Source organism: Ochlerotatus camptorhynchus, unplaced genomic scaffold (assembly GCF_037179485.1).
Source record: "Ochlerotatus camptorhynchus isolate MF236.1 unplaced genomic scaffold, CSIRO-AGI_Acam_v1.1 ptg000252l, whole genome shotgun sequence".
In the NCBI taxonomy this organism is placed as follows: domain Eukaryota; kingdom Metazoa; phylum Arthropoda; class Insecta; order Diptera; family Culicidae; genus Ochlerotatus; species Ochlerotatus camptorhynchus.
The window spans coordinates 14,840-86,928 of NW_027040742.1; the positions used below are offsets into that span (position 1 = coordinate 14,840).

General features: G+C 38.7%; 2 protein-coding genes across 2 annotated transcripts; one reads left to right on the forward strand and one right to left on the reverse strand.

Moving 5' to 3' along the window:
- Positions 1 to 11,256: 11,256 nt before the first annotated feature.
- Positions 11,257 to 43,105, reverse strand: LOC135704956 (dnaJ-like protein 60). The gene is made up of 5 exons (XM_065226493.1): positions 42,995 to 43,105; positions 42,616 to 42,712; positions 42,364 to 42,551; positions 11,537 to 11,689; positions 11,257 to 11,466 (listed from the first exon to the last, which is right to left on the reverse strand). The coding sequence occupies exons 1-5, from the start codon at positions 43,051 to 43,053 to the stop codon at positions 11,313 to 11,315; spliced, it is 651 nt and encodes a 216-aa protein (XP_065082565.1). The 5' UTR covers positions 43,054 to 43,105; the 3' UTR covers positions 11,257 to 11,312.
- A 16,431-nt stretch (positions 43,106 to 59,536) lies between these two features.
- Positions 59,537 to 63,001, forward strand: LOC135704957 (uncharacterized). The gene has a single exon (XM_065226494.1). The coding sequence runs from the start codon at positions 59,537 to 59,539 to the stop codon at positions 62,999 to 63,001; it is 3,465 nt and encodes a 1,154-aa protein (XP_065082566.1).
- The last annotated feature ends 9,088 nt before the right edge of the window (positions 63,002 to 72,089 follow it).

Sequence of the window (72,089 nt, forward strand, 5' to 3'; positions counted from 1 at the left end):
CTCAGATGCTGATCGTATCAAAGGCTCGGAGGTCATCCATAAATGGATCGACGATGAAGAGCAAATCTTAGTCAATCGAGCTTACAAAACAACTGACTTGATGAGGAGCTAAGGACCAATGTAGAAATAATTTGCTTTGTAAAAATATCCTTTAGGTTGTTAATGTACTTCCCCACTCTACCAAAGTTTCATAATATTTATGTTGATAGTAACGATGGGTAAATTCTTTCAATTGATACATGTTAGTATGTAGCGCACATCGAGTCTTAAAGCTATTTTAGTACTTAATGCTAGAGGCTTTATGATGAACATGTATAGAGATATTATTTATTCTATTTATCATATTATTTATTTATGAAGATGTTTATTTATTTATTTATTTGATTATTTATTTATTATTTATTAGATGCATTATTTATTACTTTAAGAGATGCATTATTTACCATGATTAGAATATTCAATTACAGATTTTCATATTTATTTATTTATTTATTTATTTATTTATTTATTTATTTATTTATTACCTATTTGATAGTTAATTGTTATTTATTATTTATCCAATTGGAAACCAACTTCGAATGGTGGAGCAATGTCCAATATCTCCATCGTGACGTAAAATTTTGGGCTTATTGCCAAAGCGATGCAAGCAAATCTGTGCATCGCTAGAACTGTTTTTTGTTGTTGCCCATCTGATTGTTCCTAAAAAGAAAACATGCACAGGGTGTCGACTCAAAGTCAAAAACAAAATTCCCTGACTTTCCCTGACTTTCCAGTCGGTTTTCAGAAAAATTCCAGTCCACAAAACTACGTTATTTTAACCTAAGAAGCTACAACGTGATGAGCTTTATTATACCCAGTGCTGTGTTCCTAAAATTTGAGCTAAGTAGTCGCACCCAATATTGACCGGCGCCCTTAAAATATAAATCTGCCTAAAATAACGATGCATTCGCCCGCGACGTTGATGGCGTTGCTTCACATAGTGTATTATCTAGTTTATATAGTACGTTGGAAAACATTTGCACTTTATCGAGCAGCACCGTACTCTACAGGTGGTTACCCTTTCTTCTTGAAATTATGATTAGTTCGATTATGAAAGTTCCGTCAACATTTTCCCAGTACTATCATTTGTGTTTTCTAATTTATCTCATATTTATCTTGCTTGACTGATTTCAGGAAAAACCTTGAACAATTTCTAGAATTTTCCTAAACATTCGTGGGCAAAGCAAAATTTCCAAAACTATCAGTATGTTATCAAATCAAAACCTCCGCAGTAAGAAGCCCTTACTGCGCTAACTGCGCAAAGGCGCAACGAACTTTTGTTTCTCCGAGGCACTCGGTCCCCCTTCTTAAGTTACAAGTACTAGGCCAATTAAGGGGAAGATTATGGATATGATGATAGTTAAAATAAAAAAAAAACAAAAAATAAAGATACATAAATATGGATTCGTTTTATACGTTTTACTCAGAACACCTCTGGCGTTTTACAAATCATTACCATCAATCGTCGCTACGCAAATCTTTGAAATAAGAACCAGAGATGTTTGTATTGTTACAACTGATGTTACCTTTGGAAACCTTATTAGGCAATACATTTACTGTTTCAGTGCCACGATTTCACGTTTATGACAGGTTCTTGCTTTAAACGTTCCCAAGAACTCGTGACATTACTGCCGAAAGTATTAAATCAGTCCAGAAAATTTAACATTTTCGGAAGTGAGTCTATCTTTAAGCGATTCAACATTTTCCCTACTGAACTCAAGCTTTTCTGAAGTTATTAAATATGCTATGAGCTGAATACACGAATCCAGTGCTTCCAATTTTTCCGAAGTGATTTAAAACTTTTGTAAAGTTCAGTACTGTTTGATGTTATTCTATTGGATGCTATTTTTTTCTGAAATGGTCCAGTACTTGCCAAAGTGATCCTAATCTTTTCTCAAGTTATTCAGTACTTTTTGAAGGGATTCTTAACTTTCCAAAGTGATTCTAAACTTTCCTAATGGAATGTAATGGCAGTATAGACAGATCTCGTTTTTGGAAACGTAACTACAGTGCACTCTCTACGACTCGAGGTACCTATAGAATTATCGAGTTATAGAATAACAATCTCATACAAATTCGCTATCTCAGTAGCCATGACACTCATTTTTATGATGGTTATATAACTGGATATCGAGTAACTGGACATCGAGTTGTGGAGAGTTGGCTGTTCTTCATCTATGTTGCCAAAGTCGAGATCTTTTTCGATGTGTCACAATTGAGTAGCTTAGCGATAATAATCAATACTCTCTGAAGTAAATCCTGCTGAGAAACTGTTGAAAAATTCCTGGAAGTGAGGAGGATCTCTCGGTTTTTGACGGTCTAATTGACCTATGAAGCGGCCGGCGCTGTTATTGCCTATCGTAAAGTATGAGATTAGCAGTTTTTACACATTGCAGATGCAACGCATCGTTTTTTGCTTCTCTGGCAGGTGATCTGGCAATAACGGAGTAGCAACCGCGAGCGGATTTTTTTTTTCTTTATTTAAGAGTTTTTCAACCTAAAGGCTGGTTCGCCTCTGAGAACCGCGAGCGGTTAATCATTCTCATGCTCAATTATGTCTGTACTATTTGAAGTGATTCAGTACTTTCTGAAGTTTTTCTGCAGTAATTCAGCACTTTTCAAACTTATTCCGAGATTTTCTATCGTTTTTCAGTACTTTCAGAAGAGATTTTGAACTTTTTTTTTAATGATTATGTGATTCCCAAAGTTATTCCGATTTTTCTGAAATGACTAAATATTTTCTGAAGGGATTCCAAACTTTTCTGAAGTTATTACAAAATGATCCCAGCTCTTGAAGAAGTGATTGCAAACTTGAGAGAATTGATAAAGTACTTTCCGAAGTTTTGTGAAGATGTTTAGTTCTTTCCGGATTTTTTTTTAGTTTTTACGAAAGCGATTACAAACTTTCTGGAAAGATTAAGTATTATCCAAAGGGATTCAGAAATTTTCTTAAGTCACTCAATACTATCCGAAGAATTTCAAAGTTTTTTCTGAAGTGATTAATTATCCAAGTAACATTGTAAGTTTTATTGAGGTTTTAAAGCACTCTACAAGTCTAAATCATGGTTTACAGTACCCTCATAAAACCCAAATTGTTACTTGGGTACTTTCAGAATTGATTTCAAACTGTTCAAAAGTCATTCAGTTCTTCCTGAAGCGATTCAGTACTTTCGGAAGTGATTACAAACTATCTGGAATTATTCAGTACTTTTCGGAGCGATTCCAAACAGTTCTGAAGTGATTCAGTACTTTCTGAAATCATTTAGTGCTTTGCGAAGTGATTATGAACATTCTGAAGCGATTCAGTATTTCCGACGTGAGGCTGAACGTTTCTGAAATGATTCTGTACATTCCTAGCTAATTTAATCATTTTCGAAGTTATTCGGTTCTTGCGGAAATGATTACAAACTTTCTGGGATGATTCAGTACTTTCCAATGTGAATCCGAAATTTTCTGAAGTGATTCAATACTATCCCAAGAGATTCCGAGCTTAAAGTGGTTCAACACTTTCCGAAGTGATTCAGTGCTTTCTGAAATAATTCAGTACTTTCCGAAGTGATCATGAACTTTTCCAAAGTGATTCCGAACATTACTGAAGATATTCGGTGTTTTCCGAAGTGATTCCGAACATTTCTCAAGTGATTCAATTATTTTCAAAGTGAACTTTTCGCAATGATTCAGTGCTTTCCAAAGTGATTTCAAATATTTATTAAGTGTTTTGGGTCTTTTCTGAAGTTATTCAGTACTTTGTGAAATGATTCTCAACATTTATGAAGTGATTCAAGACTTTCTGAAGTGATTCAAGACTCTCTGAAGTGATTCCACACTGTTCTAAATCGATACAGTACGTTCAGAAGTGATTTCGAACATTTATAAAGTGATACAATACATTCCTAAATGATTCAGTAGTTTCCGAATTGATTGAAAACATTTCTGAGTCCAAACTTTTCTGAAATGATTCAGTACTTTCTGAGGTGATTTCGAACTTTTCATTAGTTATTCAGTGCGCTCTGAAATGATTCAGTACTTTCTGAAGAGATTCCGTATTTTTATGAAGTGATTCAATTATTTCCTTAAGTGATTCCGAACTATTCTCAAGTGATTCAGTACTTTCTGAAGTTATGTCGATCTTGTTTATATGATTTCAAACTATTCTCCCATACCTCACCGTGAAAGAATTTTGAAAGCACCATCATGTCAAAATTTCTATCTTACGCCACTAAGTAGCGCCAACTTTTGCCCGCCAATCAGGATTTGCACCGTTAGTGGTTAACCTCAATTAGATGAACTTTTGAACAGTTCAGTGGTATTATTTAACTTTTTTCCCTCGATCATGGACACAGCCCGAGCAAAGTCTGAAATCAAATTGCAATCTAAATTTGATGTTGTGATTTCGCTGATAATGATAACTCAGGTTGCTATCGTTTTGGTCGTTTTAACGGTTAAAATATCAAAATTGAATCTTCCTGTGACATCACATTGAAAACTATTTCTGCTATCAGTGAGAGCAAACTGAATACTCAATTTGATATCAATTTTTCATGTTGATAACAAAACAAGTATTCAATTTGATGTTATGCTAAGGCAATGAAATCAAACTCGCAACAACATATTTTTGAAGAGCAAATGTACAGCAAAATGAAAACAAAATTTATCAATTGCATAAACTGAAATCAAATTACGATTTCAGTTTGATGTTGATATCAAAACTTGATTTCAATATGCTTTCATTTTGATGCTGGACTGATGCTGATGCTATTTTTTTTTTTTTTCAAAAAGATATTCTGCATTTCTAGATAGAGCTGGAGTTAGGGCGTAATAGCTTTTGTAAACAATGACTTCTTTCGATAATTGCTAGAAAGTTAAGGCTCACCAACGCAAATCAACAGCACCATCGGGTATAGGAAGGCTTCCCCTACCCGACGGTTATGTTGGTTTGCGTGGGCGTGCATTGAGTTCCTAGAAATCGTCGATAGAAGTCATTGTTTACAAAAGTTGTTACGCCCTAATTCCAGATCTATCTAGATTTACCTAAAAACCTCTCTCTGCATTGGCGTTGCCATGCGATAAGGTACATCTTTGAAGATATTCTGGATACCACGCAAATATTTGAAAACATCCCAACTGATACTGCAAACACTATCCTTGAATGCATTATGCAAAATATACAGCCCACAGCTTCCCAGATCTATCAGCTTCTCGCCACCTTTTTGTACCTCTTGCTTCAATTCACATTGGGCCCATCCATGGACACTTGCAGCAACTTGTTCGAAGAGATACCGGCAAGGGCGTCCATAAACGCAGCGAGTAGATCTGATGCCCGGGATCTTCCCAAAAACGTTGACGTCATACACTGATAAAATTTCAAAGATTATTTTATGTGTCCCACACATAATTTTTAGCAATGTGATCAACATTATTTTTTTCCCTGACCTACACTAAAATTCCCTGACATTCCCTGACTTTCCAGATCATAAATAGAATTCCCTGACATTCCCTGACTTTCCAGGTTTTTCCAGGTAGTCGACACCCATTGCAATTAATTCCAATTCACACAATGATCTGCAACTGGAATCCAACTTATCTCTGATCCACAACGCTCTCATCCGTTCGAAACTTCGGTTTCCATCAATTATTCCGTCGATCCGTCCATAATCTTCAAGTTGTAGGCCATCGTAAATAAATTCAAATCCAATTTGTTGTTGCCGAAGAGTCCAGAATTTTGTTGTCCAGGTTCGTCGATTTTCATTGTAACCTGTTGTAACCGGACTAATTTGATGTTTTCCACACAAATGCACCATTTCCGTATCACTTACAATCCATATTTACACGAAACAATCAAAATTCACAGGAAATATGAATAAAATAAACTTTCTCTTCGTTATCGCTACGATATAATCAAAAGTTTGCCACTTTGTTTTGACGTTTCTTGATGAATCATTGCGAATCATCCATATACGTTCAGCGTTCATGAGTTGTGTCATGGAGTTCATTTCTAGTATGTTTCGGTTGGTCGAGTTTGTTGCTTGACGTGAGAAACATGATAGAAGCGATGTTTGGAGTGACTATTTAAGCATATTTATTATGTTGAGTTAGTTTTCAATATGATGTAACTCTCTTTCTAGCCAATTTTATTGGTGTTGAAGAGATCGTTAGGTCATATGATGTTGAAGTAGTTTTGGAGATATAGTTTGTTGCTTAGAAAGACATTGTATCAAGGAAGAGCCTTGGTGTTCGATCTAAGAGCAGACAGTAAGGTGAATTTAGCATGGGATGGTTTATCCATCGTTAGGAATGGTTAGTTTCATTGCTAAATGATCCGGTTACGTTTCTGGGGTTAATTTCGGGTTCGGTTTTTATCAAAATTCTAGGAATATTGATATTAAAGCCATTTTGATTTTTAGTTGAAACTCATGCTGCTGAATTATTATATGGATCACTCTGATGACTCAGGAAGGTTAGGACATTTTTCCATTTATGATAACGGTTGAGCTTGTAAATAATTTTGTCAATTATTTCCAGTAACTGTATAAATTGATGAAATTTGGATGTTGTTGTTGTAATTTATAAATTATTTATTGAAGAGTTTATTTACCTATTTATTTACTTAGAGTCTTAGATATTTATTTACAAGTTATTTATTCATATATTTATTTATTTATTTATACAGTTATTTATTTACATATTTATTTTGAAATTTATTTATTTGGAGATACCTATATCTATTTATTTATTTATTTTTTTTTCAAATTTATTATATTGATCGGTGATATATATGCTGTGATATCGTAAGGTTTGCCCTTACGAAAATTTGGTTGTACTCCTACAACCAAATTTTCGTAAATCAAGCCCGGTGTTATGTAGCGGTATTCGAATTAGATATTAAATTAATGTAGCATGAAGTTCAAATGCTACAAATGTTCACTGTTACTATTCGAAACGACACGCACTATCCCAGTTCACTTGTATGCAACTGGTGAACTCATTCTTCTTCTTCTTCGCCTTTCAAGCTTATTGCATATCGCATATTACGGTGCGTGCTCTCAACTTAGTGTTCTAGATGCAATTCCACAGTTATTAATTGAGAGCTTTCGATGCCTGTACCATTTTTTGCATTGGTATAATTGTGTGGCAAGTCCAATCATACTTTTATGCCCAGGGAAGTCGAGAAATTTTCCAACCCGAAAAATTCCTAGACCGGACCGGGAATTGAACCCAGCCACCTCCAGCATGGTCTTGCTTTGTAGCTGCGCCTTTACCGACTGAGCTAAGGGAGGCCCCAACTGGTGAACTCATATCAAGAGTAAATTATCCCTGCATGAAATTTCACTCATTACTTGTTCATCCGCTCACTAGGCGCGTAAGTTTTCTCATTTGAGGTGGCATGAAATTTGATCCGTGGGATTGAGTATAATCTCCCAGTAGGATTACTTGTCGTCGGAAATTTAATAATAAGAAAAACACTTTAAGTTAAAGATTGGAATGAGCTAGACAGATGTGGGATACTTGGGAGGAAAAGAGATAGTATCTCTGATCGAATCGGAAGGTAATCGGAGATCGCCTTTTGATAAGATCGTTTTTTCGGTTTCCGGAACGAAGGCCAAGAATTGTTTTAGCGGCCTTTCTGAGGAATCCCAAGATCTTTCTCGTCCACTTTAATCCAACCCGTGGAAGAGGCAGGACTGTGAAGTTTTTTGGTATAGTTTCGCGGTGTGTTTGTAGAGGTATATTTAAATGTGAGAAGTGTCTTTAAGTTCAGTGTAATTAATTGTTCGTTAATTCCTTTTGATTAGGTGTAGTTACTACTGAATAAGTTTAGTAGGCTAGTGCGGTACTGTGCGCGATTTAAGTTTCAACAAAAAGGTAAATGATTTACTATGCGGTTTTGCAACAATGCGCTCATCCAGTTGTACAGCCGTTTGACGGCTTTTTGTCTCTAGTTTCGTCCCACCACCTCCCGCTCGGCATACCGCGCCCTCCGTTATTACCACTACCCTGACCCCACGCGTCGGTATTAAAGGACCTAACTTCGGCCGGAGTTAGAAGGGAGCTGCGCCGTCAATATCGCGCTCCAGGTGAGCATTTTTCCCACCCACCGGGATATCACCACGAAAAGCAATTGGTGAATTAGAGAATCAAGACTCACACCCAATTTGGTGAATCTTTTGTATTCCGTGCAGCGAGCGTCGCAGGGGCGACAGACGATGGTGAGGAGCAGTCGGTAAAGCAGAAGCGTGAGTAGAACCGTACAATGTCCGCATGCATGCATTAAATCTGGATGAAGCGCCAGTTATAAATAGCCATTTAGAAATCCGCACAGTTAGGTAGGGAATTAGAGAGAGAGAGAGTAAGAGAAGAATGAGGGTTCCCGGATAAAAATGTTAGATAATAAAATTTTCGTTCTATTAGTTTTTTTCTAAATAAATGTTTTTCTATTCTGCTAAATAATTGTGTTGATTGTTAGGTTAGAATTTCCCGTTCAATGAGTGCACTGGTCTAAAGAAGTTTCTCAAGTTTCGTTCGTTGTTGTAGTTTTCGTTGTTTGGTTTTACTCCAAGTCGGACTGCTTGGGAATCTCAGTCCACCATTTCTGTCCTGAAGCGTGTAGATTTTGTGTTTGGGGAAGAGCTTGACCTGTGATGAGAAACAGGTCGTCCAGTGCATTCGCTCCGGTAGAAAGACGGTTTCTGGTTAGTTTTCATTCGGTTGCATTTAGTGTTTTTCTTTGAATCCCAAGTACTTAACGTCTACTAGCGCGTTCCAATCTTTTGCATTAGACTGAACTCGCCCTGGGGTTTTGAGTTTGCCGGGCATCCGAAACGACAAGTGGTCCTCTATGGAGGTGGCGCTTAAGCCATTTGTTTAAAAACCAATCCACGGAACACTCTAGTAGACCGATTTGGGCTAGCCAACTTTATGCCGGCTACATGTGTTCCCGAACTCTTTCCAATACAGCTTTCAATTTTTCATCGTGCTCAGCTTTCGTTCGTCCAGATACAAGAATATCGTCCAGATAATTGCGGACACCTTTACAACCGGCCTACAGTCTGTAAGATTTCTTGGAATGTGTCAGGAGCGTTGGTGAGCCCAAATGGTAGTCTTTTAAACCGGTACATTCCATCCCCTGCGAAAAAAATTGTCTAATGTCGTGATTTCTTGTCGAGAACCACGTGAAAAAATGCACTGGTTAAATCAATTGTTGAAAACCATTTGCACTCAGGTAGATCAACCATAATGGATTCCAAAGTGGGCATCTTGAACGGACTACGGATAATAGCCTTATTAGGACCTCTCAGATCAACTACTAGTCGTATATCATGCTTTCCTTTGGGAACAACCAACAGTGAAGAGCAATACGATTTGTCCATAGTATCATCAACGCGCTCAATAATACCGGATACTAGAGTCGGTGTATAATGAGTCACGCCAAGAGAAAAACAGTTGAACTCGCATCACGGTTTCCGAAGGATTCCCTTTCTTTTCACTTGGCAACAGAGGACTTCTACATCAACTTTAAATGATTTCTAGCGAGAACCAAAAATAACGGCTGTATTGAATCATAATATCAGTGATTTTGTCAAATTATCTTATAAAAAAATAGTAGAAATTCTCATTACTGATCAAAACCAAACGTATCCCATGACCATTTAATGCTCGCTGCGTGTTTATGATGATTTCTTCAATTTTATTTTATATTTCATTGCAATACCTTTCGTAGACCTTTCATAGCATCGTAATGTTTATTTACTTTGCACGATAGGTAGCCGATTTGACAGTTCAATAGGTAGACTTGGCTTCACTCTTGGCGTGACTCATTATACACCGACTCTACCGGATACCAACAGTTCATTCAGACGACGTTCAGTTTCGGATTTGAACGCTGGAGCAGGGTGCCTTCCATTCATTTTGGCTAAAAAAAATGTTTTATGAAATTATGGAATAATAAGATATTATAATAATATTTTGTTTGTGTAAGCAACAAGAAAAGATTGTGGAGTTTATGTTTGACACATAAAATCAGCCAATGTTGCTGTATGAGATTCGCAATAAGCGATTTTGTCATTTATCTCACCCACTCTTCGCTCTTCACTCTTCGCGAAGAGGCGATCAGAAAATCGCTCATTGTGGCTCTGTCAAAGCTAAATTTGCAAGTTTTATGTGTCAAACACAAGCTTTAAAATCTTTTCTTGTTACTTACACATACAAAATACCATCATAATATCTTATTATTCCATAATTTCCTAAAACATGTTTTTAGTCAACTGGAGGTATGCTCGTAAAAGGACGGCTGGAGGTATGCTCGTAAAAATGTTCCTGGATGGTGGCAAGCTTTCATCATAATTTAGAACAACAGGAGCCACACGGAACATCGGAAACTCTTTGTTCATGGTCACCGAATGAATTTGAGAGAGAGAAGACAACTACTGGAAACATCATTATTTTTAACAAGCCCTTGAAGCATTTTACAAGCTGAACCGCTGAAAAATATTACTTAAATAATACTAATTTATACTCATAATGAAAATACTTAACACTCCTACTTGTATAAATACAAGACGACCGAAAACAACAAGTCAACAACAAACACATGCACTAGCAACCGGTCATCAAAAAATAAGTGTTGCTTCGATGGAAATTTATAGCCATGGTTTAAAATACTTAAAAATATCTAAAAATACTTACGCGGGATTTACAAATATTTTATTGATATTAGGTATGAAGTTAGAGTGAGATGCCCCTAGGGGTGCGATATCCTACGCAGGTGTGGAACCTGCCTTCCTGCACATTCGATTGCCGTCAATGGATGGCAATCGATGTCCGTCGGTGATTGGCACTAGATTGCGGAACAGAGACCGACGTTAAAAAAAGGAAAGAAGAAGGTACAAATCGGTTTTATCATCTCTCTTTACCAAACTCCCCCTTCGGAGAGGGATGGTGAGGGGTGCATTGTTCAGCTTGAACTTTTATGGCTGCCATCCAATAGATTCAAATGAAGCGTTTAGTTAAATAGGTATTTATTTACAATGTGTATTAACGGTGTTATGCTTCAAGAACAAATCCATTTTATTACCAGCCCGTATAGTTTAGAAAATCAGTCAAATATGTCTAAGCAAATCAAACAAAAATTAATGTAAGACTGATGATAACATTTGATTTGTTTTAAGCATACCCCCATGAATGAAATTAAAAGATGATCTTCATCCCAGCAATAACACCAATACATCCGAACTGAAACTAATGTATGTACATCAGGATATCACGGGTCCTTGATACTAACACCTTGTTTCCTTGTTTAATGTGGCTTTCATTCTTTCAAGTTGAGCCTCATTTCCACGGCTCTCAGCTTCGGCACGTGCAGTTGCAAGCACAAGGGCATTTTTTCGAGAGTATTCATCCAACTGTTCACGGTTGAAAGTGAAAGATTTACTGTTGTGGGTAAAAGAAAGAACGGGAACTGTTTATTTTTGTTTGATGGTTTCTAGATGATTCATACTACCTTATGGCAAACGTTTGCACTATTACTCCAACGATCATGAATACTCCGCAATAGAAAACAATAGTCCAATTGCTAACCTTTCTGATTCCTTTGATTCCATAATATGAATCAGGGTCGGGCGTTTGATAGTTTGAAGGATTCTGGTACCAATGTCTACGATGGAAAAAAAGTAGTATATGTAAATATCAGAGACGTTGATAGAGACACCCAATGAAAATTTCTGTCAAAACCAAGGGGGGGAGGTGGCTGTCAAATAAGAAAAATCGTCGCCTACCTCGCATAACTGGTTCCAAACCTAAACAAGCCATAAGAAACCTACAGCGTTTGTTTACGTTTGGAACCAGTTTCATATATGAAACTGGTTCCAAACGTAAACAAACGCTGTAGGTTTCTTATGGCTTGTTTAGGTTTGTATACAAGATGATCAGTAGGCTGATTTGACAGCACATCCCCCCCCCCCCCCCCCAGGTCAAAACAGCAGCACAGATTTTGAGAGATCTTTTGGCAATGTCATTGGCATTGGCAACCACGGCCGGAGCTGAATAAAAATGAAGTGCACGGTAACATTTTGCAAACATAAAGCGAAGACGAGAGATGACAGTCGTTCCATGACAGTATAATTTTTGTATATTTACTGTTTTGCTTGCAGCGCAATCATTTTTATTTAATACCATAAAACTAAATAAAACGTTCCGATTCGAATTGTTTTTTATCGCTAATAAATGTTGTATTCAATTGAATCAACAATAAATAAATAAATCTCCCGCAACACGAGAAAATCATTGTTGATCGATTCTTTTTCGCGAATAACCCGACTGCAAATGAATGTCTCATTCAGTGTGTTGATTCAGGCGCAAGCTAACATTATCTTCTGTCGAATTGGCGTTGACGGCGACTCTGTAGCTCTTTACTCCTATGAGAAAATCCATAAGCAAACGTCAGACTGTGCTTGAAACATGGCGGACTTTGTACTATCCTTTCACTCCACCGAAAATTCCCATAAGAAACTATCTAAATTTGCTGGAAGAGCAAATTTTTCGACGGTGCCGTCAACGCCAATTGTGCTGCGAGCTTAGAGCAACCGTACCAATGAGTAAATAAGGCACACTTACCAACCTCTACCATAATGCTACTTGCGTACCGAGGGTTGCTATTCAGGTGGGGGAAATAGCAATCCGCACCTTGTGAAGTAGAGAGTTCATAAATTTAGCAACCCGGTAGCAACGCATCAGACGGTTGCTATTTTGAATAAACGTCAAAAGTTTTTATTTTTTTATTTATTTATTTCTTTTTTTCAAAAGTCAAAAGTTTGTTTTGCCGGTGTGGAAAACGAAAACTTAAATTATGACTCTGATAGTAACGACCGGTGTGGAGAGGAGTGATTAAGCCAAAATGGAAACGCTGTGCGTAAGTAAAATAGTGCCGCAAATGGTAACCACTGGTACGGTTGCTCTTAGCGAGAAATTCTTTTATGTTGCCGTGGTAAACCAAAGAGAAAGTCGATGAAGAGAATCGATCAACTAGGATAGGCGCTTTTCTAATGTTATGCGAGAAATAACAGATGTCAAATACTTTGTGAAAATAATTAAATACTTTTTTCACCATTGAGAACAATACTCCTTTCTGGTGAATTGAGCGAACAGTATTGTTTATTTATTTTGCTCGTTTGGTTCAGCGTTTGACGGTTCGTTTGGTTATTCTTGCTTCAGTTTATGTGTGCCTAAAGCCCTCTAGTTAAAGTATGGACGACTATCACAAAACTGAAAAACTGAAAAAAAGCTGTTCCAATCGAGCAAAGCGGTGCATTTTGACGGTTCGATTGGAACAACTTTTGTCAAACGTCCATACTTTTAAGGCCCAAGCGCAATGACAGCGGAAGCGGAACGGCAACGGCAGTGGAAAAGCCCGATCTGAGTAAGCCAACTTGTCGGATTGAAAACTTGTTGGAACCAAATCGATTTCGGTTAGGCATCTTGATGTCATTTGTGACAACTGTCAAACTTTCCGTTTCCGTTCCGCTTCCGTCCACATTGCGTTTGGACCTTTACTGTAGGGCTTTATGAGTGCCTCTATTCAACGTTTCTTGTAAATATGTAAATATTTAGTAAAGAGCCAGAATTACATCTTATCCATTTGACAGGTCTTCTGCTCGATTGGAATAGCTTTTCCTATATGACTTTGACAGATAATCGATTTTTCCAATTTTAACAAGTCGTCTCTTTATAAAGTCAGGCTCTTTAGTAAATAGTACTGTAAGAGGTGATAGCTATTTAGTCCGATGTCTTTGTAATAGCTTGTGTTGCGAGAGCCTGAAGGAAAGACAACGAATTATCATAGAAAATACGTCGACTATTGTGACCGCTTGCCCAATGTACACTGTACATCTAGCGTTTAGAATTATAAGGGCCTGGCTGCGATGATCGAATCTCTTGGCAGGATTTACATTTCTCGGTGCGTTTAATGTTGATTTTGCCAGCTAACACAACCTTTCACTATACTGCATTGTAATAATTTCGGAAAATTTATTCAGTGAATTGTGGCAATCAGTGCTGTTAATTTTCATATCATTCGATTGAAGATGAACCAATACAACTATTAATCAATTCTGTGAAAACGAATTCTCACATGACCATAATTTGAAGAGCCCCTTTCTCATTCGAAGCTCATCGTCACTGTCAATTGAGTCACTCAATATCATTTGATATACGACAGTGGAGTTTGGAAGAAATCCAGCAAAATGGTCCCGAACAGACAAGTCGACCCGATGTCGGATCAATGTAGGGCAAATTTAAGGTCGATGTCAACCCAATGACTTGTAGTTGTCGGGTTAATTTTGTGTTTATGTCGGGTCAATTTCGGGTCAACATTGGGGTTTGGTAGAAGTCAGATTGGTGTCGGGTTGGCTTAGCTTTTTGGCCAGAATGTCGACCAGAGCTCCGTTTATGTGTAGGTACACTCAATTGAATGATATCAAGCGTTTCTCAAATGAAATGAACCATGCCTTCGCCAAATGACTAGGCAACTGATATCACCCATTAGAAGGAGGTCCCCTTGACAGCGGATAGCTACTTTTCTCATTTTCATCAAAAATGTTCAGTTGATTTTGATAATTTACAGCACTGGTGGCAATGAGAATAAGAAAATCGATGAAGATTCTGAACGCTAGACATGTATGTGAAATTGGGTCAACTTTTCAGCGCAGGCGAAGTATGTATAGGTAGATATGTTTCATAAATCTGTCACATAGCAGGTAAGTTAAAGCCAGAGAAGCAATGCTAATTAACCAGTGAACCAAAATTGATTTCAATTATCGTGCCAAGTGAAGCATGCAGGGGTAATCCGATTTGAGCTCTGGTGGCATAGCTAAGTCGAAGAATTAGTAGCACAATCAGGGAAAAGGGGAAAACAGAGTAGATGAGGTCATTTTCGAGATTTTCACTCTAACACTGTTATTTTATAAACATGTTCTCCACCCTCCCACAAGTTCATTCGTTTTAAATTAATGCGGAAAAATAAGCCAAAAATAAGCGTAGCGCATTTACAACTATTTAGTCAGAATCAGACCTAAATATCAGACGCAAAAACGGTAAGCATGTAAATATTTAAAAAAAAAACATCATAGTTAATTAATCGATAATTTTGTCATGTTATAATCATTAGCAATGCAGCTTGTATGGTTTGTTATATCATCAAAAAATATGGCGATTCAAAAAGCAGAAAAATCTCTGGTCACGTCTTCCTTCGGAAGAGAAGTAAAGCCGTTGGTCCCGGCCCATGTGTGTTTGAATGGGTGCGATATTCTAAGCAGGTGTGGAAGCTGCCTTCCTGCACATTCGATTGCCGTCAATGGACTCGACTAGCTGCCAGCCACATCACCCCAAAGCTCTTTGATAATGTACCCAGCAGCCAAACGTTTGTGATCAAATGCATAACAGTATTCTCTTCTTCTTCTTCTTCTTCCTCTTATTCTTCTTCACTTTTCAAGCTTATTGCATATCGCATATTAGTTTAGTGCGTGCTCTCCACTTAGTGTTCTAGATGCACTTCCACAGTTATTAATTGAGAGCTTTCGATGCCTGTACCATTTTTGCATTGGTATAATTGTGTGGCAAGTCCAATCATACTTCTATGCCCACCCGAAAAAAAATAACAACAAAAATACAATAAAAAACAATGTAACAATAAGACGAAAATTATTGTCTTAACAATGATTTATATTGTTACGTCTACAATAAATTTACCTTGATTTATGTTGTACAAAACAGTAAATTTCATGGTAAATGGAAAATTTACAATAAAAAAGGGGGGTTGTTAAGTATCTTAACAATGAAATTTTCGTGATTTCCCCATATAATTTTTTTTCAATAACATTATATATTATTGTTATGTTACTGTTGGTTGGCGAATTTATTGATTAAAAAAAATAACAGTGTACTTTAGAGTGTATGTGTTGGCTTGACAGATCTACTTTATCGACTTTAAAAATAAATCGAAAAAATAAAACATCGCCCCGGGGAGGGAAGGGGGTGGTAATGTCTGTTACGGGTGAGTCCTTTTTTTACTGGTTATGGATTGAGATTCGATCCGGAACTTGTGAGAAATGGAAGCCAACTCCCCTGCACTCGATCTCTCTAGGTCACGTCTCCTTGGTGGTTGAACGTCGTTGATAAGTTAATGCATTCAACTGGAGAGAATCGCCCATGAAAATATGCTTCCACCTGAGAGTGATTTCCTGACATCTTCAAGTGGTGGATTTTTTTATTATTATTGTATGATTAGTGACTGCACGGAAAAGGTCTGCATTAAGCGGGATTTAGATGAGGCAGGAGAGTTGAGTTCAACTCAAACCGATCTGGTCGTAGCCGTTCAATTGACTTGGCAACGAATAGAGCCAAACGAACTGTCAAAGCAAGAGCCATACGAGCAGCACCTATCTTGATTACATTGGCAGTGTTGCTGACCCTCTCATAGTATGCATGCTTCAATCAGATTTATTTTTATTGTTCGTGAAGTAACCCACAATGAAAACACACCAATATTTAATGTAACAACATTTTTTATTGTAATAGAATTGTTCATTATTGTTCGTGATCGAATCATGTTAACAATAAAATAAATGAAAAATACAATAAAAATCATTGTAACAACATTTTATTATGTACATTCATTGTACAGCTAGGTAACAGTTTTGCCGTTTTCGGAAGGGTACAACATTATAACAATCATTTTTATTGTCGACAATAAATATTAATGTTAGAGCATTGTTTCCACTGAAAATTTCACTGTAATTTTTTTTTCGGGCGGGAAGTCGAGAAATTTTCCAACCCGAAAAATTCCTAGACCGGACCGGGAATTGAACCCAGCCACCCCCAGCATGGTCTTGCTTTGTAGCTGCGCCTTTACCGACTGAGCTAAGGGAGGCCCCAGTATTCTCGTAGGGATCGAATGCCACCTGACCTTGTCAATTAACCAGAAACACTTCGAATTAAGGTAAGGTTTTCTCCAGAACGATAGGAAAAAGTAACAACAAAAATCGAATTTTTGTGTACGTTTTGTGCACGAAAATGCGCAATTTTGTCATCAGAAAACGAAGCGTTTCCTTGATGGGAAAAAGTGGTGTCCCTAACACAGTCGCCGAATATTTATACCGAGCAAGTAATCCTACGTCAAATCTACGGTCGTGTCTTGGATACAACCTCTTACTTTTTAGGTAGTAGACATACTTGCCAGATATAATTGTTGCCCGAGTCATTCATATGAGCAGGAAACGGAGAATCATTTTTTACATAGGACATATTATTATGCAACGAAATCCAGATTTTTTTACTTAGGGTAGAGCACTACTTCGTCGTAATCGCCCATTTCCGTTCTATCGATCAGAAAAGATCAATAATATCAATGGTTTCACTGTGCACAGATCAATAACAAGTTTATTCCGATGTGTTAGTTCATTAGCTACAACATAAATCCTGTTAGAGCGCATTGTATGAATATTTACGCTTATCCCCTTTTTCTACGTTTATCCGTAGGACGAAGAAAATCTAATTGCGTTTCAATGCGTTAGGACGGAATTGAAACTCGTAGAACGAATTTAGAATCAAGAAGCAGTCCAACTTTACGCCATAATTTCTTTAAAAAAAATGTTTTTGCACGTAAATTTTCCTTGAAAAATTAGAAAAATTGATTTTTTTTCAGATTTTTATACCTTTTTTTAATATTTTTAGAAAAATCATAACGTATTTATTTTGCGTTTAGTAACGAAAAAAAAATGCATTTCGATTTTTCGAAAATTATTAAAAAAGGTATCAAAAATCTAAAAAATCATATCTTTAAAGAAAATTCACGTGCAAAAATATGTTTTTAATTTATCACGGCATAAAGTTGGACTAAAAAAACCACCCAATATTTTTTCATGATGCGATAGAAAAAAATATTTTTACTTGTAAATTTTCTCCAGAATCTAAGAAAGAAACTGATTTTCTTGGATTTTTTTTTAAATATTTTTCCAATGTATGTAGAGAAATAAAAACGTGCCGAATATATATATATATATATATTTGGGCAGTAAACTCCCCCTTAAGGGGAAAAAAAAAGTATTTTCGGCGCGTTTTTAGTTTTCTAAAATTATTGGGAAAAAATATCAAAAATCAAAGAATATCAGTTTCTTTCTTAGATTCTTGACAAAAATTACATTGTTGTTCTGCAGGTTATTACACTATTCAATATCCAAACACCAAGCAATATGCTTTTGGTTATCAATGCTGACTTCGGTTGCCTTTGGTTGCTTTTTGGTTACCAATGCTGACTATTGCCAATTGGTTACCAATGCTGACTTCGGTTATGATCACCTTCCAGTAACTTTTGAAATATCCCAAAAAATAATTTCTAATTCCAACAGCTCTACTTTCAATTACCATAGAGCCGATTGGGAGCAATATCAAACATTTATGGAATGTTCTTCTCAAGTATCTTACTTTGATCCAAACATTCCTTTGCAAATCAAAGATGATGTTAATTATGATTATTATCTTGAATCTCTGACTATTTCTATAGTTGAAGCAAGAGCTGCCTCAGTACCAAAATGCGATAATATAATATACTACGATCTTCAGCTCTTGATCCGTCTTAAAAATGTCCGTAGGAGGCATAGAACACGCGATCCTGCCATGAAAGTTATCTGGCGAGATTTGCAAAAACCAATTAAAAAGCGATTCTCTGCCCTGAGGAACAAAACTTTTGAAAATAATGTTTCTAAATTAGACCCGAGTTCCAAACCCTTTTGGAAACTCACAAAAATGTTGAACAAACCTCAAAAACCTATTTCAGCGCTTAAAGAGGGTGGTAAAATTTTGATCACAAATTCAAAAAAAAAGCTAAGAAACTTGCTAAGCAATTCAAGAGTTCCCATAATTTCAGTTTGGGTCTTACTAGTTCTATTGAGAATCAGGTTGCTCGGGATTATCTGAATATTTTCTCTCGGGAAAATATTTTTGATGATTCTTGGTGGACTGATTTGGACGAATTAAGATCTATAACTAAAAACTTCAAAAATATGAAAGCTCCAGGTAATGATGGAATTGTCTATATCCTCATCAAAAACTCCCAGAATGTACCTGGTCTTTCTTGGTAAAATTATTTAACAGAAGTTTCCATTTGACATACTTTCTTGATAAATGGAAAATGCAAAAGTTGTTCCAATTTTGAGGCGGATAAAAATCCAGCTGAAGCTTCTAGCTACCGTCCAATAAGTTTGCTTTCTTCAATAAGTAAATTTTTTGAAAAGATAATTTTGAATAGAATGATGCTTCACATCAATACGAACTCAATTTTTGCAGATGAGCAGCTTGGATTTCGCCATGGGCATTCAACTACTCATCAACTTTTAAGAGTTACCAATGTAATTCGTTCAAACAAATCTGAAGGCTGCTCAACTGGAGTTGCTTTTCTAGACATAGAAAAAGCATTTTTTTTTTCGAGAGTTCTCCAACTGCAGTCTTAATAGGCTAGCATCTCTGTTGGGCTCTCCATGCGATACTAACAGACGACTCGAGCTATGGTGCTCACTAGGTCACTGCAGCTTTTAGGCTCGTATTGTGATCAACTGTGTGTTAGATTACGACCATATATATGTGATAAATCATGTAAATGTAAATGGAATACAGTAATGTCCCGATTTTGTCAGACCTCTTTTTTGAAAATGTTTTCCAATGTTCTACAAAACCCATGCCCTTTTTCAGTAATATTCTTGAACCTATTGCACCAAAGTATACTTTAAATATCCCTCTTGACGAATGACGAATGAGAAAAATTTAGATTTATGATTATGTGAAATTATTGAAAGAAAAAAGTCGGAAGCGCGGAAGGGCTGACAAAATCGGGTCATTACTGTATTTAAAATAAATAAATTCATTCTTACCTTTTTATGGTTGTTTGATTATTAATTGCTATTATTACCTGCTTAGAGTTCTACTGTGTAGAATTTACCTCATTATTCCTCAGCTCTATCGATTTGCGTTCCTGCGTGGTTATTGTGATAGAACCACGCTCAGAGCATATTATCCTGTAGTACGACTTGGGCATGCACCATGCAAGTAACTCATCTCTCGTCAAAATGACGTGATGGTGAAGGGATATAGAAAACGAATAAAAGAACAGAGAGAAAGGTATTAGTATTGGTTACATTAAACCAACCCCCCCCCCCCCCCCCCCACACATACACAACGAAAAAGAAACATAGATGCACAGATAAACAGAAATAACACATTTAATATTTATCTCCACAAAACATAGTCACTAAAACAGTACCACCATCTGTTGAGTATCATGTGATGGATAGTACGCTGAACAGATGGCGCTAGTGTGCAGACGTCAAACGCAAGGGAACCGACCGTGCGCGACACAGGTGGTGGCACCACCAACCAAAAACACTCAAATTGACCGTCAAATGCGTATTCGATGAACAACCTGCGAGTGTTATGTCTGTTTGTCTGTGATAGATGGGTTATTAGGAAAGTACAACTACATTATAACTATTAGTGCAATGGATGAACGTTAGTTTCGGGGTCTTGTTAGTGTTAGAATTTTGTTAGTATTGACCCTTATTCAGCCCTGTCGGCCCCTCGAACACTAGTCGCAGGCAGTTGTTGTTAGGACATGCGACACTGTCACTGCTACTATGTTAGAGGTATGACCCGTCAAGTTTCGAAGTGCAAAAAAAGCTGTTAGAACTTTCTTATAAATTAACTTTACACTCAAAGCAAACTATTTACGTTAGCAGTACAAAAGCGAATTTAAATTTACTATTTTATTTTATGCTAATATTAAAATTATGATAAAACTACAATTTACGGCTCCGTGAAATTAACTCACATGAACCTTTCAAATCAATGAACTGGAGAAAAACTACAATTTTACAAATTGCAAAAAAAAATCATAGCGACACTTGACTAATCATCATCAAGCCCCTCATCTTGGACAGGGCTAGACATAAAAAAGGATTCGACAGTGTTTAGCATGAAGATTTGATTGCTAAATTGAAGAAGTTTTATTTTCCACTCTATAGTATGAAATAAGTTCAAAATTATTTAATTGACAGAACTCTGCAGGTAAATTATCAAAATTCCAAAGCTGAATGACTACCTGTTAGAGCAGGAGTTCCTCAGGGTAGCGTTCTTGGGCCATATTGTATAACATTTTCACTTCGGACCTCCCTGATTTGCCTCAGGGTTGCCACAAATCTTTGTTCGCTGATGACACAGGCATTTCCGCTAAAGGAAGAAGTCTTCGTGTTATTTGCAGTAGACTGCAGAAAAGTTTAGATATTTTCTCTTCTTATTTACAAAAATGGAAGATTTCTCCCAACGCTTCCAAAACTCAACTTATAATATTTCCACATAAGCCTAGAACTTCTTTTTTGAAACCTAGTAGTAGTCACATAGTCACTATGAACGGAGTTGCAATTTCCTGGTCAAACCAAGTGAAATATCTTGGGTTAGTACTTGACCAATTAACATTTAAAGATCACATTGAGGGCATTCAAGCCAAATGTAACAAATATATCAAATTTTTGTATCCTTTTATAAACAGGAAAGGCAAACTTTGCCTGACGAATAAACATCTAATATTTAAACTAGTTTTTAGACCGGCCATGCTTTACGCAGTGCCAATATGGTCTAGTTGTTGCACTACCAGGAAAAAAGCACTTCAAAGGATTCAGAACAAAGTTTTGAAGATGATTTTGAAGTTGCCTCCCTGGTACAGTACTACCGAGCTACATAAAATTTCGAATATTGAGACTTTAGAACAAATGACCAACAAAATAATTAATAATTTCAGGCGAAAATCGTTTCAATCCTCAATAGCAACAATTAATTCCCTTTATACTTGGATAAGATTTAGTTTTAGTTCTTTTAGTTTTAAGATATCAATTGTTATACTGACATGCAGGTTTGAAAAACCTGTTAAAATATTATATTGCCAATGTAAAAACACTTAGATATATATCATAAAAAATTAAGGGTGGTAGGTTACTGCAGTAACTGGAGCACCTAGGTAAAAATGAAATGTTATTTATTTTGAATTAGGAACAAATAAAGAGTTAAAAAAAATCCCTCTCCAACTGGGGCGTTCGGCAAAAAGAGATGATCAACCCGATTCGTACCTTCCTCAAAGTTGTCCTTGCTCGCTTTCTACTCTCTATATACAAATTTTCACACTGCCGTACTCTAACGGATCTATCAACTCTATACTTTCATATCCTCATCTATCGTATAAAAATTACCACTTTAGTCTATTATTTGAAATTAGCATCTTCAACTATGTAGGGGAAATGTATTAGGCCGTGATATATTCAGTGGAAATAAGTATCCGAGGAACTACTGTAGTTAATTAAAAACTTTATTATTTTAGGATTAGCAACAACAAAGCTCTCACTTGAATGGTGCTTTTACGAATGTAGTAAAAAGGTAGGCGGTGCTGTCGGTGTAGGTAGAAAGCTTCATTCATGACAGCACAGCACAGCTCTGATGGTAGGAGCATCTCGATCGTTGCTCCTACCAATACTCCTCCTCAATGATCTCCACCGGTCAATCCCAGCATAGCAGAGAACCACCGAAGCTTCACCTGACCAAGCGCCTTGGTAAGTATATCCGCTGCCATTTCTTCGGTTGAGCAATACAACAGATCCAGTACCTTTGCATCGCACAACTCCTTGACGAAACACTGCCGAGTCTCAATGTGTCTCGATCGCTTGGTTGTCCGTTCCGAAACAATGAACTTAATGCAGCTCTGGTTGTCCTCCCACAGCGTCACTGGCTTGCAGGACGGTTCACCGAAGTCGTCGAACAAATTCAGAAGCCAAACAGCCTCTTTGCTCGCCTCGCTCAACGCCACGTATTCCGATTCCATCGAAGACAATGTGACGAAATTCTGTAGACGGCTTGTCCACGAAATGGCTCCTCCTGCTAACATGAAAACGATGCTGGTCGTCGACTTTCGAGTTTTCAAGTCACCCGCCCAGTCCGCATCTGAGTATCCAATCAACTCTCCGTCAGGATCTCCGTACTTCAACTGCCACTTCTTTGTACTTTTCAGGTAGCGAACTACCCCTTTTAGCCGCTATCCAATCGACTTCGGGGCACACACGCATCTCTCCAAAATGGACACACTAGCAGCGATGTCCGGTCTCGCGCAGACTGCGATGTACAACAGTGTCCCGACTAGACTCCGATATTGCGTGTTTGTTTCGAGTGGAGGGCTGTTCTCCCTGGTTTTGACGAATCCATCCTCCATGGGGTTTTCGCACTCTTGGCGTCACCGAGGCCGAATCTCTCAGCAACTCGGTCTATGTAACTTTCCAGCGAAATGCCGTACTTACCATCTTCCTTCTTGATTTCCATCCCCAGGAAATAGTTCACATCTCCTAGGTTGGTCATCTCGAACTCCTTACTCAGGGCCGCATAGATCTTGTCGATCTCCGTCTCGCTTTCGCAGCCGATCAAAATATCGTCAACGTAGACAAGCAAGTAAACGCGCTTCCCGTTTAATACCTTCGTGTACAGACACGGATCAGCCTGGCTTTGCTTGAAATTCAGGACTTCGAGAACGGCGTGCAGACGGTGATTCCAGCAACGAGCCGACTGTTTCAGCCCGTAAATACTCCTTTGCAACTTTCACACTTGCTTCTCCTTACCTTTAATCTCAAAACCGGTTGGTTGCCGCATGTATATCTCCTCTTCCAGCCTTCCGTATAGATACGCAGTCTTCACATCAAAATGCTTAAGTACCAAACTCCGTTTGGTCCCGATCGCCAGAAGCGTCCGCAAAGTGGTCTGCTTTATATCAGGTGCGAAGACCTCGTCATAGTCTTGACCATACTTTTGACAAAAACCTTGGACGACCAAACGAGCCTTATACTTAATAGCTTCTCCAGCAGCATTTCGTTTTATCTTGTAAACCCACTTGCACCCTACTGGCTTTCGCCCAGCAGGGGGGTTTACCAACTCCCACGTTTAGTTGTCTTCGTGAGATCGCGGGGCTTATTACGGACGTCACTTCACGGTGAAAACTTGTCAATAATAAGGCTCCGCAGCTCGTCAGTCATGGCTTTTCTCCACTCAGCACCCTTCCCACAGCTCAAAGCTTCCTGAAGCGTTCTCGGCTCCATCTCCTCCTCTGGGGGAAGCGTGCCTGTCACGAAAATCTCTTCGATCAGGCGGCGTGGTGCTACGCCCTTCGATCACCTCAAAGACCGCCTAGCGATTTCATCCAACGAGAAAGCATGGAACGATGAATCACTATTAGACGCGATCGTATACTCCGAACTGTCCAACTCTTCTGGATCCGCTTCTTCTTCACTATCACTACTTTCAACAGCTTCGGGTATAGTAACCTCTTCAATCTTCTTCCCCTCAAGCGATATAATAACCTCTTCACTCACTTTTTCAGGAAACAGAAACGGTTCTTCTTCGGGAACTTCCTGCCGGCATCCGTGGGGCACCTCTTCTTCACGCACTTCCACAAACTTCGCATCACGGCTGATCAGAATCGTATCGTTCTCGAGATTCAAGAAACGGTATGCCTTGCGTCCCTCCGCGTATCCAACGAAGACCAGTACACTTCTGCAATTTCAGGCCGAAACCCAAATCGTGTCGCACGATGCCTACGATGCCACAAATGCTCACACAATTCAGGATGCTTCACAGTGGTCGCCAATGCTTGCTCCGGAAACTGCTTCAACCGATTCCATTCCTCTCGCCTACCAGTACTGCTTCCTTGTTATGTAGAACTCGACAACCAGACTTCTCGAATACGACACTGTACCCAAGATCGCAAATCTTACCTACGGACAGTAAATTACCTGCGAGGGAAGGCACATGGTACACATCGTTGAGCGTAACGTTCATCCAGATTCCACTTCCAGTTAGCGACACAACTAGGCCAACTCTGCGCGCCGTGTGAGGTGAGAAGTGATGGTGAAGTGACAATTGTCACCTCGGGTGAGGTGAGTCTCCATGCAAATCAAATGGAGAGTCACCTCACCAGAGATGACAATTGTCACTGCACTAGTGACAGCGAGTCATCTCACCTCACACGCCCCGCAGAATAGGTTTAAACTTTTCCGGTTCCAGAACCACCGGACCTGATGCGTGTACCATCGGCCAAACAGATCTCAACACTTTTACTACGGTCCACATTGTTCAACCTGTTCACGTCACTCGTCATGTGCGACGTCGCTCCGGAATCCAAATACCACTTTCCAGCGTCACACGGAGTCGCAACCACCAGGCACATTTCCATCACACCACTAGAAACTTCTGCCGCTATGTTCGCTTTTCCAGCATCATTCTTCTCCTTTTGCGACTTTTCCTTCGCAAGCTTCGGACAATCGCGCCGAAAACGTCCGGGTTGGTGGCAATGATGGCAAATGACTTCTTTCTTCGTCTTTTCGAATTTGCTTTTACCACACGCCGCGCAGAATAGCCCTGACCATCTTCAGAGCCTTTTCCCTGCTCTCCACACCATCACCACACACTTGTCGACGACGCCATTCTTCACGAACTCGACAGTGGGCCTTATTACGAGTGTCACTACACGGTGATAAGGAAGTGATACTCATAGGGCCTTATTACGGGTGTCACTACACGGTGATAAGGAAGTGATACTCATAATAAGAGCCGTAATTGCCGTACAAATCAAATGGGAATCGCTTCACCGTGACGACAAGTGACAAGGGGCCTTATTACGGGTATTACTTCACGGTGAAAACGAAGTGAAGTGACCAGTTGTCACTCACGGTGAAGTGATTGCCGTGTAAATCAAATGGGAATCACTTCACCGCAAGTGACAAGCTGTCACTCCACCGTGAAGTGGCATCGGTAATAAGGGCCAAGTTTTCACCGTGAAGTGACATCAGCCCCAGTCACTTCCACCTCTGGTCGGCTCTCAATCACGTTGATGAGGCTACCGTACGACATTGGAAGGCTTGAGAGAATCAACGCCATGAACACTCTGTCCTTTGGTCCTTTTCCCATCTTTTCCAACTGGTTGTGCAACGTTGTCATGTCATTCAGATGCTCCAACAGATTGCTCTCTTCAGACAACCGCATCAAACACAACTTCCGCAGTACGTGCAAAGTTGACGAAAGAGACGACTCCTCATGAATTTTCTTCAATGAGTTCCACATCTCCTTCGCCGTCGTCTTCCTGATGATGTGCACCAGTTGCGAATCTTCCACAGCCAGCCCGATCATGGCACGAGCCTTTCCATCCTTCTGGACCGATTCGAAAAAAATGTCCTTGAGCTCCAAACGCAATTTCACCGGAAATGTTCCTGTCCTACAGCTTCCACAATACTGCTGGGCCCATAACCTATTGGACCGTGATATATTCAGTGGAAATAAGTATCCGATGAACTACTGTAGTTAATTAAACACTTTATTAATTAAGGATTAGCAACAACAATGCTCTCACTTGAATGGTGCTTTAACGAATGTAGAAAAAAGGTAGGTGGTGCTGTCGGTGTAGGTAGAAAGCTTCATTCTTGACAGCACAGCTCTGATGGTGGATCTCGATCGTTGCTCCTACCAATAAAATGTATGTAATTTCGGCCTAAATGTCCCTAATTTGGACCCATACATAAATACAGCAATCGACTAAATTTTCAATAGCGACCAAAAATATCTATTAGTACCGTCCTAATGACGCGTTCATCTAGATAAAATTGATAAATAGCAGACTTTTAGCGATGGGCCCAATCTTAGATCCATAGGCCAACATTAGAGCCATTTCCCCTAAATCTTTTACTTCACGCAGAAGTAATACAAACAAAATAGTTAAAGTATTAAGATAATGGTTCAATGTAGTTAGGACCTTATGCATTGTTCGGATTGAATTCAAACCAGACGGTTATACTTGTTGGAACAAACCACTATTATAAAATTAGCAGGAGGACTGTCCTATACGAAAACCAAAGTGACAAGATATTTGTTGACTTAACGATCATAGTGAGATGACTAGCAACATGCTTTTATCGTCAATACAAAATGACAGACAGTTTATCAGCAGTGAATAAAAAAAAACACTTGTTATACAGTTTTTGTTTTGCCGCACGTCGTTTGATGACGATGTTGCAGTGGTCGTCATAGTAGCTCAAACTTATATAGTGACGGTGACGTTCTCATTCAAATGGCCAACAATTAAGCAAAGTTTGGCGCTTTTTTGTGGGCCAATGAAAAAACATGGAAGGACGCGGTTTTAAAATTCATAAAGCTTAGAACTTTGTCTTTCAAAAATTTTATAAGGCGAAAAAAAGAACAAAATGGCGCCCGTGGTCACGTTTTGAGTAAGGTTGTGTACGCCTGGAATTGTCAAACTGCGAATAGCCTGATACCTCAGGATCGATCTGAAACACGATTAATGAGGCTTTAAAGTGAACTAAATTTATTGGAGGAATGACCATAGAAAGGGTAAAAAACTTCAAATTTGTCAAAATGGTGCACTAATAAAAATTCAATGATTAATTTTATGTGTCCCACACATGAATTTTTGCAGTGTGATAAACAAATGATATATATGTGTCGGACACATAGATTTTATGTGTACACATAAAATTCATGTGTAGCCACACATACTATTCATTTGAATCATAAATTTCATGTGTACTTAGTGGATTCTGTTTATGTGTGAACACATGAAAATCATGTGGAATTTCGCATGGATATTCACCAATAAAAATGTGTCGAATTTTATGAGTGTGTGATCTCAAATTTTTTTGTAAATTTTTAACTATTTTTTTTTCCTCTTTAGGCTTTAGAAAAAATAGTGAATACAAAGAATGTGTTGATTTTATAGGTCATTCCTGCAATGAAAAAAGGTTTTCTTTCGAATGGTCAAAGGTACAAGTCGTTAAATTGAACCGTTTTGAAATGAGATTGTACGCAGTTTTGAAAAATCATGTTTCGAGATAAATGCCAATGGCCTGTAGAAGCGCGGACCAAAAAACCCATTCAACACAATGTTCATATACACTTATATGCCTTTCAAAAAATGCAATAACAAAAAAAATCAATTTTTAGATTTTTTTTTTAATGAGAACCTCCCCTTAAAAGAAAAATGTATAAAAATTGAAGATGCACTTTTTGAGATATTTAAGTAAAATATAACACTTTATTGGGATTTTTACTCAAAATTAATAAAAAAAAAAATACCAGGTATATTTTTTGCAGAAAGGCTTCACTTTTCTCTACAACTTTGTCTCAGACGTCATTTCGAAGCCAAAGAAGCCAGTTTAAAAATAACTGCAACATCCAAAATGGCCGAATTTTTGTAAAAATGTGAATGATTGCCCATAGCAGACAATTATGCAAAGTTGTACGCAAATCGGAGAAGGTTGAGTTTTTCCGATTCGTTATTTGGCGTGGACACTAGCGTGCACAGGAATCTTGTTAAGGAGGGGCATTTTTTTTTTCTATGGTGCATTTAATCTGGGGATGGGGAGTACTCCAAAGTGCGTAGTAGATGGTGCTGTCCACCCACCACGGTTTCCCTATTGTTCAATTTAGCTTATTTTATTTATTTTTTGCTCCGGTGGTGGTTCATCTTTATCAATGTAAACTGCTTTCAGACAGCCAATGGCATTGGCAATTTGATCCCATCATTATCAATATACCTGATGACAATCACCAACTGGTGACCACAATCGCTCGTCTCATCTGCAATGATTGCCACTGGTTTTCCTCGCAAGGTTTTCACAATGTTCCGCAACATTACATTGTGCAACGACGTAATCATGTCATTTTGAATACGGTTACTCGTGTACTTGCAATTTTTGGCACCTTCCGCCAAGTGTTTTTCCAGCACAGGATCGTAATCGTAGTTAGCCACCAACTGCACGAAACGAAAATTAATTATTTTATTCATGTGTTTCACTTATACATTTTTGCCAAAACATCAGCCTTATACATTCCATAAGACAAACCACATAGGTCCTATAAGAATGCATAAAAGGTATGTGTGACTGTTTATACATTTCATTTGACACATGATCTTCATTAACTTTTTGCAAGGTGTCTGCTTATTAGTTATACAGCATATATAGCATTACTTATACATTTTATTAATAAAAAGCAATAGAAATTTGCCGTAAGGTATAAGGAGATTTCTATCCGTGTGGGTGGCACACTTTCCGCTCCTTCCGAATGTTCACGAAGTGGTCGGCAACCTTTGCAAAGTATGCGCACAATATCGATGAAACGTTCCATTATATAAGGAGTTTGTAGCCGCTTTGCCTCACTAGCAGCAATCATAGCTGTTTTTGGTGGTCCATTTCTTCGTCGATACCCTTCCTGGTTTTGAAATTCTTTCACGCTTTCATACTACCAACATGGGTATCACTGCGATTGTGTTTGCCCAGCTTGGCCGCTTTCTTCCAATTTCTGAAACCTGTAGGAATCGTTGTAATAATTTTTTGCGTCATGCTCTTCTTTTCAGGTTAAAAATATAAACCAAAGAAAATATATTCTTCAAGGTACTGGTATCATCTTTTATTCAGTTACCTTTCTGAAATTTTGTGCAGTACGTTTTTGCATATTTTGAAGGCATCGTTACAGTTTATTTTTGACTATTTCAAGGTTTTGTAAGTTGTAGTTACATTTTACGTTGAACTTGGTCATTTTCAGCGAAAATTTTATTTATAATTTTTTTTTTCAAATTTTGACCTAAATGCCAAAACTAATAGGATTATTGAAAAGGTTTAAAAAATATGTAACGATTGGAAAAAAAGCGCACAAAACTATTTTGACAAGCGAGTACAGGATTGTTAACGGAATGACGACTTGGGCGAAGGATTGAGCATGTCAACCCTGTCTCAAAGTACCACCAGTCGGGGTGACAGGAAATGATGCCGAACATTCAATATGTTTTAAAGATGATATAAAGGACAATCCCGAATTTGTTGCAACGCACATAAACAGCTGTAACTTTTTAACCACGGTTACAAATGACTTGAAATTTTCAGAGAAGATTCTTAGACAAATTCTTAGTAAGACAATAATAGACCAAGGATCAATTGCAAACTAATACCCACTTTTCAATAAAGGAATCCAAAAGCTGTCTTTAAACTTTTACAGTTGCAAAAAAGTCCATCCTCAGAATTCCTTGAGGTTCTTTTTATTTTTTTTATAACTCTATGAGATCTTTTGAAATTCTTCTCAGAAGTCCTCTGGAATTATTTTAAGAACTCTTCTTGACTTTTATTCAGAACACCTTGGAACTGAAATGCCCGTAGAGTCTCAGAAGAATTTCCTCAGTATTATCCAGAAATTATTCCCGGAATGAGCTAGAAACTATCGGTACTCCCTTGAAATTTTCCTCAAATCCCTTTGGAATTTCACTCAAAATTTGATTTTCTCGGTATTCTTTTCGAAATTATCTAGGAAATATCTGCAGCATGCACTAGAAATTATCCGCAAAATTTTCTTTGAATTCTCCCCAGAAATATTTTGGAACTTTCCTAAGAATTCAATATCCTTGAGCTTCTTCTCGGAATATTTTAGAACTTTTTTTTTCGCAGAACACCTTAGAACTGAAAGTCCCCTAAAGTTTCAAAAGAATTTCCTCTGTATTCTCCAGAAATTCTTCCCAGAATGAGCTTGAAATTATCATCGGAATCCCCTTGAAGTTTTCCTCAACATCTCTTTGGAATTTCATTCAAAATTTGATTATCTCGGTATTCTTTTCTTTTGAAACTGTGCTCCGAATTCTTCTCGGAATCCAAGTTTAAGTTATCCGTCCATTCACCAAAACGTTGTAGTTTTTCTACCAGAAATGTTCAATAAAGCTTGCCCCTCCATTCACCAGAACTGTGCAATTTTTACATCAGGCTTGCCCCTCCATGCAGTAGATTGTTGCCAATCTTACACCAGAAATTTTCAATACAAACTTGCCTCCAGGTAATTTTACCCTGGAAATTTCAATTGACCAGACGATGCAAATTTTCCACCGGTAATGTTCAATAAAAATTGCTTCTCCAATCTTCTAATTGGAGCAGATTTCCTTTTTTCCATTTTCCACCAGACATTTTCAAAATAGCTGGCTTCTCCTATCATCAGAATGTTGCAGGATTTCCACCAAATAAAGCTTTCCCCTATTTTCAGATTTTTTATCATAAATTTCCAGTAAATCAGCTTCCCTCCAATCATCAGAATGGTGCAAATTTTACACCAGAAATTATTATTAAAATTTGTTTCTCTATTCAACAGAAGGATGCAAATTTAAAACCAAAAATTATCCAAAAAGCTTGGCCATCCGTTTACCAGAACGGTGCAGATTTCCACCAGAAATTTTCAATATAGCTTAAATTTAAATAAAGCTTGTGCCTTCATTTACCAGACCAGTGCAAGTTTTCCACCAGAAATTTTCTTTTCATTTCATTTATTTTAGACCAGTGCAAATTTTGCACCAGAAATTTTTAATAAAGCATGCTCCTCCATTCACCAGAACGTTGCACCATGTTTCACCATGCACCTTTGTGGCGCAATTTTCAGGCTTTGCCTCTTCGATGCAAATTATGCACCAGAAAAATGAATAAACCTTGCTTCTACATTCACCACAGTGTTGCGAACTTAGAACTTAGAACCAGAAATTTTCAATTAAATGTGCACCTCCAATTTTTTAGCGTGATTCAATTTTTCCACCAGAGTTATTCATTTTGATTAGTCCCTCCATGCACCACCTTGATGATATTTTTACACTAGAAATATTCAATAAAAATTTACTGAAACATTTGGTCTGTTCCTGCACATGCTTTTTTGCTTTTGCTGTAAGTTGCTTTAAGAAAATAATGTGGTGCAGAAAGTACCGGAACATACTTTTGCTTTTTGCTTTTTACAGAAAAGCAAGTCCGAGAACATACCTATTAATAACAAAGAATTGCTGGATAAAACAGCAAAAAGGTTATTTCATTTAATTCCCCTTATGGGGGCGACCCCGGCGTAGTGGTTAACATCCATACCTCTCACGCCAAAGTCACGAGTTCAAATCTCACCCCCGGACAAGCCACGAATGACCCAAGAGTGTTAACGTGACTATAATGAAAAAAAAAAAACAAAAATAATAATTCCCCTTAATTAATGTTGGTATTCATGACAGATACATATTTCGACTACAATGTGCAGTCTTCATCAGTGTCATTCCCACTAAAGAACTTATCAAAATCTGCTGTTTTATTTAAGCATGTTAAAATCACAGGTATCAAAATGAAAAAAAAACGTGTAGAATCGGAACCTACCTAAATAATAATAACCAAAGATTTTGGTAAAGTAAAGGAGAAACATCTATACAACTCTCTAATAAAGAAAATCCTCAAAGGCAAATTTATAATTCACTCAGTTTTACCAAGTTTTATTATGTACACTGTACACACTTAATTTTTTTTCGCCGAGATTCCAACAGCCGAGTATTTCTGCAATTTATTTTGCTGAGATTCAGTAAAACAATTGCCGAGACTCAGCTAACAAATAACATTTTGCTGATATATCAACTAACAAACAGATATTTTGAAGAGATATCAGCAAAAGTAAATGCCGAGGTAATCGGCTGTTGGAGATTTTACCGAGCTAGATTAAGTGTGTATACTTAAATTCAGGGTTACTTCTACTCACTTGCTATAAAAAAATGTTTTTCGGAATTATGAAATCATGATATAGTATAATGCTAATTAGTACTTGTAAGTTACAGGAGGAGGTCGTGAAGTATATGTCTGACACATAAAATCTGTCAAAATTGCTTTCAGTGCGTCACAATCAGCGGTTTTACGACTCGTGAGCGCTCACTCTGAGTGAACGCTCACGAATCATAAGATCGCTAATTGTGACGCTCTCAAAGCGAAATTGACAGGTTTTATGAGTCAAACACATACTTTACTACCTCTTCTTGTTACTTACAAGTACAACATAGCATTATTGCATCTAATGATTGCACAATTCCGAATAATATTTTTTTATAGCAAGTGAGTGGAAGCAACCCTGCTTAAATTTAATACATAATATGGATAGGATATGAATAAATACAAACCACTCCAAAATAGTAATATTATTACTATTTTGGAGTGGTTTGTATTTATTCATATCCTATGATTCCATGCCATTAAGACAAAATTGAACTTTTTTTATATATTTAAGAAATACAAAATAAATTAAAAAAAAACTTCAAATATATGCGGTAATTAACCACATAACAGCAAATTTCCAAACGATACAAAACTGTCGCCCCACTTAAAGCCCTATATACAGTAAAAGTATGGACGTATGGACGTCTGTCAAAAGTTGTTCCAATCGAACCGTCAAAATGCACCGCTTTGCTCGATTTTTAACAGCTTTTTTCTGTTTTGTGGTGACAGTCGTCCATACTTTAACTGTATACAGGACTTTAGCCCCACTCGGTCTCGTTTTCTGTTGTGTGCGAAAATGTAGCGTACACAGCAAAAAAAATGTAATATCGATCAATGTAATTCAAGCTGATGTATGAAATAATGATGTAATAGCAATGGATGTAATTTTGTTCGGAAATTCGATGTACACACTAAGATTTTGTTTCTGTGTTCGGTAAATTTTACCGAAATCAGCACAGCTGAACGTTCGGTAAAACTTTGACCTTCGTTTTAAAGGCTATTGAATTTTAAAATACTATGAAAACATGTTCAACCTTGTTTAAATGATCAAATCTTGTCATTTTAGTGGAGATTTAGTTTTAAAGTAGCTGAAAAGCAATTGAATTGCATTGCATAAATTTTACCGAAAAGTTCAGCTGTTCAGATTTCAGTAAAAATTACCGAAGTCGGCGATAATTTCTAAGTGTGTACATCGTACAACGTTATATTACACAACCGATGGATTGACCCAATGAGGTACAAAGAGAGGTGAAGCAGATCGTGAAATATAGTTGTATTAGTAAACCAAAAAATCAACGTAAACGCAATTAGTGATGTCACTAATTGCATGTATCGTACAGGAGGTTTAACTCACACAACTTAACCGATTGCTTCACCTCGGTAATCCAGCTCATTGGGATTGACCTGGTTGCAGCAGTTTGGATGTAATATTCAACCACTTTTTTTCTGTGTAGCCGGCAAGAAACAGTTTAGAAATGTCACGACATTTTTGCCCCAATACGCCCAATACAGTTTTTAGTTTGTTTTCACGGTAAGTGTTGAAATTATTTCGGAGGTCTTCAAAGCAACTCGTCTGTGTTCCCGATCAAGATAGCTCAAAGCTGTAAATTTATTTAAGGTTAGGATAGCAACAATATAAATTCATGTTTTCTTACATTTAGTCTCCTTACACAATGTACCAATGAATGTAACAAATAAAGAATTCAATTTTCTCTTATCCAGTCTAGAAACAAGAATATAAATCAAATAAAAGGTACTAATTTACTGTAGTATAATATTTACGTAATAATATATAATGTTGCACTAGATTCACCAGATAATGACAAAGCAATTCTACATTTGACATTTGTATCGTCTGACAATTCGACTGACATTTATCCTATATATTCTTCTCGTTCACGAATACTCTCACGCTGAAACAAGGGACCGCCCGGTGACTGCATTAACCACAACATCCTCCCCACCGTGACGCACAAGATCCTTTTCGGCGTCACCAACTGGAACTACATCAAGTACCGCTAGTTTGTTCACAGGTCTATTTAACACACCGCTAGATGTCTCTACGTCCGCTTTACGTGCTATTCCATCCTTACCTAGATAAGTTCGGATCACTCGACCTCGTACCCAACCATTACGGTTCCCTTCACCAGCTATCACCACTAACATTCCTTCCTTTACCGGTGCTACATCTTGGAACCATTTGCTGCGTCGGGAAATAACCGGTAGGTACTCGACAATCCATCGCTGCCAAAATATGTCCATCATATGTTGGATTAAAGTCCATCCCTCTGCCAAAGCCTTCTTTGTGTTCACGGGGGTTTTGACCGCTTGACGCACTCCACTAGAACTCAGCATCAAAAAATGATTCGGGGTTAAAGACTCCTGTTGCTCATGTTCCAGTGGTACAAACGTTAGCGGTCGCGAGTTGACCATGTGTTCTGCTTCAGCCAGCAGCGTCACGAACCCCTCGTCATCCAGCTTTCGCGCTGTTGGTAACGATCCTAATGCAGTTTTCACGGATCGAACCATTCGCTCCCAACAGCCACCCATATGAGGTGCTGCTGGGGGGTTGAACCTCCACTTGGTATTCGCGTCCGTAAACGTACTGCTCATCGTAGTATTAATCGATCGCAACTCGTTTTGAAGCTCCCTGCTAGCACCTACAAAATTCGTGCCATTATCAGTATATATTTCTTGCGGAGCTCCTCTTCGGGCGACAAATCGCCGAATGGCCTTCTTACACGAATCAGTTGTTAGACCGTGGGCTACCTCCATATGTATTGCGCGGATAGTGAGACACGTAAACAAAACAACCCAGCGTTTGACCGAGTTGCGTCCTACCTTTACGTAGTAGGGCCCAAAGTAATCGATCCCTACAAATGTAAATGGTCGTAAGAATGGCGTGACTCGAACCCTTGGAAGTTGTCCCATTTTTGGAGGTACAGGTCTAACTTTATAGACACGACACCATTGGCAGCGACGAGCTGCAGAACGTACTTCAATTCGTAACTTCGGGATATAGAATTTCTGCCTGACTTCATTAACGATAGTTTCGTTGTTCGCGTGTCGGAATTTACGATGGTACCAATCCAAAAGCAATTTAGTGATCTGATGTTGTCTTGGTAGGATAATAGGATATCTGGTATCATAGCTGACGTATTCAGCTGCTGCGAGTCGGCTACTGAATCGTAGAACTCCATGTTCATCGAGCTGTGGAGTCAGTTTCGTAATCGGACTATTTTTGTCCAACGGTTTCCGCTGTTCTGGCCCCGCATCCATGTTACGTTTCAATGTCGCCACCTCATCTGGATAATGTTCCGATTGCGCAATACGCCACAAAATTCGTTCAGCTTTCTGCAAATCATCACATGTCAATACTCCTGAGTGATCACGAAGTCCATTTCTTGCCCGTTGCAGCATGACGTCGTAAAAATGATGTACGTACGCGACACTACGTAGTAGTCGCTCGTACTTCGAGAAACGATCTACATCAACCACTGGAACTATCAACATATGGCTGCACATGTATGCTGGACGTAGTTCTTCCACAGTTTCATCCAGTAACTCCAACCTATCTCTCAGCCAGTCATCCTTCTCTTCATACAAGAACGCTGGTCCACGCATCCACCTGCTATCTGGTTTGCAGTTCGGGCCTTTCCCCCATTTTGTTGCCTCGTCTGCTACGTTAATCTTCGTTCCTAACCATTGCCACTCGTCAACTTTCGACAAACTCAGGATCTCATTGACGCGAAAAGCTACATATTGTCGGTAACGTCGGGTGTCCGATCTAATCCAAGAGACAACTGTACTTGAATCGCTCCAGAAATACGTTCGCTTGATTTTGACGGAATGACCTTCTTCTATTGTTTTACGCAACCGTGTGCCAATTACCGCCGCCTGCAGCTCAATACGGGGGGTCGACAAAAGCTGCAGTGGGGCAACCTTTGTTTTGGACGCAACCAGAGAGCATCGTATCTGCCCTCGGTCACGTACGCGAAAGTAAGCGACTGCAGAATATGCTTGTGCGCTACCATCCACAAAGATATGAAGCTCCAATGAATCGTAGCAGTTAGGATCGTACCTAGGAAAGTAACATCGCTGGATTTTCACGTTTTCCAACTCCTTCAGCACTTGCAGCCACGCCTTCCAACGCCCAACAAGTTCTTCAGGGATCTGTTGATCCCATTCCACGTTTGTTTTCCACACGTCCTGTATTAATATTTTTCCCTGGATCACCAGCGAACCCACCAACCCTAATGGATCGTAAATTCTCATTAAGAAACTGAGCATCATCCGTTTGGTGGGCACTCTATCACCTTTTGCTAGTTCTTGAAGCTCTCCTTGTACGCCAAGTTTAAAGCAGAAGACGTCTTCACCGGGCAACCACGATATCCCCAGCAATCGCTCAAAACCACTCTGACTGTTCATCGTTAGGTTCTTCACTGTTGCTGGATTGATCTCTCCAATAGCTTCCAGAACCTTGCACCTGTTTGACACCCAATTCCGAATATGAAAGCCTGCTTTTTGATGCACTTCCGCTACTGCCAATGCCAACTCAACCGCCTCTTCTTCTGTGTCGACACTGTCGAGATAGTCGTCGACGTAATGCTTATTCTTAATTGCCGCAGCCGCCTGTGGATATTCTTGCTCGTGCTCCGCCGCATTCAGATTCTTTACATATTGAGACTGTGCTGGCGAACAGGTTGCCCCGAATATAGCAACGTCAGACGCCATAGTGACCATGGGCTGAGATGGGGAGTTACGGAAAACGAATAAAAGTGCACTTCGATCTTCTTCTCTGATCCCGACTTGCAAAAACATTTCCTGAATATCCCCAGACATCGCCACTTTTCGTTCACGGAATTTGAACGTTACGCTCATTTGCGGGGTCAGCAGATCCGGTCCCTTTAGTAACATCGTGTTCAACGACACACCATTTACTTTGGCGGCCGCGTCCCATATCACGCGCACTTTGCCAGGTTTATTGGGATTTAAGACTACCCCAAGCGGCAAGTACCAAGTACGGCGTGGATCAAACTTAGCCCTTTCTTCATCGGTCACTACGTGGATGTACCCTTTAAACTCGTAATCTGCTATCTGTTGACGCACGCTGTCATACAGCTTCGGATCCCTCTCCAGGCGCCGTTCGAGACATTTCAGTCGTCGCTCGGCCATCGGTCGGCTGTCAGGGAACTCGAAATCGTCTTGTTTCCACAGCAGCCCTGTCTCGAATTTTCCGTCCGTCTTCCGTATCGTCGTTCCTTCAAGGATCAAGCGCGCCCGTTGATCATCCTTGCCTTCCAAATTCGGTGCAACGGCGACACCTATGCTTTCCACCGAGAAGAATTCTCGAACGTAATTATGTAGATCGAGCTCGGTTAATTCCGCACAAATGTGCATCTGACGATGTAGAAACTGATTCTCTTCACCACGCAGACAACCGCAAACAACCCATCCGATGCTAGTTTTTGCAGCAATAGGCTCTTGCTCCTTCCCTTCACGTATTTTGGCAGTATTTAGTAGATGAATATTATTTACTCCAATCAGCAGTCCTGGCGTAGCCCTCTGGAAACTCTTCACCGGTAAACGTTGTAGGTGCTTGTACTGTTTAGCTAACTCATCTACATCAATCGATTGTTCCGGAAGCCCCAAGTTCTCAACTGTGTAGACTTCTGATAACTGATACACCTTTCTACTCCCAGGTTCCGAAATACCTAGCTTAACGATTTGAGTTGTAGCCACTTTCTTGTTGATTCCGCTGGTCCACTGCATGCACAAGGATTGCACCTTGCCATCGACCCCAAGTTCGTCAGCTATTGATTGCTCTAGGAGAGTTGTAGATGATCCATCGTCAAGAAATGCGTAAGTGTCGATAGTGCCTGTCTTGCCGTACAACGTGACCGGTAGTATTTTGAATAAGGTCGACGTAACTGGTTGTCGGTGGACAGTGACAGTGGCATTCGTAGTAGTCAAAGGCTGTTCCGGCTTAGGGTTGTAATGAAGTAGCCGATGGTGACGTTTCTGACATTCGTTTACTCCACAAACTTCGCCTTCACATGGCCAGCGAGTGTGTGCGATCAGACATCTCCGACAGAGTTTCTTTTCCTTCACCACTTTCCAGCGTTCGTTCACTGAGAGCTTCTTGAACTCGACGCACTTCTCTGCGATGTGGTCATGCGATTTGCACAACGGACATTCCTTTTTTGTATCGCTTTCGTTGCGCTTTATGTTCGATGACTCTACCCGTTGATCACCTTTAGGAAGACTGGCAGATGATCCTTGCTTCTTCTTTTCGTACGTAGTATGTGTGTTCACATATGCTTTTTCCTTCGCCTTAGGTTTTTCATCTTTCTGATGCTTTGAAATCGGACAAACATTAGTTATTCCACTAGTAGCGGTCGTGACTCTTCCCATATATTCGCCAAACGTCCTCAAGTTGACAATCGGCTGTTGCTCCTGGTACAGTGCCCAGCTGAATTTGATGTTGGCTGGAAGTTTATCGACGAGCTCTTGTAGTAGAATGGGGTTGGAAAGGTGATTTTCCATTCCAATCGCTTGTAGATGTCCACACAGATTTTGGACAACTAGACCAAACTGGATTAGAGTTTCCAGCTTGTCCGCTCTTGGTGCGGGAGTGGCACGAACTTTGGTCACCATGTGATGCACGATTTGCTCGGGCCTCCCATACAAGGTCTGTAGAGTTGACATAATTTGAGGTACTGTCGATGGGTGTAGCAGAAAGCTGCTCACCGATTCCTTTGCGATTCCTTTCAACGAACGTTGTAGACGCAGCAAATTTTCCGAGTCTGAATAGCCACATGCATCTGTTGAATGCTGGTAACTACTTACAAAGAGAGGCCATTCAGTAGGATCCCCAGAAAACGTGGGGAGTTCCTTTGGGATCACCTGTCTAGCTGCTAGCTGTTGACGCGTAGGTCCGTATTGGGCATTCAAGAAATTAGTCCTACCGAAATTGTCTAACCCTGGAGGGTGGTGTTGATTAAACTGCGTTACATTTGTCGGCCCTATCTCTCGATTTATGGTAAAAGTGCAAGGTGTTCCTGCTCTACCCACCGTACTAATGACACTAGGACAAGGTGTCTTTCTATCCGCATACGCTACAGAATCTGCTTCGAAACTATGAAATCGAGAATCACTCACCATGGACGCCAGAGATGTACCACTTCTCGTGGACTCCGGTAATGCTGCATGTGATGGATGTCCGATTTTCTCTCGTAGAAGAACCGATTCCAGTTGCTGAGCAAGCTGCTGCTCTCGTTCTTTAAGTCGCCGTAGCTCTTCTTCTCGCGCAGCATGTTCTTGCCGCCGTTTGGTTTCCAGTGCCTGATATCGTTGCTGACTATCCTCTAGTTGTCTTTTCAATGCGTTTTCCACTTCCTGTAGCTGTTGCCGCTCTCCTGCACGCTGCTCCTCCAGTCGATTCAGTCGGTTTACAAGTTCTATTTCTCGCCTTCGCCTCAATTCGTTCTCCTGCTGGTGTTCTAGTTCCATGTGACGTTGCCGTTTCAAGTTCGATTCAATTTCGTGTAATCGATTCTCTAATTCCTTCTTCTCGTCGTATGCTTGCTGCAGTTCCGCTTTGCCACGCTTTTGAAGTTCATTTGTCTCACGCGTCCATTTTTCAAAGGGGGTAGGGCGAGAGATAGGGTTCGTTATCTTTCCGATGATCTTCGGGTTCGCACCGGTATTCGGTCGCTTCAAGGTCAGTTCAATACTTGGAAAGTTTGGTCCTGACTCCTCCAAAAGCCGCGTGTATGGTTGAATGTTTACCAAATGCAACTTGGGGAGATCTTCTTCCGGACTGTCACCAATAGTGATGCTCTCGATCGTACGGGGTACAGATGCCCGTTGCTCGTCAGCAGCTGGTTGCTGATTTCCAGCAGTGATTGCGCTACCACCCAACGGAGTAGACGAACCAACAGGGATAGACTCTTTTGGTTCGACTGACTCTGGAATGTTTTCTTTCTCACTACCACCGACGGCGCCGGTGCGGGAAATATGCTGCTCAACCCATTTCTCCACCTTTAGTATACTACTACTGCTACTACGACGACTCACAAAGCTCTCAATGTCATCGTCCTGCTGGCGGAGCAACTCGTGCTTTCTAGCTATGAACTGCTTTTCCCGCTCCAGTTTCTCCTTAGCGGCTTTCTCAATCAGCAACTTCTCCTGCTGTATCCGCTCCTGTTCTACCTGCTCTTCAGCTCGCCTCTCGTCCTCCAGACGTTGGATTTCACGGTCAATGTGGGACCTACGACCGCTTGTAGCACTCGATCGACCAGATCCCGACCTAGCTGATCGCTCTGGTACTCTCTTCGACGAACACTCCGCACAGCAAAACTCCTTCGAATAGACAGCATTCGTATCCACCCTCGCGCACGAAAAATGGTTCCAACGCTTGCATCCTCCGCATTGGACCATATACAATTCTGCATTGTTGGGTTGATCACATACAGCACAATCGAGATCCTGTCCGTGCTCAAAATCGATCATCGAAGGCATAAATCCATCCTCTGTCAGGTCCAGATCGTGTTCAGAAGTACTAAGATGTTCTTCACCGAAGAGATTAGACTGTTTGGCAGCCTTGGTCTTGGAACGAGTCTGACGAACAAACGATTTCTCCATTCTCGGTACTCTATAAATCTTTGAGATTATGTTGAAATTATTTCGGAGGTCTTCAAAGCAACTCGTCTGTGTTCCCGATCAAGATAGCTCAAAGCTGTAAATTTATTTAAGGTTAGGATAGCAACAATATAAATTCATGTTTTCTTACATTTAGTCTCCTTACACAATGTACCAATGAATGTAACAAATAAAGAATTCAATTTTCTCTTATCCAGTCTAGAAACAAGAATATAAATCAAATAAAAGGTACTAATTTACTGTAGTATAATATTTACGTAATAATATATAATGTTGCACTAGATTCACCAGATAATGACAAAGCAATTCTACATTTGACATTTGTATCGTCTGACAATTCGACTGACATTTATCCTATATATTCTTCTCGTTCACGAATACTCTCACGCTGAAACAAGGGACCGCCCGGTGACTGCATTAACCACAACAGTAAGAAAAAAGTACCCAAAATTGAGTTCCTTTCACTCATCACGTGGCTTCCGTGGGGCTAGGTAAAATTAAGTTAAAGAAGAAAACTCAATTTTGAGTAATCCTGATCGTTGACCAAGTTGACAAAAAAATAATAAAACGGAGAAGACTGGACCCGAACCATGGACGTTGAGATTACGGGGCCCGTGTGTTGACCACTCGTCTATCAACGCTTGTAAAACTGAAATGGTTAAAGGCGATAAGAGCAACCTCAATGAAAATAAACTTATAACCTCAAAATTTGAGGTTTAGTGATAGAACCCAACGTTGAGTTTTTTTAAACTTAATTTTGAGTATTTTTTCCTTGCCGTGTTGGTTTGTGGCAGGTGCCGATAAAAAACAATGTGATGTTTTGTTTTGTAATAAACGCCCTCCTTGGCTGCTATGAATTAGCGACAAACGGGTGAAGATTTCATTTAGATGATATTGCATAGGTAAATTTTGATTAGAAAAAATAGCGTGAAGAAATAGAAGAAATAGCTTACAAAAGTCTACAATAATGTATGCAATATGCAGGGCAGATACTCACTGATTTTGAATATTTTGAGCAGCAGGCTTTGCTTGAGGCTGGTCCATCCGTATCCGGAATGAGATTTCGTAATCATAGCTAGCACGGGTATCTGTTTTACTCAGCACTTTGTATGCTTCTAATAGTTGTACGAATGATTTTTCTTTGGCTTTCTTATTTGTGTCGCTGGCGTTGACATCTGGATGTAACTACAACGGAATAGTTGGACATGCATTAAATAATGGATACACGCTATTAACCAGCCGAATATACTTCTTTCGACAATCTTATAAATGCTTCTCTTATTTCCTTAGGTGTACAAGTTGACTTAAGCTTCAACACCTCATAGTGGTTTGTTTGATGCGCAGATCTGTTATTAGTTGGAATGAAAAATGTAAAATTTTAATGTCTCTAATGTTGACCTATGGATCTAAGATTGGGCCCATCGCTAAAAATCTGCTATTTATCCATTTTATCTAGATGAACGCGTTATTGGGAAGTTACTAATGGATATTTTTGGTTGCTATTGAAAATTTAGTCGATTGCTGAATTTATGTATGGACCCAAATTAGGGACACTTAGGCCGACATTACCTGCATTTCCCCTACATTTAGCCATTGGATGTTATTGATATCAGGCTTATAGGACTTACCTTATGTGTTGAATTTGAATGATCCTATTGCATAGATGTTGTTTTGAAAACCTAAGCATTTTAGTTTCGGGATGGTTCTTGATGTTGTTGCTGTGGAGGACGCGAAATTAATCTGTTATGAAACTTCACAGCTGATTCTGACGTCAGCTCAGCTTTATTTTATGTTGGTATTTCAAGCTGAACATTGCATTAGATCCTAAGTAACATTAATCGATTCTCTTCATCGACTTTCTCTTTCGTTAAAAACTAGAGCACATATAACCGTTTCTTGTTGTGTTGAAAGCGTATGTACGTCTTTTATCGATATGTGTGCTGAAAATACCTGGGTATGTCTTAACGTGGCCGTGGGGATACAAAGAGAAAGTCGACGAAGAGAATCTGTCAATGTTACTTAAGACCTAATGCAATGTTCAGTTTGATTTATTTGTTGTGGCATTTAGTTCATAATGTGAAGTGTAGATAGCGTAATGTTCTACTTAATGGGGCTCCAAAATATACACACGGAAAGACGAAATAACTCAAAATCGAGATGAAAAGTACACTCAAAAAATCAGTGCCAACATTTCAAAGGGGCGTAATTGCATTTGTAAACAATGGCTTTAGCCATAGATTTCTCGCAAATAAAAGCTCACTCATGAAAAATAATAACACCAGCAGGTAGAGGAATGTTTCCTCTACCAGCTAGCATTGTAATTTTGGAGAGGTAAGATATCATTCGCGAGAAATTGACGGCTAAAGTAATTGTTTACAAAAGCAATTACGCCCCTTTGAAATGTTGACACTGAAATATTGAAATCTAAATAGTATAAAAGTTACGCTAAATAGCAACTCTCCGTACCGACGCAAAGGTCGGTATAAAGGGAGAGAATGCAAACTTAGTATAAAAATGGTTTATGCGTGCCATAGTATAAAATCGAAATATACTCACAGTGCATATATACGGTTTATTCAAGAGAATGTATTTTTCGCTTCTTTATTTCATTTATGGTAAATATTATTAAATTGTCTCAGGAAGCTTTTTTCATTAGTTTATTTTTTATTAATAATATTTTAAAAAATACTTTCAATTTCGATGCTGCCCAGCAGATTACAGGCGCAGTAGAAATCCGCTGGGACAAAGCCCTTCACCAGCACGAAGCTCCGAAGGGCATCCAGATGTTCTTATTCCTGTCATTTTAGTAAACACTGATCGAATTCCACTCCGTTATTCGGACTTAGTATAATTTTGACGAAAATTTTAATCGAACCAATGTATAAATTTTGAAAAACCATAAAATGCATATAATTTAATCTATATTCGTTTTGTCATATTTTTGAGTGTACTTAAAAATAAGTACCAACAATCAATACGAAACTAACGATTTTAAATTGGCTCACCACTTTAGTAGCCTATTGGTCCCAAGCAAACGATTAACGTACCCTATTCTAGTCGAAATTCTAGTACTACGCAATGTTTGTTTTGATTCGCTATGAAAGTTTGACAGATAAAATGAGGGGTTATTGGTTTTTCCTATGTTTCGAGGGGTGATTCGACAAGCTTGGGACCGAAGACCCTATAATAAATTTGTTATGGTTATTTTGCTTAACGACGTGTTTGGGGTATCATCCAAACCATTTGTGGAAAAGTTCAACTATTTGGGTTATTGTTCGTTATGGTATTTGTTTATTAGGGGATAGTACCAGAGGTGAGCCAAAAAGTTGAGCACGTTTCTTCGGGACCTACTTGTCTTAGAGTTACCTCTATGTAAGTACTTCTCTATCACTACTGTTTTGCGTACAATTTTGTTCTCATTGATGATTACTTTAAACTTAATCTTGAAGTACAACGATAACTCTTACGCTTCGTTAATTGTACTCAAACAGTAGTCTTGAGAGAGTTCATATTTTTGCGAACTTTTTATCTCGATTTTGAGTTGTTTCGTTTTCTTCACTATGAAAGTATCCAAAATCAAGTGTTGCGATTGCACTTGGATTTGGATGAAAAATCGCAGCGTGCGCCATATGCATTTTGCCTTTTTTGGCGCCTGGCGAAAGCAAAAAATCAATTTAGTGAATGTTGTTCGAAAAAATTTGATTAATTTAATAACGGACTATTAAATGTGGTAAGTTTACATCTCCCATACGGAAAGTTAAAAAAAAAATACATACATATATTGAAATTTTTAATTCCTAGGATCTCAAGAGATATAGATGGTGTCCGGATCTGAAGATGGAAGTTTCCCGTGTACGTGGGCATGCGTAGCTAGTCCAGTATTCGCGTTAAGTATTCCGAACACATTTGCCAGCGTGATCGGCGAGGGAATGCTGAAGATTGGGAGCATCTCACATGCTAAGAGAGCTAAGAGTAGGTGGATAGTTGATTGAATTTTGCAGTACAAACATCTAAAGTTAAACTCATTTCTAGATTCTAACACTGGACTGGTGCCCCGACTGATGCAAGCTTAATACAACGGCCTATTGGATTTATCGGAATATGGAAAGTACATCGAGTTTGCAGCAAAGAAGTGTGAAATATGCAGCAACAGGGAGTACCATTCTCACCAAGGTTTTGTTTTAATAATTTTAAATTGTATGAGTGTTTATAAAAATAAATTGAACTAGTATGACTGATTTGCAATGGTTAATTTAAACGTTGAAGAAAAAACGAACAATCCAATTTTTATTCAATATTTTCTAATTCAATACTCGATTTTAAGTAATTTTTATCCAACATTCGCTCTTCATGAAACAGTTACATTTCACTCAACATGAAGTTTTTGCAAAATACTCAAAATTGAATACTTCGCAAAGAACTCAATTTTGACTGGTTGCACTTAGTTGTCAAGATGAGTACAAAAGACTTAATTTTGAGTTGTTTCGTCTTTCCGTGTAATAGAAACATTACGTCGTCTGTGGTATTCGGTCTATTCGGTACTATCAACAATCAATACGAAACTAACGATTTTAAATTGGCTCACCACTTTAGTAGCCTATTGGTCCCAAGCAAACGATTAACGTACCCTATTCTAGTTGAAATTCTATTACTACACTATGTTTGTTTTGATTCGCTATAAAAGTTTGACAGATAACATCAGGGGTGTGTGGATTCATGCAGAACATGCAGGGGTGAGTGAAATAGCTTGGGACTGCTTGGGACCGTTGTTCTGGTACTGAGTGAGCCAAAAATAATAATGATTTTCTTCGCGACCCAGTGGTCTTAGAGTCAAGGTTGCAAAGACTCATTTCAGCTAAAATAATGTTTTTCGGAATAATAAAACCAAAAGATGGTATGATGGCATGTTTTACTTGTAACTTACAAGAAGAGGTTACAAAGTATGCGTTGGAAACATAAAACCTGTAAATTTTGCTTTATATGAGTCACTATCAGCGATTTGCTGATCGCTGAGTGAGTGAGTGAGTGAGTGAGTGAGTTTGTGAAAAATCGCTGATTGTGACTCTCATGAAGTGAAATAAACAGGTTTAATATGTCAAACACATGCTTTGCAACCTCTTCTTGTATCCTACCAATTCAAAATTTGATCATGGCATCTAATTATTTCATAATTTAGAAAAACATTGTTTTAGCTGAAATAAGTCTTTGCAACCTTGCTTAGAGTTACCTCTATGGTACTATTTTTTCTGAATAGTTTCTGTAAAATATATTTTGTACCGAAAGGTTTGCAAAATATATCGTTTTACAAACTTTCAGCAATAAATAATACTGAATTTACGTACTCTCCGAAAATTACCGAAAACTGTAAATAAAAATTACTGATCTAAACTGTAAATGGCTGCAATTCTATTATACTGTAAAAAAAAGTGGCGAACGTACTGTAAAACTAGTCTTTTACAAAAACAAATGGTAGTAAAGCACCAGATTCTTGTAAATATTACAAAACAGATTTGTAAATGTCATACTGTCAAAAACATCCTTTGTCGGTATTTCGAGTGGAGTGTTGTTTCGAAAAGTAAGCATTTTGCTATAGTCTGCTGAACATATGGAGAGGAGAATTATTTTACTTTAAATTCGATCCTTGGACTTAAGGTGACCTGATGTTTCCCTCAACTGCATGTTGCCGTCGATAACCTGGTTTAGATTCCCTGGATCTGGACCTGAAGAATCCTTTTCTTGGCGTCGCAAATTTTGCTGTGTTGTTCAAAATACCAGGGAAAATGCAATAACATATATTTTAATGGAACAAACAGTTTGTTAATTAAAGCTGATTAAATTGCAATTTATATAACCACAATGGAAAATAATTTACAGATATTTCGGTTAAAACATTACTGAACGCTATTGTAAACTTTACCAATCATTCAGTATTATTCACAGTCCAGGTCAGTAACTTTTGACAGCTCAAGAGGTAAGACAAATTTACCTAATGAATTGTAAATCCAAAAAATTACCAAATCGATTACCGAATGTTCAGCTGTTCCATATTCGGTAAAAAATTACAGTATACTGTAAAAAAAACTTAGTGTGTAGTGAAAACTTAGATGATTTTCCATTAGTTTCTAGATGTCTGTTCCCACCCATTACATATCACCAGTTTTTCACCATGAAATATATCAGACAATATTCATATACATCTTATCTATCGCTAACCACGGTCGAACCAAAGTATTATCAAGTACTAAGTATGTGAAATTACGATAGAAGTCATTCCATATCGCAGTCATAGTTTTTAAGTGATAATCCAATGGAATCTATTAATCATCGAATAGAAATTGTAATGTAGGAAACATCAGCAGACATCTTCAAAACATTAAATTTTTAATGTGTATTGCCGTACCCTTAATGTATTCAGGCTTCAAAGTGACGTCCAAGTACATAAAAATACATTAGCCTCAAACGTTACATTAGAATCAAACGTCTTGAAGATGTAAAATTTGACATCAGGACACATACCATAAACGAAGTGACAGACGACTTACTGGCGAAGAAATCCATTTAAATAATGTGGTTCACTGTAATAGAATTTTCTTGGAAGCTTGTGCGATCATCCACCAGATGGGTTAGTTTTTTTTGTTTTGAATTGAACAAAGTTGATTTTGTGTACAATGATTCTTTGACAGTGTGCAAAGAGTGCGTATCATTTTGTCATTTTTTTATGCATTTCAGTTTTGAGTAGAGTGAAAGAGATAGAACCAAAATATTCTAGTACATTTGGTGAAAATGCTAGTTCAATCCAATAGTAGTGTTGCCATGTGGTACAATCCAGTAGTAGTGGTGTTGCCATGTGGTACACTGAAAAATTGCAATAGCAGGTTAGTCACCAAAGTTTTCGAGCCGCTCCGTCTGTCACTTCGTTTGTGCACATACGTTGATATCAGAATTAAACCACAGACAAACAGACATAACTCTTGGAAGAAAATTCTTCAAAAAATATCTTCAAGCGTATTTTGTATGCGCACTAGCACCACAAACGAAGTGACAGACGGAGTGGCTCGAAAACTTTGGTGACTAAACTGCTATTTCAATTTTTCAGTGTACCACATGGCAACACCACTACTACTGGATTGTACCACATGGCAACACTACTACCATAGAGGTAACTCTAAGACCAGAATGTCCCGAAGAAACGAGCTCAAGTTTTTGGCTCAGCTCTGGCACTCTCTTTGGTCCCAAGCTAATCGATGCATCCCTCGAAACATAGGAAAATCCACGAACCCCTCATTTTATCTGTCAAATTTTCATAGCAAATCAAAACAAACATAGTGTAGCACTAGAGTTTCAACTAGAATGGGGTACGTTAATCGATTTGCTTGGGACCAATAGGCTAGTCAAGTAGTGAGCCAATTTAAAATCGTTAGTTTCGTATTGATTGTTGCTACTACTGGATTATACTAGCATTTTCACCAAATGTATTAGAATGTTTTGGTTCTATCTCTTTCATTCTACTCAAAACTGAAATGCATAAAAAAAATGACAAAATGATACACTCTTTGCACACTGTCAAAGAATCATTGTACACATAATCAACTTTGTTCAAATCAAAACAAAAAAACTAACCCATCTGGTGGATGATGGCACAAGCTTCCAAGAAAATTCTATTACAGTGAACCACATTATTTAAATGGATTTCTTCGCCAGTTAGTCGTCTGTCACTTCGTTTGTGCTAGCACCATCTATCATCAACATTCCCAAGCAATGTTTTGCAACCGGAGCATCCCTCGTGCATGTAATTTTTTCACTAGTTGCTTTTCCCTCGTTCTGTCAACGCGTCAGCTGCGTTGAATAAAAACAAAACAGATGGAAGTCAGTGATGTCGGTTCTATGAATTTTTCAGAAGATCTACACGGATAGAAATCTTCTTATACCTTTTGGCAAATTTCTATTGCTGATTATTCATAATATGTATAAGTCAACTAATAAGCAGACCTAGGGGGAGTAGAACTTGATATGAAGTAATATTTGGTGTAGAAATTGCTCATATTAGTAGTTATTATAGTTTTTAGTATAAATATTAATGATATTAACTGTCAAGTGGAAAGCTACAAAGTAAAAAAAAATAACAGTGTAGCTTTAACGCATACACTCAATGACGTTTCACCGTTGTTGTTTATGTTACCTGCAGCTTTCTGTTTCATCATTTTTGCCTAGATTTTTGTTTTCGATAGCTCTGATCGTTTTCGCCTTCGGCTTTTTTGATGATAAAAACGGCACTCTCCAAATTGCAGGCTCATGGCGAATGTATTACGACCACGGAACCATCACTATGGGACTCCGTTTACACACTTAGATTTTTTTACAGTATACTGTAATTTTTTACCGAATATGGAACAGCTGAACATTCGGTAATCGATTCGGTAATTTTTTGGATTTACAATTCATTCGGTAAATTTGTCTTACCTCTTGAGCTGTCAAAAGTTACTGACCTGGACTGTGAATAATACTGAATGATTGGTAAAGTTTACAGTAGCGTTCAGTAATGTTTTAACCGAAATATCTGTAAATTATTTTCCATTGTGGTTATATAAATTGCAATTTAATCAGCAATAATTAACGAACTGTTTGTTCCATTAACATATATTTTATTGTATTCTCCCTGGTATTTTGAACAACACAGCAAAATTTGCGAAGCCAAGAAAAGGATTCTTCAGGTCCAGGTCCAGCAGGGAATCCAAACCAGGTTATCGCCGGCAACATGCAGTTGCGGGAAACATCAGGTCACCTTAAGTCCAAGATGACTGGAAGCGATGGCCTAGGATCGAAATTAAAGTAAAATAATCCTCCCCTCCATATATTCAGCAGACTATAGCAAAATACTTACTTTTCCAAAAAAAAACTCCACTTCGAAATAGCGGCAACGGATGTTTTTGACAGTATGACATTTACAAATCTGTTCCGTAATATTTACAAGAATCTGGTACTTTACTACCATTTGTTTTTGTAAAAAACTAGTTTTACAGTTCGCCACTTTTTTTTACAGTATAATAGAATTGCAGCCATTTACAGTTTAGATCAGTAATTTTTATTTACAGTTTTCGGTAATTTACGGAAAGTACGTAAATTCAGTATTATTTATTGCTGAAAGTTTGTAAAACGATACATTTTGCAAAGCTTTCGGTACAAAATACATTTTACAGAACGAATTCAGCAAAAAAAAGTACCGAATAGAATTTAAGAAATTTGGTGTGTACAGGAGCACCGTAGTCAGTCGATTCCCGTTCCATCGGAGGACTGAACATTGGATTGTAGACAATGAAGAACTCGTGAAAATTAATGATTATTTCCTGGAAACGGAAGTGCCCCAGATTATGTGCACTGAGATCAGCTAACAAAGAATACCAAATTTATCAGAACAAGGAGTGGATTTTGGTGGCCCTGGCCAGCAAGATCATCAAGGAATGACTTGACTCTCGTGTGAAATCCATGTTTTGAATGTCAAATGTGCACTTTAAACCAAAAATAGTTAAACAAAAAAAAACAACTGTCAGACTAGGTGTAAGATTCGCAAATATCACACATATTAAAATATTTAATATTTCCACCATTGGTATTGATGCTGATACTTGGAGCCGTCCTTTCCCTAGGTTTGAAGCAAAATTATAACTTCACTGTCTGACGCTAAACTAACAAACTGACAGCTCGCTCCCATACAAAGTGACACCGAGGGGCGCTAATAAGGTGATTTCTGCAAATGTAATCGTGCTTATATAAAATAGTTCCAGTGTACCAAAATTGATGAAATTTTGGGTTTGGGTTCCATTTTTAATGCAGATTACGATTATGTATTTTCCTCAATACGCTTAAAGAACCCAATTACCGATCAAGCTAAATAGAAACCTCGGTAAAAACCCCTCGACATTACGTAACCGAAAATGGATTAAATTTTAATCCATCTTTGTTGAGTGTTGGCTAACCCAAATCTGCACGCTATTTCAAAACTACCCACATTTGGGTAGAATCCATCCAGATCGGTCAAAACTGAACCTACCCAAAAATGGGTAAGCTGTGTTGGGAGTTACAATTTGACAAATGAACAACATCGACATGAATCCGATTGACGTTGTTAATTTGTCAACTTGTCACTCCCAACATAAATTATCCATTCAGTGCCAACATTTCAAAGCGGGGTAATTGTATGTGTAAACAATGGCTTTAGCCATCGATTTCTCGCGAATAAAAGCTCACTCATAAAAAATAATGACACCAGCAGGTGGTTTGCATCAAGTTAACCACCAAAAACCGAACCACAAAAAAATCGTGGCTGGTGGTGCGCCGTCTACATTTGAGATTGAAAACAACAGCAAACAAAATTAGTGGCTGACACGGTGGGCGTAAACAAATAACTTTAAAAAATAAAGGAATGCATTGTTAGTCGTACAGTATCCCCCCCGCTTATCCGACATCACGATCTCTTATGGAACTATTTTTATACATTCACTAATAAACAAATACTAAAAACGAACAGCATCCCGGATGGTTATACTATCTCAGAAAGAGTTTGGATGATACCCCGAACACCTACATGCATGCCGTATCGAACGATAACGACTACGATGCGTAAACTTCGCAGTCTCCCTTGGTATGGTAGTAAAAAGAACCTTTTCCCCCGCAAAGATACCCAAAAAGCCTCCTGGAAATCACGCCTCACCATCAAAAATGTATACGAAGTTTTGTTTGCATATTTTTGTGAAAAATCTAAAAATACTATTCTGTCATTTGATTCAAGGATACTTCAGGCGGTTTTGTGCAAAATTTTACTTCTGTAGCTTGGGTTTAGGCTGACTTATAGCCGATTTACTGTATGCTGCCCAATGGGGAGAAAAATCGTCAAAAATGTATACGAAGTTTTATTTGCATATTTTTGTGAAAAATCAAAAATACTATTCTGGAGACTCGTGTCATTTGATTCAAGGATACTTCAGGCGATTGTGTGCAAAATTTCATTTCTGTAGCTTGGGTTTAGGCTGACTTATAGCCGATTTACTGTATGCTGCCCAATGGGGAGAAAAATCGTCAAAAATGTATACGAAGTTTTGTTTGCATATTTTTGTGAAAAATCTAAAAATACTATTCTGGAGACTGGTGTCATTTGATTCAAGGATACTTCAGGCGGTTTTGTGCAAAATTTCATTTCTGTAGCTTGGGTTTAGGCTGACTTATAGCCGATTTACTGTTACCTCTATGTAAGTACTTCTCTATCACTACTGTTTTGCGTACAATTTTGTTCTCATTGATGATTACTTTAAACTTAATCTTGAAGTACAACGATAACTCTTACGCTTCGTTAATTGTACTCAAACAGTAGTCTTGAGAGAGTTCATATTTTTGCGAACTTTTTATCTCGATTTTGAGTTGTTTCGTTTTCTTCACTATGAAAGTATCCAAAATCAAGTGTTGCGATTGCACTTGGATTTGGATGAAAAATCGCAGCGTGCGCCATATGCATTTTGCCTTTTTTGGCGCCTGGCGAAAGCAAAAAATCAATTTAGTGAATGTTGTTCGAAAAAATTTGATTAATTTAATAACGGACTATTAAATGTGGTAAGTTTACATCTCCCATACGGAAAGTTAAAAAAAAAAATACATACATATATTGAAATTTTTAATTCCTAGGATCTCAAGAGATATAGATGGTGTCCGGATCTGAAGATGGAAGTTTCCCGTGTACGTGGGCATGCGTAGCTAGTCCAGTATTCGCGTTAAGTATTCCGAACACATTTGCCAGCGTGATCGGCGAGGGAATGCTGAAGATTGGGAGCATCTCACATGCTAAGAGAGCTAAGAGTAGGTGGATAGTTGATTGAATTTTGCAGTACAAACATCTAAAGTTAAACTCATTTCTAGATTCTAACACTGGACTGGTGCCCCGACTGATGCAAGCTTAATACAACGGCCTATTGGATTTATCGGAATATGGAAAGTACATCGAGTTTGCAGCAAAGAAGTGTGAAATATGCAGCAACAGGGAGTACCATTCTCACCAAGGTTTTGTTTTAATAATTTTAAATTGTATGAGTGTTTATAAAAATAAATTGAACTAGTATGACTGATTTGCAATGGTTAATTTAAACGTTGAAGAAAAAACGAACAATCCAATTTTTATTCAATATTTTCTAATTCAATACTCGATTTTAAGTAATTTTTATCCAACATTCGCTCTTCATGAAACAGTTACATTTCACTCAACATGAAGTTTTTGCAAAATACTCAAAATTGAATACTTCGCAAAGAACTCAATTTTGACTGGTTGCACTTAGTTGTCAAGATGAGTACAAAAGACTTAATTTTGAGTTGTTTCGTCTTTCCGTGTAATAGAAACATTACGTCGTCTGTGGTATTCGGTCTATTCGGTACTATCAACAATCAATACGAAACTAACGATTTTAAATTGGCTCACCACTTTAGTAGCCTATTGGTCCCAAGCAAACGATTAACGTACCCTATTCTAGTTGAAATTCTATTACTACACTATGTTTGTTTTGATTCGCTATAAAAGTTTGACAGATAACATCAGGGGTGTGTGGATTCATGCAGAACATGCAGGGGTGAGTGAAATAGCTTGGAACTGCTTGGGACCGTTGTTCTGGTACTGAGTGAGCCAAAAATAATAATGATTTTCTTCGCGACCCAGTGGTCTTAGAGTCAAGGTTGCAAAGACTCATTTCAGCTAAAATAATGTTTTTCGGAATAATAAAACCAAAAGATGGTATGATGGCATGTTTTACTTGTAACTTACAAGAAGAGGTTACAAAGTATGCGTTGGAAACATAAAACCTGTAAATTTTGCTTTATATGAGTCACTATCAGCGATTTGCTGATCGCTGAGTGAGTGAGTGAGTGAGTGAGTGAGTTTGTGAAAAATCGCTGATTGTGACTCTCATGAAGTGAAATAAACAGGTTTAATATGTCAAACACATGCTTTGCAACCTCTTCTTGTATCCTACCAATTCAAAATTTGATCATGGCATCTAATTATTTCATAATTTAGAAAAACATTGTTTTAGCTGAAATAAGTCTTTGCAACCTTGCTTAGAGTTACCTCTATGGTACTATTTTTTCTGAATAGTTTCTGTAAAATATATTTTGTACCGAAAGGTTTGCAAAATATATCGTTTTACAAACTTTCAGCAATAAATAATACTGAATTTACGTACTCTCCGAAAATTACCGAAAACTGTAAATAAAAATTACTGATCTAAACTGTAAATGGCTGCAATTCTATTATACTGTAAAAAAAAGTGGCGAACGTACTGTAAAACTAGTCTTTTACAAAAACAAATGGTAGTAAAGCACCAGATTCTTGTAAATATTACAAAACAGATTTGTAAATGTCATACTGTCAAAAACATCCTTTGTCGGTATTTCGAGTGGAGTGTTGTTTCGAAAAGTAAGCATTTTGCTATAGTCTGCTGAACATATGGAGAGGAGAATTATTTTACTTTAAATTCGATCCTTGGACTTAAGGTGACCTGATGTTTCCCTCAACTGCATGTTGCCGTCGATAACCTGGTTTAGATTCCCTGGATCTGGACCTGAAGAATCCTTTTCTTGGCGTCGCAAATTTTGCTGTGTTGTTCAAAATACCAGGGAAAATGCAATAACATATATTTTAATGGAACAAACAGTTTGTTAATTAAAGCTGATTAAATTGCAATTTATATAACCACAATGGAAAATAATTTACAGATATTTCGGTTAAAACATTACTGAACGCTATTGTAAACTTTACCAATCATTCAGTATTATTCACAGTCCAGGTCAGTAACTTTTGACAGCTCAAGAGGTAAGACAAATTTACCTAATGAATTGTAAATCCAAAAAATTACCAAATCGATTACCGAATGTTCAGCTGTTCCATATTCGGTAAAAAATTACAGTATACTGTAAAAAAAACTTAGTGTGTAGTGAAAACTTAGATGATTTTCCATTAGTTTCTAGATGTCTGTTCCCACCCATTACATATCACCAGTTTTTCACCATGAAATATATCAGACAATATTCATATACATCTTATCTATCGCTAACCACGGTCGAACCAAAGTATTATCAAGTACTAAGTATGTGAAATTACGATAGAAGTCATTCCATATCGCAGTCATAGTTTTTAAGTGATAATCCAATGGAATCTATTAATCATCGAATAGAAATTGTAATGTAGGAAACATCAGCAGACATCTTCAAAACATTAAATTTTTAATGTGTATTGCCGTACCCTTAATGTATTCAGGCTTCAAAGTGACGTCCAAGTACATAAAAATACATTAGCCTCAAACGTTACTGTTGCCACACTTCCTGGGCACAACGATGTAGTGGAGATGACACCCAATACCGACTGTCCTACGGATATTTGACATGTGTCAGCAACAGATGAAATTTAAGAAGAAGAAATCTATCAGGGAAAAAGATCATAAAAAGATCAAACCATAGCGTTAGTGAAGATGTGAAAAAATGAATTAATTAAAATAATAAGTAAATTGATAAATAGTTAGTAAAGAAGATAGTGAGCTCGAATAATTACTGTATAATTCCTTAATCTGAGAAGAAAAAGAGTATTAATTGGTACGGAAACGTAAGAAAACGGCAATTAAACCAGTGCTTATAGTGTGCTTTACTTTTAGCTTATCATTGGAAAGTTGGATAACCTCAACAAAAATAAATTCTAGTTAGTCTAAGCAGCCAACACGGTAATTTAAACTACTAAAATTAGTACTCGAAGTGCTAAATTGTATATCATTACAGTTAGACAGTTAGATCGATGCTCATTAAACTTCACGGAGAAGAATTTGATGAAAACACCGAATAAGTAAGGTTACTTAGATTTCTTTCTATCGACATAAATTTAACAAACTCTTTAATAAAATTGCAGCTTGAAGCTGCCACAATTGGAGCTATCAAAACGGTGTTTTTACTACGTCAACAATCTTCAAGTTATTCGTCCACAGAAGTATTGTGAGACCGGATTCAGAACCGTATCGTTTGAGATGGATACAAACGAAAATCATTCTTGTAGTAAATGCTCCAGACGAGATTCTGCGGCAAATATGGTCTGCTGTGACGGCTGCGATGAATGGGAGCACTTTGATTGTGCTGGTGTTACCGATTCCATAAGTGATGCAAATCGGTCGTGGATGTGTTCACGTTGTACGGATGAGGGCCGAGCACGAGTAGCGGAGCCGATTGTTCCGTCGACTGAGCCAGGAGCAAGTGCGGTAACACATCTTGATCCTAAGAATACCGGAGCAATTCCGAAAGTAAGGTCCGAACCGAAAGAGGATGGAGCTACAGCCGTATCAGTAGTTTCGTGCAGCACGTCAGCTTCGAGTAAGAGATCGAGGAGGATACAGATGTGCTTGGACATCTTGGAAGAATCTAAAAGGCTGAAAATGCGGATGATTGAAGAAGAAGAAAAATACCTGCATGCGAAATTCGAGCTGTTGATGAAACTAGGAGATGAAGAGGACAAGAAGAGCTGTAAGAGTGGAGTAAGCGCTGGGACCAAAAGGGAAAGGTTGGAAAAATGGCTAATTGAGGGAGCTAAATCGCAGGACACCTACAAACCAGTTGAAGCTGGCTCTCGTAAGACTCCAGCAGTTCTGGATGAAGCAGCTGGACAGAAACGAGAGGAGAAAAAATCATTGATTTCTACTTCGAAAACGCAGTCGGTTTTGAAGAGTTCGGAACAGATTACTCCTGAGGGACTACCACAGCAAACTTCAACCCCGGTAACAGTTAGTCGCAATCCGTTAAATGATTTGATTTCCCCTACTACTATATCTTCCCATCCACTGGGACAAACGGAAAAGGTCTATGCGTGGCCAACACAAACAGCTCTATATGTTGGTTTGCCGGCCACTACAACTCTTGCTGGAACGAATCCTATACCGGGTCAGTGCATTACGGCTCCGGGGCAAGACAATGTGTCGTCAGTCGATGGAATGCTACAAACCACAACACAGCCATATATATATTCACAAGTCCCGTTAGGTAGTGTGACAGCTCCGGATAATGCGCGTCGAGCCAACACGAGGCTCGCGTTTACATCCAGTGGTCCTGCCCATAGTGTGCTAGCAGGGCAGATATCTAGCAGTCTGAGTAACCCTCCCTCATCGGTACAGTTAGGGCAATTATGGCCATCAAGTGTTCCGTATACTATACCGAGTCAGCCACCATTACCGGTGATACCCCCAGTATCAAGTCTACCGTGGGGAAGTGGAATCGCGCCCGATTACACACATGTACTCAATACAACATCCACGCACTCCTCTAACATGAGGCCTGATCCTAGTATACCAGCAGGTCTCGTCCCAAGCAGTCAAGGAAGTCATCCGTTATCGCTACCATATGGACAACCACTACCTCCAACTTTACCGTGGATGGTACCGAACCAGTTAAATTTATCAACACCTCCCAACGTATCGGGTCAAGCATTCATTCCAACATGGACACAAACAAGTGGTATGACGCAACCCATCAGTCATCAGCCTGGATACGGAAGTCAACAAGCACTACCAACGAACGTGGGTCCCACATCATCACAGATGGCCGCACGCCAGGTCATGCCACGAGAACTTCCGACGTTTTCAGGAGATCCGGAAGATTGGCCCATCTTTTACAGTTCGTTCAGAAATACGACTGAGGTTTGCGGCTATAGTGACGCTGAAAACCTGGCAAGACTGCAACGTTGCTTACGAGGTAACGCATTGGAATCGGTTAGGAGTAGGCTACTGCTACCTGCATCAGTTCCGTTCGTAATAGAAACGCTCCGAAAGCTGTACGGAAGGCCAGAGGTACTTATCAATTCCTTGCTGAAAAAAGTTAGAAACACACTCTCTCCAAAAGCCGATAATCTCAATTCGATTGTGACTTTTGGCTTAGCGGTCCAGAACCTCATCGACCACCTGGTCATCTCAGATCAGCAGTACCACCTTACCAATCCCTTGCTGCTTCAAGAGCTGGTGGAAAAGCTACCTACTTCAATAAAAATGCAGTGGGGATGCTTTAAGAATGCTATTCCTAATGTTAACTTGGTAACATTCAATGCGTTCATGACCGGTTTGGTGAACTTGGCATCCGAACTATCGATTAATGTTGAAGTAAGTCACTCAAGCACAAAACCCTCCCGGAGTGATAAGCATAAAGAAAAGCTCTTCGTCCATGCACAGGAACCACCTGTCCGGTCAATAGATACACAAGAGCCAAACGGTAATGAAAAAACGACACTAAACAAAGGTTGTACGTATTGCGACAATGCCAGTCATCAAATAGCTAATTGTGGGGCGTTTAAGGCATTGGATATCGATGGTCGCTGGAAAGCCATTCGCCAGAAAAATCTCTGCCGTACTTGCCTGATACCACATCGGAAATGGCCCTGTCGCTCAAATAAAGAGTGTGGTAAGGAAGGTTGTCGTATACATCACCATCACCTGCTGCACACAGACCGGAAAATGCACCCACAACAAAATACACCTTCCACATCCAGGATGAACGCAACCACAGCGAGTCGAATTGAACATCAAAACCACCATTTCAACAGATCTTTTGCTCTTTTCCGTTATTTGCCAGTAACGATTTTTGGAAATGGAAAACAGGTCAATATTTTTGCCTTCCTGGACGAGGGATCGAGTTCAACGCTAATCGAAGTTGGAGTCGCACAGCAGCTGGGAATCGAAGGTCCATTATCATCATTGTGGCTTTCGTGGACGGGAAATATAACCAGGGAGGAAAAAGAATCGAGGCGCGTAGAAGTTACTATCTGTGGAAACGGACTGAATAAAAGGTACACCATCGGGAATGTTCAAACGGTCAACGAGTTGCAGCTACCAACACAATCGTTCGACTACGAAGCTCTGGTGAGACAGTACCCATACTTGAAGGGACTTCCAATAGAAAGCTATTCGGAGGCTACACCACGGATGATCATCGGACTGGAACACGTACGACTACTAACAACGCTGAAACTACGTGAAGGTAACTCCCAAGGTCCGGTGGCTGTCAAAACCAGACTGGGGTGGTGTGCTTACGGAAGAAAAGCGGAAAATGAATCTTTGCCGATACCTCATTCTCTGAATCTTCACAACACCGTGACAGTTAGTAACCAAACACTGCACGATATGATGAAGAGGTTCTTTGAGGTCGAGGAGAGTACAATTACTCGGAAGCTGATAGCAGATGATGATATACGGGCACTAGAAATCCTTGAGAAGACGACGATCCGAAAAGGAAACCGTTTTGAAACGGGTCTGCTTTGGCGAACCGACAATCCATCGTTTCCTGACAGTCTACCAATGGCTACGAAGCGATTGATTTCTCTAGAAAAACGACTATCACGAAACCCAGAGCTGGACCAGAAAGTTAAGGAGCAAATCGAAGCATATGAAGCAAAACAGTATGCACACAAAGCGTCACCAGAAGAGTTGGAACAGTCAAACCAACAGCGAGTGTGGTATCTGCCACTGGGAGTGGTTACTAACGAAAAAAAGCCTGGCAAAATTCGATTGATTTGGGACGCAGCCGCTAAAGTCGATGGAGTAAGCCTCAATGATCTCCTGTTCAAAGGACCGGACTTGTTAACGTCCCTGCCAGATATCCTGCATCGGTTCCGAGAGAAAGATATAGCAATCTGCGGAGACATCGTCGAAATGTTTCACCAGATGTGGATCAAGGAAGAAGACAAAATAAGATTCCTGTTCAGGAACAGCCCGGAGGAACCTATACAAGTATACGTCATGGACGTGGCTACCTTTGGAGCTACATGTTCACCCTGTTCAGCGCAATTTGTTAAAAACAAAAACGCACGGGAATTTTTGGAGAGCCATCCACGTGCGGTCCACGCGATCACTGATAATCATTACGTGGATGATTTCCTGGATTGCACTGACACTGAAGAAGAAGCGATAGATCTAATCCGGGAAGTGAAAATGATCCATTCAGCTGGGGGCTTCGAAATAAGTAAGTTTCGATCAAACTCGCCCCAAGTACTTTCAGCTCTTGGTGAACAAGATTGCTCCTCCAGCAAACCACTTCGTTTGGACAAACAAGTTATTGAACGGGTTCTCGGCTTGACTTGGATACCAGCTGCCGATGTATTCACCTTTGATACGAAGAGTCTGATTGCAGCTACGAACACCTATAGCAGTGGTACCCCAACGAAACGCCAGGTCCTTCAGACAGTCATGAAGCTATTTGATCCACTCGGATTTATTTCGCACTATATCATCCACGGTAAAATCCTCATGCAGGAGATTTGGAGATCCGGCACAAACTGGGACGAACCTATCGCGAATCATTTGCTGGAAAAGTGGCACCGATGGATCGAACTGCTCGGCTTTCTTGAGGAGGTGAAAGTGCCACGCTGTTTCTTCAAAGGCGTACATTCCAACTCGATTCATGGACTTCAATTGCATGTGCTGGTGGACGCTAGTGAAACTTCCTACGCCTGCGTGGCTTACCTACGACTGGTGTACGAAGGAGAAAGAATGTGTGCATTAGTTGGTTCGAAAACAAAAGTAGCTCCTCTCAAACCGCTTTCGATACCCCGTCTGGAGCTACAAGCGGCGTTAATTGGAACCCGCTTATCGCAAAGTCTATTGTCGGCGCTAACTCTTCCGATCGAAAAGTGCTACTATTGGTCCGATTCGTCAACGGTCTTGTCCTGGCTCCGGTCCGATAGCAGGCGATATCATCAGTACGTGGCGTACCGAGTGGGTGAAATCCTTTCAATATCACACGTTACCGACTGGAGACACGTTCCGTCGAAACTGAACGTGGCAGATGAGGCCACAAAATGGGGATTCAGTCCAACTTTCGATCCCAATAGTAGGTGGTTCCGGGGACCATCGTTCCTATGGGAATCATATGAAAAGTGGCCATCCGAGGGAACAAGCAACCTTCCGACCACCAGTGAAGACTTACGCGCTGCTTTCCAACACCACTACTGTTTAACAACCAATCCTTTAGTTGACACTTCTCGTTTCTCCAATTGGAATCGCATGGTACGAGCAACGACTTACGTCCTTCGTGCAGTGGCCATCTGGCGGAAAAAACATTCCCCAAAACAAGATAAAGTTCTGCAAGGTAGTGAAATCCTGAAAGCGGAGAACATTATCTGGCGGCAAACACAGGCACAGGTTTATACCGACGAGATAGCGATTTTGAGCGGGGGATGTATCCCATCAACGATTCCAAAGTGCAGCCCGTTATTCCGACTTACACCCTTTTTGGACGAGCAAGGGATTATCCGCCAACAAAGCAGAATCGAAGCAGCACCCTATGCATCTTATGAGACAAAATACCCTATAATTTTGCCAAATAAGCATCGCGTGACGTTCTTGCTCGTAGACAGCTTCCATCGTCGGTTTTTGCACGGCAACAACGAAACTGTCTGCAACGAGATTAGGCAACAATACTATATCCCTCAGCTGCGTTCGTTGATTAAATTAGTTTCTCGGAGTTGTCAATTATGCAAAATCAACAGAGCTACCCCGAAACCACCAATGATGGCACCATTACCCAAGGTACGTTTGACACCATTTATACGAGCCTTTACGTTTGTAGGTGTGGATTACTTCGGCCCACTGGAGGTGAAGGTAGGAAGGAGTCTGGTGAAGAGATGGGTGGCCTTATTCACATGCCTGACTGTTAGGGCGGTTCACCTCGAATTGGTTCACAGCCTATCTTCCCAATCTTGCATTATGGCCTTTCGACGATTTGTGGCGAGAAGAGGGGCACCCAAAGAAGTATATACAGACAACGGTACTAATTTCCATGGAGCGGGTCGGCGGTTGAACGAAGAGAAGCAGAAAATACAACAGTTAAGCGAAGAATGTGCGGCGACCTTCACGAATACCTATACGACCTGGTATTACAACGTTCCAGCGGCTCCCCATATGGGTGGACCCTGGGAGCGTATGGTTAGAGCAGTGAAGACGGCAATGAAGGCGATTGCAGAGTATCCAAGACACCCGAGTGATGAAGTTTTAGAAACGGTATTGTTGGAAGCCGAGGGGATAGTAAACTCCCGTCCACTTACATACGTTCCTCTGGAAGACGCCAATCAAGAATCTCTAACACCGAACCACTTCCTGTTGTATGGGTCTACGGGCATCAAACAACCAGCGGTAGAACCCATAGGCAGCGGTGCTTGTCTCCGTGATAGCTGGGTGCTTGCGCAGAATATAGTCGATGGTTTTTGGAGCAGGTGGGTGACGGAGTATTTACCCATGCTAACAAGACGAACCAAGTGGTTTGAAAAGGTAAAACCACTCGAACCTGGGGATCTCGTGATGCTAGTTAATGAGACAATCCGGAGTTCTTGGGAACGAGGACGGATAATCAAGGTCAAGAGAGGTATTGATGGGCAGGTGCGGCAAGCAGTGGTTCAAACATCCCGAGGAGTCTTATCAAGGCCTGCTGTTAAGCTGGCTCTACTCGATGTGAAGATAGGAGGCAACGGTGAAAATGTAGTTAACCCGGCCGGTAGTGGGTCATCCCACGGGCGGGGGGATGTTGCCACACTTCCTGGGCACAACGATGTAGTGGAGATGACACCCAATACCGACTGTCCTACGGATATTTGACATGTGTCAGCAACAGATGAAATTTAAGAAGAAGAAATCTATCAGGGAAAAAGATCATAAAAAGATCAAACCATAGCGTTAGTGAAGATGTGAAAAAATGAATTAATTAAAATAATAAGTAAATTGATAAATAGTTAGTAAAGAAGATAGTGAGCTCGAATAATTACTGTATAATTCCTTAATCTGAGAAGAAAAAGAGTATTAATTGGTACGGAAACGTAAGAAAACGGCAATTAAACCAGTGCTTATAGTGTGCTTTACTTTTAGCTTATCATTGGAAAGTTGGATAACCTCAACAAAAATAAATTCTAGTTAGTCTAAGCAGCCAACACGGTAATTTAAACTACTAAAATTAGTACTCGAAGTGCTAAATTGTATATCATTACAGTTAGACAGTTAGATCGATGCTCATTAAACTTCACGGAGAAGAATTTGATGAAAACACCGAATAAGTAAGGTTACTTAGATTTCTTTCTATCGACATAAATTTAACAAACTCTTTAATAAAATTGCAGCTTGAAGCTGCCACAATTGGAGCTATCAAAACGGTGTTTTTACTACGTCAACAGTTACATTAGAATCAAACGTCTTGAAGATGTAAAATTTGACATCAGGACATATACCATAAACGAAGTGACAGACGACTTACTGGCGAAGAAATCCATTTAAATAATGTGGTTCACTGTAATAGAATTTTCTTGGAAGCTTGTGCGATCATCCACCAGATGGGTTAGTTTTTTTTGTTTTGAATTGAACAAAGTTGATTTTGTGTACAATGATTCTTTGACAGTGTGCAAAGAGTGCGTATCATTTTGTCATTTTTTTATGCATTTCAGTTTTGAGTAGAGTGAAAGAGATAGAACCAAAATATTCTAGTACATTTGGTGAAAATGCTAGTTCAATCCAATAGTAGTGTTGCCATGTGGTACAATCCAGTAGTAGTGGTGTTGCCATGTGGTACACTGAAAAATTGCAATAGCAGGTTAGTCACCAAAGTTTTCGAGCCGCTCCGTCTGTCACTTCGTTTGTGCACATACGTTGATATCAGAATTAAACCACAGACAAACAGACATAACTCTTGGAAGAAAATTCTTCAAAAAATATCTTCAAGCGTATTTTGTATGCGCACTAGCACCACAAACGAAGTGACAGACGGAGTGGCTCGAAAACTTTGGTGACTAAACTGCTATTTCAATTTTTCAGTGTACCACATGGCAACACCACTACTACTGGATTGTACCACATGGCAACACTACTACCATAGAGGTAACTCTAAGACCAGAATGTCCCGAAGAAACGAGCTCAAGTTTTTGGCTCAGCTCTGGCACTCTCTTTGGTCCCAAGCTAATCGATGCATCCCTCGAAACATAGGAAAATCCACGAACCCCTCATTTTATCTGTCAAATTTTCATAGCAAATCAAAACAAACATAGTGTAGCACTAGAGTTTCAACTAGAATGGGGTACGTTAATCGATTTGCTTGGGACCAATAGGCTAGTCAAGTAGTGAGCCAATTTAAAATCGTTAGTTTCGTATTGATTGTTGCTACTACTGGATTATACTAGCATTTTCACCAAATGTATTAGAATGTTTTGGTTCTATCTCTTTCATTCTACTCAAAACTGAAATGCATAAAAAAAATGACAAAATGATACACTCTTTGCACACTGTCAAAGAATCATTGTACACATAATCAACTTTGTTCAAATCAAAACAAAAAAACTAACCCATCTGGTGGATGATGGCACAAGCTTCCAAGAAAATTCTATTACAGTGAACCACATTATTTAAATGGATTTCTTCGCCAGTTAGTCGTCTGTCACTTCGTTTGTGCTAGCACCATCTATCATCAACATTCCCAAGCAATGTTTTGCAACCGGAGCATCCCTCGTGCATGTAATTTTTTCACTAGTTGCTTTTCCCTCGTTCTGTCAACGCGTCAGCTGCGTTGAATAAAAACAAAACAGATGGAAGTCAGTGATGTCGGTTCTATGAATTTTTCAGAAGATCTACACGGATAGAAATCTTCTTATACCTTTTGGCAAATTTCTATTGCTGATTATTCATAATATGTATAAGTCAACTAATAAGCAGACCTAGGGGGAGTAGAACTTGATATGAAGTAATATTTGGTGTAGAAATTGCTCATATTAGTAGTTATTATAGTTTTTAGTATAAATATTAATGATATTAACTGTCAAGTGGAAAGCTACAAAGTAAAAAAAAAATAACAGTGTAGCTTTAACGCATACACTCAATGACGTTTCACCGTTGTTGTTTATGTTACCTGCAGCTTTCTGTTTCATCATTTTTGCCTAGATTTTTGTTTTCGATAGCTCTGATCGTTTTCGCCTTCGGCTTTTTTGATGATAAAAACGGCACTCTCCAAATTGCAGGCTCATGGCGAATGTATTACGACCACGGAACCATCACTATGGGACTCCGTTTACACACTTAGATTTTTTTACAGTATACTGTAATTTTTTACCGAATATGGAACAGCTGAACATTCGGTAATCGATTCGGTAATTTTTTGGATTTACAATTCATTCGGTAAATTTGTCTTACCTCTTGAGCTGTCAAAAGTTACTGACCTGGACTGTGAATAATACTGAATGATTGGTAAAGTTTACAGTAGCGTTCAGTAATGTTTTAACCGAAATATCTGTAAATTATTTTCCATTGTGGTTATATAAATTGCAATTTAATCAGCAATAATTAACGAACTGTTTGTTCCATTAACATATATTTTATTGTATTCTCCCTGGTATTTTGAACAACACAGCAAAATTTGCGAAGCCAAGAAAAGGATTCTTCAGGTCCAGGTCCAGCAGGGAATCCAAACCAGGTTATCGCCGGCAACATGCAGTTGCGGGAAACATCAGGTCACCTTAAGTCCAAGATGACTGGAAGCGATGGCCTAGGATCGAAATTAAAGTAAAATAATCCTCCCCTCCATATATTCAGCAGACTATAGCAAAATACTTACTTTTCCAAAAAAAAACTCCACTTCGAAATAGCGGCAACGGATGTTTTTGACAGTATGACATTTACAAATCTGTTCCGTAATATTTACAAGAATCTGGTACTTTACTACCATTTGTTTTTGTAAAAAACTAGTTTTACAGTTCGCCACTTTTTTTTACAGTATAATAGAATTGCAGCCATTTACAGTTTAGATCAGTAATTTTTATTTACAGTTTTCGGTAATTTACGGAAAGTACGTAAATTCAGTATTATTTATTGCTGAAAGTTTGTAAAACGATACATTTTGCAAAGCTTTCGGTACAAAATACATTTTACAGAACGAATTCAGCAAAAAAAAGTACCGAATAGAATTTAAGAAATTTGGTGTGTACAGGAGCACCGTAGTCAGTCGATTCCCGTTCCATCGGAGGACTGAACATTGGATTGTAGACAATGAAGAACTCGTGAAAATTAATGATTATTTCCTGGAAACGGAAGTGCCCCAGATTATGTGCACTGAGATCAGCTAACAAAGAATACCAAATTTATCAGAACAAGGAGTGGATTTTGGTGGCCCTGGCCAGCAAGATCATCAAGGAATGACTTGACTCTCGTGTGAAATCCATGTTTTGAATGTCAAATGTGCACTTTAAACCAAAAATAGTTAAACAAAAAAAAAACAACTGTCAGACTAGGTGTAAGATTCGCAAATATCACACATATTAAAATATTTAATATTTCCACCATTGGTATTGATGCTGATACTTGGAGCCGTCCTTTCCCTAGGTTTGAAGCAAAATTATAACTTCACTGTCTGACGCTAAACTAACAAACTGACAGCTCGCTCCCATACAAAGTGACACCGAGGGGCGCTAATAAGGTGATTTCTGCAAATGTAATCGTGCTTATATAAAATAGTTCCAGTGTACCAAAATTGATGAAATTTTGGGTTTGGGTTCCATTTTTAATGCAGATTACGATTATGTATTTTCCTCAATACGCTTAAAGAACCCAATTACCGATCAAGCTAAATAGAAACCTCGGTAAAAACCCCTCGACATTACGTAACCGAAAATGGATTAAATTTTAATCCATCTTTGTTGAGTGTTGGCTAACCCAAATCTGCACGCTATTTCAAAACTACCCACATTTGGGTAGAATCCATCCAGATCGGTCAAAACTGAACCTACCCAAAAATGGGTAAGCTGTGTTGGGAGTTACAATTTGACAAATGAACAACATCGACATGAATCCGATTGACGTTGTTAATTTGTCAACTTGTCACTCCCAACATAAATTATCCATTCAGTGCCAACATTTCAAAGCGGGGTAATTGTATGTGTAAACAATGGCTTTAGCCGTCGATTTCTCGCGAATAAAAGCTCACTCATAAAAAATAATGACACCAGCAGGTGGTTTGCATCAAGTTAACCACCAAAAACCGAACCACAAAAAAATCGTGGCTGGTGGTGCGCCGTCTACATTTGAGGTTGAAAACAACAGCAAACAAAATTAGTGGCTGACACGGTGGGCGTAAACAAATAACTTTAAAAAATAAAGGAATGCATTGTTAGTCGTACAGTATCCCCCCCGCTTATCCGACATCACGATCTCTTATGGAACTATTTTTATACATTCACTAATAAACAAATACTAAAAACGAACAGCATCCCGGATGGTTATACTATCTCAGAAAGAGTTTGGATGATACCCCGAACACCTACATGCATGCCGTATCGAACGATAACGACTACGATGCGTAAACTTCGCAGTCTCCCTTGGTATGGTAGTAAAAAGAACCTTTTCCCCCGCAAAGATACCCAAAAAGCCTCCTGGAAATCACGCCTCACCATCAAAAATGTATACGAAGTTTTGTTTGCATATTTTTGTGAAAAATCTAAAAATACTATTCTGTCATTTGATTCAAGGATACTTCAGGCGGTTTTGTGCAAAATTTTACTTCTGTAGCTTGGGTTTAGGCTGACTTATAGCCGATTTACTGTATGCTGCCCAATGGGGAGAAAAATCGTCAAAAATGTATACGAAGTTTTATTTGCATATTTTTGTGAAAAATCAAAAATACTATTCTGGAGACTCGTGTCATTTGATTCAAGGATACTTCAGGCGATTGTGTGCAAAATTTCATTTCTGTAGCTTGGGTTTAGGCTGACTTATAGCCGATTTACTGTATGCTGCCCAATGGGGAGAAAAATCGTCAAAAATGTATACGAAGTTTTGTTTGCATATTTTTGTGAAAAATCTAAAAATACTATTCTGGAGACTGGTGTCATTTGATTCAAGGATACTTCAGGCGGTTTTGTGCAAAATTTCATTTCTGTAGCTTGGGTTTAGGCTGACTTATAGCCGATTTACTGTTACCTCTATGTAAGTACTTCTCTATCACTACTGTTTTGCGTACAATTTTGTTCTCATTGATGATTACTTTAAACTTAATCTTGAAGTACAACGATAACTCTTACGCTTCGTTAATTGTACTCAAACAGTAGTCTTGAGAGAGTTCATATTTTTGCGAACTTTTTATCTCGATTTTGAGTTGTTTCGTTTTCTTCACTATGAAAGTATCCAAAATCAAGTGTTGCGATTGCACTTGGATTTGGATGAAAAATCGCAGCGTGCGCCATATGCATTTTGCCTTTTTTGGCGCCTGGCGAAAGCAAAAAATCAATTTAGTGAATGTTGTTCGAAAAAATTTGATTAATTTAATAACGGACTATTAAATGTGGTAAGTTTACATCTCCCATACGGAAAGTTAAAAAAAAATACATACATATATTGAAATTTTTAATTCCTAGGATCTCAAGAGATATAGATGGTGTCCGGATCTGAAGATGGAAGTTTCCCGTGTACGTGGGCATGCGTAGCTAGTCCAGTATTCGCGTTAAGTATTCCGAACACATTTGCCAGCGTGATCGGCGAGGGAATGCTGAAGATTGGGAGCATCTCACATGCTAAGAGAGCTAAGAGTAGGTGGATAGTTGATTGAATTTTGCAGTACAAACATCTAAAGTTAAACTCATTTCTAGATTCTAACACTGGACTGGTGCCCCGACTGATGCAAGCTTAATACAACGGCCTATTGGATTTATCGGAATATGGAAAGTACATCGAGTTTGCAGCAAAGAAGTGTGAAATATGCAGCAACAGGGAGTACCATTCTCACCAAGGTTTTGTTTTAATAATTTTAAATTGTATGAGTGTTTATAAAAATAAATTGAACTAGTATGACTGATTTGCAATGGTTAATTTAAACGTTGAAGAAAAAACGAACAATCCAATTTTTATTCAATATTTTCTAATTCAATACTCGATTTTAAGTAATTTTTATCCAACATTCGCTCTTCATGAAACAGTTACATTTCACTCAACATGAAGTTTTTGCAAAATACTCAAAATTGAATACTTCGCAAAGAACTCAATTTTGACTGGTTGCACTTAGTTGTCAAGATGAGTACAAAAGACTTAATTTTGAGTTGTTTCGTCTTTCCGTGTAATAGAAACATTACGTCGTCTGTGGTATTCGGTCTATTCGGTACTATCAACAATCAATACGAAACTAACGATTTTAAATTGGCTCACCACTTTAGTAGCCTATTGGTCCCAAGCAAACGATTAACGTACCCTATTCTAGTTGAAATTCTATTACTACACTATGTTTGTTTTGATTCGCTATAAAAGTTTGACAGATAACATCAGGGGTGTGTGGATTCATGCAGAACATGCAGGGGTGAGTGAAATAGCTTGGGACTGCTTGGGACCGTTGTTCTGGTACTGAGTGAGCCAAAAATAATAATGATTTTCTTCGCGACCCAGTGGTCTTAGAGTCAAGGTTGCAAAGACTCATTTCAGCTAAAATAATGTTTTTCGGAATAATAAAACCAAAAGATGGTATGATGGCATGTTTTACTTGTAACTTACAAGAAGAGGTTACAAAGTATGCGTTGGAAACATAAAACCTGTAAATTTTGCTTTATATGAGTCACTATCAGCGATTTGCTGATCGCTGAGTGAGTGAGTGAGTGAGTGAGTGAGTTTGTGAAAAATCGCTGATTGTGACTCTCATGAAGTGAAATAAACAGGTTTAATATGTCAAACACATGCTTTGCAACCTCTTCTTGTATCCTACCAATTCAAAATTTGATCATGGCATCTAATTATTTCATAATTTAGAAAAACATTGTTTTAGCTGAAATAAGTCTTTGCAACCTTGCTTAGAGTTACCTCTATGGTACTATTTTTTCTGAATAGTTTCTGTAAAATATATTTTGTACCGAAAGGTTTGCAAAATATATCGTTTTACAAACTTTCAGCAATAAATAATACTGAATTTACGTACTCTCCGAAAATTACCGAAAACTGTAAATAAAAATTACTGATCTAAACTGTAAATGGCTGCAATTCTATTATACTGTAAAAAAAAGTGGCGAACGTACTGTAAAACTAGTCTTTTACAAAAACAAATGGTAGTAAAGCACCAGATTCTTGTAAATATTACAAAACAGATTTGTAAATGTCATACTGTCAAAAACATCCTTTGTCGGTATTTCGAGTGGAGTGTTGTTTCGAAAAGTAAGCATTTTGCTATAGTCTGCTGAACATATGGAGAGGAGAATTATTTTACTTTAAATTCGATCCTTGGACTTAAGGTGACCTGATGTTTCCCTCAACTGCATGTTGCCGTCGATAACCTGGTTTAGATTCCCTGGATCTGGACCTGAAGAATCCTTTTCTTGGCGTCGCAAATTTTGCTGTGTTGTTCAAAATACCAGGGAAAATGCAATAACATATATTTTAATGGAACAAACAGTTTGTTAATTAAAGCTGATTAAATTGCAATTTATATAACCACAATGGAAAATAATTTACAGATATTTCGGTTAAAACATTACTGAACGCTATTGTAAACTTTACCAATCATTCAGTATTATTCACAGTCCAGGTCAGTAACTTTTGACAGCTCAAGAGGTAAGACAAATTTACCTAATGAATTGTAAATCCAAAAAATTACCAAATCGATTACCGAATGTTCAGCTGTTCCATATTCGGTAAAAAATTACAGTATACTGTAAAAAAAACTTAGTGTGTAGTGAAAACTTAGATGATTTTCCATTAGTTTCTAGATGTCTGTTCCCACCCATTACATATCACCAGTTTTTCACCATGAAATATATCAGACAATATTCATATACATCTTATCTATCGCTAACCACGGTCGAACCAAAGTATTATCAAGTACTAAGTATGTGAAATTACGATAGAAGTCATTCCATATCGCAGTCATAGTTTTTAAGTGATAATCCAATGGAATCTATTAATCATCGAATAGAAATTGTAATGTAGGAAACATCAGCAGACATCTTCAAAACATTAAATTTTTAATGTGTATTGCCGTACCCTTAATGTATTCAGGCTTCAAAGTGACGTCCAAGTACATAAAAATACATTAGCCTCAAACGTTACATTAGAATCAAACGTCTTGAAGATGTAAAATTTGACATCAGGACACATACCATAAACGAAGTGACAGACGACTTACTGGCGAAGAAATCCATTTAAATAATGTGGTTCACTGTAATAGAATTTTCTTGGAAGCTTGTGCGATCATCCACCAGATGGGTTAGTTTTTTTTGTTTTGAATTGAACAAAGTTGATTTTGTGTACAATGATTCTTTGACAGTGTGCAAAGAGTGCGTATCATTTTGTCATTTTTTTATGCATTTCAGTTTTGAGTAGAGTGAAAGAGATAGAACCAAAATATTCTAGTACATTTGGTGAAAATGCTAGTTCAATCCAATAGTAGTGTTGCCATGTGGTACAATCCAGTAGTAGTGGTGTTGCCATGTGGTACACTGAAAAATTGCAATAGCAGGTTAGTCACCAAAGTTTTCGAGCCGCTCCGTCTGTCACTTCGTTTGTGCACATACGTTGATATCAGAATTAAACCACAGACAAACAGACATAACTCTTGGAAGAAAATTCTTCAAAAAATATCTTCAAGCGTATTTTGTATGCGCACTAGCACCACAAACGAAGTGACAGACGGAGTGGCTCGAAAACTTTGGTGACTAAACTGCTATTTCAATTTTTCAGTGTACCACATGGC

What these genes read in the sequence shown, in the direction of transcription:
- LOC135704957 (XM_065226494.1), top strand. Translation starts at nt 59,537, where the DNA reads ATGATGAAGAGGTTCTTTGAGGTCGAGGAGAGTACAATTACTCGGAAG.
- LOC135704956 (XM_065226493.1), bottom strand. Translation starts at nt 43,053, where the DNA reads ATGCTTAGGTTTTCAAAACAACATCTATGCAATAGGATCATTCAAATT. An exon ending in ATTCAAATTCAACACATAAG is followed by an intron (nt 42,713 to 42,994) that starts GTAAGTCCTATA and finishes AACTAATAACAG; the next exon opens with ATCTGCGCATCAAACAAACC. An exon ending in TTATAAGATTGTCGAAAGAA is followed by an intron (nt 42,552 to 42,615) that starts GTATATTCGGCT and finishes ATTCCGTTGTAG; the next exon opens with TTACATCCAGATGTCAACGC.